The 52465-nt window shown below is 43.2% G+C and overlaps 2 protein-coding genes across 3 annotated transcripts; one reads left to right on the top strand and one right to left on the bottom strand.

The window, feature by feature from the left end:
• Positions 1-10171: 10171 nt before the first annotated feature.
• On the top strand, positions 10172-15483 carry MAL (mal, T cell differentiation protein). 2 transcript variants are annotated; one of them, XM_056486411.1, is made up of 4 exons: positions 10172-10698; positions 13910-14080; positions 14197-14322; positions 14548-15483. In XM_056486411.1, the coding sequence occupies exons 1-4, from the start codon at positions 10612-10614 to the stop codon at positions 14620-14622; spliced, it is 459 nt and encodes a 152-aa protein (XP_056342386.1). In that variant the 5' UTR covers positions 10172-10611; the 3' UTR covers positions 14623-15483. The 2 variants fall into 2 exon arrangements, with proteins under 2 accessions (XP_056342386.1, XP_056342385.1); XM_056486410.1 differs by lacking the exon at positions 10172-10698 and having other exon boundaries at positions 11155-14080.
• Positions 15484-18191: 2708 nt separating this feature from the next.
• Positions 18192-45357, bottom strand: MRPS5 (mitochondrial ribosomal protein S5). Its single transcript, XM_056486409.1, has 11 exons — positions 45180-45357; positions 42997-43134; positions 33801-33926; positions 33263-33496; positions 30784-30818; positions 23674-23764; positions 22941-22987; positions 22236-22293; positions 21352-21414; positions 20136-20272; positions 18192-18753 (listed from the first exon to the last, which is right to left on the bottom strand). Exons 1-11 carry the CDS (start codon positions 45244-45246, stop codon positions 18529-18531), a joined length of 1221 nt encoding a protein of 406 aa, XP_056342384.1. The 5' UTR covers positions 45247-45357; the 3' UTR covers positions 18192-18528.
• Between the last annotated feature and the right edge of the window lie 7108 nt (positions 45358-52465).

Below are 52465 nucleotides of genomic sequence, written 5' to 3'. Positions count from 1 at the left end.
TAGTATTAACTCCAAAGCTGTTTTTGCAGGCTTGTTAAGTGTAATTTCTAAATGTCACTTCTCTGGTTTTCTGTAGGCCAAAACAAATAATAGGATGTCCCTTTGCAATTCTTAATTACTTTTCAAGTTTTACTGATTGTGTGAATAAGATTATATTCAGTCTTAATACAGATTAGGGATATGACTTTCTGAAAGTTTCATCAGATGTCTCAAGGTGGATAATTTGAAATGCAGATGGTACTTGCAAGTCCTGGAATGTAGGAATGTAAAACCTGGCAGCCAGTGTTTCCACTCACAGCTGGAGCTGCTGGGTAAAGAGCCAGTCTTTCAGATCATTTGAGACTTGTTGATACTAAGAGTTCAAATAGGTATGGTGTCAGCATCTATATGCTGTGTTGTTTGGAGTTTAGACATAAATAAATTTAAAACTAAATCTAAAAAGCAGAACTCAAGAGAGATGTAGATGTGCCAAGGTGTAGAAATAAGTAGGGGCTGCAGTAATCTGTTTTAATGTAAATTTAGCCAGTTCATGCTGTCGTTGTGTCTTCAAATTCCAGAATATTTCCAGGGCTAAATTAAAATGATGCTTCCATGGTTTCTGCAAAATCTTTGTTCTCTGGATTTATGGCCAAGTCCAGATATCTATCAAATATGTTAAGTGCTAGTTATCTGAATAATCTAGGAAGTGAATAGAGGAATTTTAGTGAATTTTAGATTGCTTGTATGTAGCACTGAGTTACTGTGTGCAGTAGTTATTTCTGAGATTATGAACTGTGTGCATAGAGATTATTTCTGTAAGCTATTTTTTTTCCAAACTTTAATCATCCATGTAGAATTGACCAAAACACTGTAGCCAGTTGTGAAGATGGCAGAAAAACTGTGTCCTGAATACCAAAAGTTGGTGATACCATGCACTGGGCAAAAAAAAAATGCAGGTAGGGGGGTCTGGCTTTGCTTTGCATGAAGGAAAACTGCAAGACTAAATCTGGGAAGCTTACAAATGCCAAAAATACTAAAAGGCTGATCTCACTGGGGCAGAGGAAAGAACACAAATGCACTCCCTCCCCCCATCCAGGCCTTTCTCCACTTGGGCTGCAGATTATTACATACACCCAAATTCATTAATCCAAACAGATGTTCTGGGATGCTGAGATGATATTCTCCTATTTTCCTATGTTCAACTACCATTTGTCTCAGTGTTTAATCAAATTATTTGAATTAAAAGGGCATCCTCTACAGAAAGGTGCCACATCTGCCTTCAGGCTTTTATTTGGGCTCTTATACAGGAAAGCACTTTGTGTGCATGATTTGGTATCTTCTGTCTGCACAGAAATCTCATCCTTAAAATACTTTATTAGTCTGATGCTTAGATTTTAATTAGAGAAGAAATTTCAATCTATTGAAATTCTCCAGCTTGGTTAAAATGCTGATTTTTAAAGCAGGATTTCTGGATCTGGTGCTTTTCTCCTGGATAGGCTTTGTAAACAGTCCAGAAAGTATTTCTGTATTTGAATATATTAACTCAGAGCAAAGCAGCCTTGTGTTTTCACACCTGCTGGCTGTATATTAAATACCAATGTGGAGAGGGGTGGGTGCTAGCTTACACTTGCATCATCTTTTCTCATTCACTTTACATTATCTGAATTTTGTTTGTTGAATTATACACAGAAGTGCATAAAAATACTAAATCAGTATTTCCAAAACATGGATGCTGAGAGCTTTTCCATGACAGCTTTGTCCAAACACTACAGTTCCTTAGGCTGCATGTTGCATTTGCAGGCAAAAGCTGTGCTTGATTGGTATTAGTAACTTCCCAACATTAACATAAATTTACCTGGTAATCAATCCAAAAGCATTTAAACACTTCTCAAAAGCAGAGGACTGCTGAAATCTGGGCTGCCCTATTTGCCTGAAACTGCATGTTACTTAAATAACAGCATGGATATGTGGAGGAAGTGGGTGTGAGTTGATTTATAATCTACTCAGTGAGTGAATTAAGATGTTTTGCAGTGACAGTCTGTTTCCCTATTTTGTGAAATGCAAAGTAAACTCAAGAGATCTAAAGAAAAGTCAAAAGCTTTAATCAAAAGCGTCAGAAAATCTTTTGAGCATGAAAACAGTATTTCAGTGCTGCTGCCTCTTGTTTTGTATGTGTTTTCAGAGGTTGCAGAACACCCTTCAGGAGCCAAACACTTCTGTTTTACACCCACTGCAGAGCCCTGCAACGTCCTGCAAGTCTTTTGTAGAAGGTGCTTACTTTAAAAAGTAATGTTTAAAGGACTTCTCAGTCTTCTGCAGGGCTTGCTTATTAAGAGGAGGTCGGATGGAGAAACTTTGGTGCATAGTTGATTACAAATGATTGTCCTCTTGAAGAATGGAGAACAGGAGGATGAGAGTTTATTCCTTATCTTTACAGTGATGTTGGAAATAATTGGAGAAGTACTGGAGCTCTGTTGCTGCAAACTGGTGGTGTACTTTTGTGGACCCAAACAAAAAGTAGGGTCAAGAAATTCTGAAGTTTTACTTTGAGTTGTCTTTTCTGCCTTTGGTTTAAAAGAAACTATATACACACATTGAACTGGACTGGCTGTAGTGGACAGCTTGAAAGGAGCTTGAAAGGTTGAATTTTTCCAGAATCTTGAATTGAAAGGAATTTAGAATGGAGTAGGAATTAAAGAGTTTATACTTGTAGTAAAGAAGTAGTAATAAAATACAGAAGCTGCTTAGAAACATGCCTAGCCATGTCCTAGGAGCAAGGGGCTTAGAAGAACCATGCTTTTGCTGTTTTAGTGTCTAACTGATGGGAAGAACTTTGATTCTTAGTTCCTAATGTGTGTTTTGTATAGAAAACCATCCTCAAGTTTCAGTGTTTTGTCTGGAATTTGCAGGGAAATTCATGAGGTGTCAGCTGACTCAACTGACAAAAGCACAGGAAGGAAGGAAAGTAGAGCTGTTACTTTGCAGAAAGCTTCCATTGGGCAAATTTGCTTGAATTTCATCCAACTGGACAGCATCTATCCTCACTTCCAGGAATTTCTTCACAGAAATTGTCCTTGACCTTACTGTGATCCATATCAGTATTTCCTGTGGAAATGTTTCCTCACTTGAATCCTGTTATTGTACCCATCTTTGAGCTGCATGTTGTTTTTGGTGTCTTGGAGTTGCCAGCAGTTCACAAGTTGTCTTGTCAGGGTAAGAGGGCACCTCACACTCTCTCACATCAGCACTACATTGTTTTGATAGTGGCATTGGTTCCTTTTGGGCATAACTTGAAAATGTGTGAGACACAAAGGATGGTGAAATAAAAACAAACTACTTCCTTGAAGGAATCCTAAGTGAAGTATGAACATTCTTAAAGACTGAAGCAGTAGCCATAGTAATTTCTTGTTTTCATTTGAAGGAGATAAACCTGCAATACCTGGAACTGTGTGTGTGCAACATCTGAAAGTGAGAGCAACTGGGTGCCAGGATTAAAATTTTGGATATAAACATGCTGATATTAGAAATTAATGTTGGGAAATCAAGGTATATTCTTGCTACAATAGGTGTTGTGCCAGTGTTAGGTTACAGGAGCACCAGTGCTTTTCTTTGTAATGGATTAGACCATAATAGTGTTTGAGTTGTGCTCAGTGTTTACACTGTCACTCAAAATGTGGTTTGGATTTGGACAATCTGGTATGATGCTGACATTTCAAATCCTTCAGCTTTGTTTGCTTGTGTGAAAACAAGAAAGTGAAGAGAGGATAGACTGTTTAAATAGTGTGGATGGTTAATTTGCATAAAGTGTGGAGAGAGGTCAGATTTTCTGTTTTTCACTCTTCACTTAATATTGTGGTGATAATTATGGTTATTTAAACTGAGCTGTGGGGAGGTGAAATGCTTCTTGAAACAGTAAGTATACATTCCATGCAGTATTATGTGCAAGCAGTATATTGCAGTCTTCAAATAATCTCAGGGCTCTGAAATCTCTTATGCTTTGAACTTTAAAGCCTGGAGCGTTGCTCTTGTTTCACTGCTTTGTGCCACCTGTAAAACCACATTTGTCAGGAGATTGAGTGGGTATATGCCTGTAGTTTTTTAGTATATCCAATGAAACACTAACTAGTCTGTGAAAAGGGAATACCATTTTATATTGTGAAATGAGCAGCAAAACATAGGATACTAACCCCAAACAAACTGTCTTTGGGACCTAATTTTGCTCCTTTTAAGGAAAAAACAGGGGCTTCATCTGCTGTACATTTCTGTGGACTGCTAGTTTATACTGATCAGTGTTTTTTCTTTTCTCATTTATTCAGGATATACGACTCAAATCCTGAACAACCAAATGTGTTCCAGGTGGAGCAGCTGGAACGTCTCAAGAGAGAACTGCCAGAGTTGAAAAGCTGTGTGTGCCCCCCAGTTAGCCACTTCAAATCCATAGCTCCATGTAAATGCCATCTTAATTACCTGGAAGAGAAAGCTATAGATAACTTGAAGAGTGTTCAGATGCAAAAGGACTAAGTTTAGGCAGAATGCTGTTTTATATCTATAAAGGTTTTACCATTGGAATTGTTCTGTCTATGCTTTCAGGTTGATTTTGTTTTAATTTTAAGTCTTCAAATAGCAATAACTGTGTTCCTCCTTCCTAACAGTACTTAGTAAAATTTCAAACAATGTTAAAATATTCAGCCAGTTATAGTTATTGTTCCAATTTACATATACAGTTTAAACTTTTTCCTCAAATCATCTAAAATCTTGAAAAATATCACTAGTGCTTTTAAAAAACCAAAAATTAAGCAGTCTCAGTAGTGAAAGCTTAGAAACTAAATTGTAGAGAAGTTACAATAATCTGATATTGAATATGCTGAAAATTTGTTTTGATTTTGATTTTACTTCCACGCTGACAAGCTGTAGCATTTATCTGACAGCAGGAAATTGAGAGTGATTAAGACATATAAATAGATCCGGCCTATAAAAAGATCTGAACGAATTGGTACCTCATGTATATGTATTTGCACTGGTAGATCCACCTGTACAAAGCTTTGTGCCATTTTAAAATACTTTTTTATGTTTTTAGCAAAGTGCAGCTCACTTTTCCCCACTTCATTGGACGTTCAGGCTGCTGTCTTTGTTTCCTCAGCTCTCAGTTCAGTGGTACAGTGCCCGTGCACAGCAATCAGGGGGGAACCACGAGTGCAGGATTTTCATTAATCGCACACAGGCCTGCTAAACTTTAACAATGTTGCTAATAATCTTAACAGAATTACAGAAACAGCTTCAGTGGTCAAGAATCTTTTTTGCACAGTAACCTTAATGAACAGAGTATGTTCCCTGCACAAACTCTACAAAATGCATGCTTTATCTATTAAGCATGAAATTTAGGTGTTTGCTGAGGTCCTTGCATCTTTATGGTGCTAGTTATGTGTGAAAGGTGCAAGGATCAACTCAACAACTTAATCTCCTTTGCCTGAGAAACCACAAGCCTGTTATTCACAAACATTTGGAGAAGAGGCTATACCATATGTGGTTTGTCTTACTTACATAATGCAAGCTACTGGCTTTTGTATTTTGCAAGATTTTTGGCTTTTACCATGGAGCAAGAATCACAAATATACTGAATTCAGATAATCAGTATTTTGTTGGCTGGTATCTATCCTCTGTAATTTATTGCAAAGTCATAGTTTAGAGTTCTTAATAGATAAGTATGCATGTCTCTTCTCCTCCTGACGTTGCAGGTCATGCCAACACAACAGCTGTAACTTTCTACTGAAGTGTTAATGTATAATAAGAACGGAAAATATTTATTTTTTTTTCTCTTGTAAATTGACAATGAAAACAATAGTATGTACTATATTCTTTATATACAGTCATTGCTACATATAGAACTGATTGTACAAAGAGTAAAGCCATTGCAAATAAGTGCTTGAGCCTGCACTGCTGAGCAGTTTGAAACAGCTTGTTTTGACTTGTGCATTTGAGTATTTAAGGTTTGTTTGTCCTGCACAAACAGCACAATAGTGATTAGGTATCTGGAAGCCTTCTTTTATTAAAAAAAAACAAAACAAAAATGCAAAACAACCCTAAACCAAAACTGAAAGTGTGTGAGCTGTGTTTTTGAGAAGGGGAGGGGGCACTGAACCATAATCTTGGCATCAGGAACCTGTGGCTATTACTTGATACATTCCTCACCTATGTGACTAATTCATAAATATTTTTTTTTTTTATTTTTTTTCCTTGTTTGTGTACCCTGTGGGATCCTCTTGGCAGGTCTTGAGGTCTTTGCCAACTGATGCTCAACACCTAGCAGAGTTTGTCACTGCCTGTGAAAGCTGGGCAGCACCTCCACAGAGATACTGAGTGTGACACCTGTTCTGTGCAAAGGGGGTTTAGAAGCTGTGCTGTGTGCAGCACCCTCTCACACTAATCCCAGTGAGATGCTCAGAAGGGCTTAGGCACCCTTAAAATCCTATTTCCCAGCCTTCAGTGCTTCAGTGCCTGTCCTGCTTGAGGGGAGAGAGGGTGAAAATAAATTCACCCACTGCAATGATTTTACTGGACAGTTTTGAGCAGTGTTAGTGTTGGTGTTTTCTTGCTGACTCCCTTTTTCCTGAATAAGTTGTGTCAGCAACTTCTTCCAAACCTGAGGAGCTTCAGCAGCTCTCCTGCTGTGCCAGTTCTTGGAGCTGAGCTCACAGCTTGGCCATGCTGAGCAGCTGTTCTGCCACAGCCACTGGCATTGCAGGTGGGATAGAGGGAACCAAAGAACAGGAGTTGGGGATCTGGCACTGGAAACTGCCACCTCCTGCTTTGGAGTGCTTGCTGGAGACCAGCATGGTCCAGGGCAGAGATGGCTTTGCTCCAGCCAAGGGACTGCTACAGAATTTTAATCCAGAGATGTGTGAGCTGTAGTAGTGGAGACCAGAATTTCTCTCTTGATTTTGGAACAGTTCCTTTTGGCCCATCCTAAGGCTGGGCTCTACATCTGTAGTATTGGTTGCTAAATGACACTCCCACTGTATGCCATAACTACCATGGGCAGTGGGTCTGGACTGCTGCAGTTCCACCAGTCCTGAGCTCCTGATGCAGCAACCAACTGCCAGCACACCAGCTCTGCTGCCCTGGAAGTGATCTGGGATGGATAGAACCCAGTCATGGACTAAGGGAAGACTGAAACTCTACAGACACCTTGGAGGGACAGCCATTGACTATGGAAATGATGCCTGTATTGTATGTACATATGTATGTATGTATGTAGCTGGACAGTGTGGGAGCTGGGCATGACAGAGCTGGTGTGTTATGATATGCAGTGGCAGTTTCCACTTAGGAAGTTTGGATGCTACCTTCCAAATTTCTCCAGATAACTGGGCCTTCACGTATTTTCAGACACATAGATCTTGTACCTTAACTGTAAACATGGAGTAAAAGTCTTGGTTACTTGATGGCAGATGAGGAAACTCTTGCTGGCTCCACATTTGTCTCACACCCCTGGAATTACACCTAACATCTTGGAATTTTGTGCTTTTCTTCTCAGGCTTCATCTCATGCTATCAATCTTGCAGAGCCACCTTCAAAGCTTTAAACAGCCACCAACTGCTTCCACACAGTTTTTAGGAAAAAAAAAAGCCAGCCCTGGCCTTACCCTTCCTCTTGCAGCCTGTAAACTGCACCACATGCAGGTCTTTGCTCTTCTCACTGTGCATGCCCTCAGATTCTCTCTCAGAATCTATGTCCAAAAATAAAAAAACCAGCAGCTGCTCACACAGAGCAGGTCCTGGAAGAAAGAGCCAGTGTTGGAATATACCTTTCTTTTGTAACTTACCAACTGCACTAAGGTAATTCACCTTCCCTTCCTCAGGATCCAAACCTGAAGCCCTCCACTAACTGCTCCCACTAAAGGTGCCAGGACAAAAAAGATGCTTTTACGTTCCCACTGTCACCATTCAGAATTCCAGCCTATATCCCTGTACTTCCTAGATAATTAAATGTACTGTGATGCTGCCTCAGAAACCCAAAGGGTAGCTCTGAAGTCAAAAGTGTCTAGTCCCTACTGGCAAAATGTGCCAGGACAAAAAGAAATACATTTATTTTGGAAGGCAAGCTGCTATCCCCAGTATTCCTGGTGCAGATCAGAGGCTCCAGCACCCACTTTCTTTCATGGCACTTCCTGTGTGGGAGTAATCCACTCCCAGGAGCCCTGCACCAAAATTTGGGTGCTGCCTCCAGTGTTGAATACATCCACCAGGGACTGCTCTAGCACAAGTTCTCTCGAAAGAGCTGTTGCAGTTTTGCTCCCTGGAGCAGCATCTCCTGCACCACCAGCTAGGGGGTGAGGTGTTTTCCTTAGCATGTAAAGGCATCCTCATCCTCCTCCTGGAGCTCACCTCCAGTATTTGGATACCTGCTCCAAAACTGTGTATGTCCAGGCATCTCTTTCAGAGAAACCTTCCCAGAATAGAAAGTTGTTGGTGGTTTATACCTCCCTAGGGAACCTTGTCACGTCATCCTTTTCTTTCAGGTGGCCAGCACCTGAAAAGGATGAATTTTAAGGACTGCTTTATTTAAATTGAGAATGATTAGATGAAAATCTAAAAAGATGAAAATGCAAAATGGCAAAACGACAATGTGATCAGAATTATTTACTACACTATACAGCTGATACTACAGTGCTTTATTTATTGCACCAATAATACAGCTAGCTTAATAACTATCAAACAGAGATTGATGTTACCCTTGTCACTGACCAGAGGCAAGTCTCTCACTCAGCCTCCAGAGGCATCTTCCCACCCAAGGGAAGGATCTTCATGCATCTAAAGGAGATATCCCGGGAAAACTGGGATTGATCTTTTGTAGTATGAAGAGGTTGATTGTCCTGCAACTAGATTCTGTGTTGTCCTCAGCAGAACATGTTTGAGTCAGATCTTGCCAGCTCTGGTTTCTGCTCAAAACTTTGGTCTCTCACTTCCTACCAGGCTCTTCCACAACCCTGTTGATGCCCACCTCAGTCAGGAGGAACACCCGAGTGGCTTCATTTACGAGAGTTTGGTCAAGCTGGTCTCAGCATTCTTTACCACTGAACCCAGAGTTCTACTAAACCCTGTTTTTTAATCCATCACTAAAAATATGTAAATAAGACAAAGAAGGAGTTCCTTAAAGCTATCCCAGCCCTTCCAAATGGAACAGCACCAGGGCCCCTGCCTCTCATAGTTCAGTTGCTTGTTCCTCACACCAGTCCCGAGGTCCCAGGAGTAGGAGAGCTTCATCTCTGTTCTTTACAGAGACAGTGAGACCCCTCTGGAGCTGTGTGTGTCTGCAGCTCCAATCCCTGCATTCCCACTGCTTCCAGCTCTCCTTGCTGGCTGGTTTCTAGGTCTGCCTCACATCCAAGTTTTCATCTATTAAGTGTAGCTGTGCCACCTTAGGGCAAATGAAATCTCACTAGAGAAGTGGGAAATCAGGTGGATGTAGCAAAAACACTCTCCCACCTTTGAGGAAGTAATGAAGGTCAGCATGGACTCTGAATTTAAGTGAGAAGACGCCTCAGGGTAAAAAAAACCCAAAAAGAAAGATGGCATTACCTACTCAGATGTTTTTGCTTCAATAGACTGGAAATAATAGAGCTCAGGGTCTGGGTAAAGGCATCCATCCCACCCCTTCCCTGCCCCAGCAGCACTGTGGTTCTGTGCTTGCTCTGCCATGTAACCCTGCCCCTCACTTCATCTGCTTACTAAAAGCATTTGCCCAATTTTTCTCCTGTTGCAGCCTCCTCCACTCATCTGCCTCACTGCTTTCTCCAAGGGACAGTTTTAATACTGCCTTCTTTTCTTGAAGAAAATCCTTTCTTTGCACTTTTTGACTTCAGCTTCTGGACTTCTGTGGTTTTTGCTGTGTGCCCAAGTGTGTTAAAAAGGAGTAAATATTCCATATATGAAGGGAAATTACTTGCTCCCATGGACTACAGACAAAAGGGAAAAATTTAAAAAGTGAAACTGCTTGGGAAGTCTCATCATTTTAGGGCATCTGTGTTACCTTGGGATTTCTGCAATGATGGAGGTGGTTTGCCCTGCAGTTTGATTGCCCTCATCCCTGCATGTCTGGGACGTTTCCATCCTGGCCTGCCCTGGCCACCAGCCACGCTCGTGTCCTCTGCTGTGACCCCACCAGGGCTCGCTGTGCCAACGCCAGCTGCCCGGGTGGGTGAGCACAGGTGTCCCTGAGCTGTCACCCCAGTGCCACCCGCCCTGCCCAGGTGTCCCTCAGCTGTCACTCCAACGCCACCCGGCCCTGCCCAGGTGTCCCTCAGGTGTCACTCCAGTGCCACCCGCCCTGCCCAGGGGCTGCCTGGCCCGCTCAGCCCGCTCGGGGACAGCCGGGCTCTGCTCCCAGCGCTGCCCCTGCGTGTCCCCAGCAGCTCCCATGTGACTGACTCCAGGTCACACGGTTTGGCCACACCTGTGCCACTCACAGCTGTCTTCATCTGACAGCAGGAAGCGGGGAGGAAAGGAACCAGGGCAGGAAGGGAGAAAAGGAGGAAGAAAGTTGAGCAGGAAGGAGAGGAAAGGAGGGAGAAGGAGAGGTAAGGAGGCTGCATTCAGCATTGAGGAGCAGAGATAATCTCCGTGCCAGAGGCTTCCAATGTCTTCCTCAACTTCCACCAGCACTTTGCCCAGTGGCCTGGCGGTCCTGACGACCTTCCCAGATGTGCTCTTCATCCCAGAAATCGTGAGTGCTGACTTTTCCCGGGGGAGGGCCGTGGCTGCTGGCTGGGCACCCAGCACAGGTCGCGCTGCAGGTGTCTGGGGGTGACACTTGTCCCCAAACAGGGGACAAGGACTCTGAGCCACAAGGGGCTGGGGGCGGCTCACCCTCGGAGAAAACCACAGGGCGTGGGGCTCTGAAGCCCTGCCTTAGTCTGCCGTGGGATTTTCCTGGCGATTTGTGATTTCCTGCCGAAAATCCCGGCAGGGGCTGCTGGTGGGTTCACAGGGGTTGCCAAATGGAGCCGGGCAATGAACAGGAAGGTGATTTTAGCGGGTGGTGCGGGCAGAGGATGAGCTGCTCGCTTGGAGCAGGGCACTGGGGCGATGAGGGAATTGTCTGCAGCTGCAGGAGCCCGGCCAGCCCAGGCTGTGCTGCTCCATCGCGGCATTCCCGAGCCGCGGGTGCGGGGCTGCTGGACCTGGGCGTGTGGGAGAGCAAACACCTTGTAACTTCTTTCCACACTGTAACCCCACTGAGCAGAAGGAGATAATAATCTTTATGGATTTGGCCCTTATGGTTAAGAGCATTTGGTCTGAGGTCATAAAATGCAAAATCTCCATTTGAACCTTTCCCTGCTCTCCACCCTGCTCATGAAACGTGCTCTTGTCACAAAAACTTGGGAGGCTTTTTTCGAAATTCTGTGCACTTTGGTCCAGCATTGAAAACTCTGGCTGGGTATTGTAGGATGGCATTCAGATTATTTCCTGCTAAAAACTTCAGTTTTGTCATCTGGCACCAAATCCTTTGCTTTCACCCAGCTTGGTCCACGCTCCTGGGATTAACAGCATTCCCTTTGCTCTCCTGGTGATAAAACAATGTAGGAAGGAGGATGTAGAGAAAGGCTTTGCCTCAGCTGCTCCAGTCGTGCTCTGCACACCCAAGAGCAATGTCCAGGTTTCCTGCAGCTCCATGGAGGAGGATGTTAGTTCCTGTGGAGGTTTTGGCTGGGCAGACACTTGCCAGCCCCCTGTGCCACTGAGCTGTGCCAGCCCCGATGCCGAGCCCCAGCGAGCTCATTGCCCTTGAACTGCTGGTTTGTAATCCCTGTCTCCAGGGGACTGGGCAGGGCAGCTCGCTGAAATGAGCACGCTGTCCTTTGGCTTGAGAAAGGTCTGGAAATGTGCATCCTGAAGGCCCAGGAACCACCCAGGAAGGAGGAATGCTGCACGACTGGATTTCTCCATCTCCAGGAAGACTCTGGGCTGTGCAGCTGTGTGACCTCTGCTGTGTACAAAGGAGGTGGCTGCCTTGAATCACAGAGTTTCTCATTCCTTAGTGGAATCTCAGCATGCCTACCAAGATGGTAACAAAAGAAAACAAAATTGGCATTTTAAATGCTAAGATGGTTGTGAAATTTTCAGAAGATCCTACCTGCAGTTCAGATGCAGTTCATATTTGCATGGGCTGATTAAGAGCTGCCATTTTAAATCTGTGAGGCACAGTTTAATTCTTGTAATCTATTTAATTTGAAGAACTTTCTGCACATATGGATAGCCAGACCTATGTGGAAAAGCTGAACCCAGCTGAAAGCAGATGTGTTTGCTTTGTAAAAGCCATTTAAAGGATATTTTTTTTTCTTAGACTGCTGTCCACATCCTGCTGTGAGTTATTGAAAGCCTCTCAATCCTTCATTCCTTTTTATGAGTTTTCACCATAAAACCAAAGTCAATAATCAAAACATGTCAAACAGACTTTTCTGAGTGAATAACTATAGCTTGCAGGAAGGAGAGATTGTGAGTGGTGGGAAGTGAGCTGTGGTACATCTTTCCCCAACCTCTTATCTCACCATAATTTGTGCTTGACTTTAATAGAGCACCCATGACATTTCTCCCCAGGATTTTTAGCTGCAACACATTCATTTTGTCAGCATATGGGTGATTAAAAGGACTAGATTAGTGTTCAAGTGTCAGCCCTTGGTTCTTACAAGAGGGACCAGGACAGCAGCACTTTGGAAGTCCCATTTTCTCTCAGGTCTTTGCCACACCTCAACCACATAATTGATGTAATGTGTCAATTTGCACCAACAACTGTGGGGTGACACAAATGATGTAAGATTTTCTGAGTTATCATAAATCAGAAACTTTCTTTTCACTTGCAAAATGCCTGGAAGGAAATGGAAATGCCATGGAAATGGAAATGAGTAGGAGCTGGCACTTGGATGCTGGCTGGGCTACACTGGCCATGCAAGGGTCAGAATGACCTTAGGGTCAGCAAGGCTCTCCTACCTCTGGACATTTGCCTGAATCCCAGACTGGCCAGTGGTGAGGGATAGGTCCCCAAAACAGCACTGGTCCACACATTGTGGGTTCAGCTGTGCAGCTCCTTGTCACAGGATGCTGCCCAGACTAAACTTTGCACGGGTCCAAGAAAAAACTGGGCAGATGTGTGGCACAGAAAAGCTACTGAGAGCATTGCAGTGCAAAGGCACCACTTGCACTCCAGACTTGCACAACACTGAGCAGCATGCTCCCATCCCCTTGTGCAGGAGTCTGCTGGTAAAGGGATGGAGCCTAGACATACCTGTCCCTGTGCACCACCAGAAAACCCATGGCAAACTCCCAAGGCTGGCTGAGAAGGTCCCACCTGCTCCCACACCAGCAGCTGGGACCAGGCACAGCTCTGGTACAGACAATGAAGGATCCCAAAGAGCTGGAGCAGCAATACAAGCTTCCTTTCCCAAGCAGGAGCTGGGAGCCTCAGGCTCATTCCCCTACCCAGAGTCAAACCTCAGCCTGTTCTCCCCCTTCAGGGTGGTACTGGCAGGTGGCCTTGCTGAGGGCAGGTGTCTGTGCTGTTTGTGCAGGTGGGCTGGCTTTGACACTGCTCCTGGCAGGGATCTGACACGCTGGGTGAGGAGCAAACACACCTCTCCTCAATCAGCCTCTGCTCTTTGCAGCCAGTCCTCAGGAGAGCCTGAATCAGCCTCCTGAGCACACTGGTGTGGGAAGGGTGTGAATGGCACTGGCACCAGGAGGCAGGGCAACAGTGAGGAATTTTTTTGGGTCAGAATCAGTGGCAGATGCTCCCAGCTGAACACCCAGTTTCAAGTGGAGGCTGGGAAGAAATCATGGGCTGTTGCCATGTGCAGTGCCAGAGGCACGCATGGCTTTTGGCTCTGCTCTGGACAAGTCCTTTTATCCCACGCTCACCCTGCCCCCCTCTGATCTTGCAGATCTTTGGGGGCCTTGTGTGGATCCTGGTGGCATCCTCGAGGATCCCAGACTCCATGCTGCAGGGCTGGGTGATGTTTGTCTCCGTGTTCTGCTTTGTCATGTCCATCTGCCTCCTGTGTCTCTACTTCTGCGGGGCCCACGGCGGCGGCGGCAGCTGCTGGGTCACCTTGGTACGTGCCTGTGACAACCCCAGCCCTGCCTGCCTGGCTGGGCCCTGCACACTGGGGCTGGGGATGCTTGCATGGGCAGTGTGACCCTCAGAGTGACTGTGATCCCTGTTCCTCAGGATGTCATCTGCCAGGAGACAGCAGCGCTGTTCTACCTCAGCGCTGCGGTGCTGGAAGCCTACCTGACCTACGCGCTCGGCCTCTTCCCTCCTGGGCAGGTGTACAGGGAGAACATTGCTGCTGTGGTGAGTGCCTGCTGGGAGGGCAAGGAGGGCAGCAGTGCCTCTGGAGTGGCCTCAGTGCAAATCCTTATTTGCACCAGCAGTTTGGGCAGGGGGGAGGGAAACCAGTCGCCGTCTCACGGCGCACAGATGTCCCCGAACATGTGGCACGTCACCAGGCGTGTGCTCAGTGCTGGAGTGGCACCATGCAGCAGAAAATTGACTGGCTGCTGTGTTTTCCCATCACAGGTGTTTGCTTTTGCGGCCACCCTGGTTTATGTGATCCACAAGGTGTTCTCGCTCCTGCGGTGGAAATCGTCCTGAGAGCCTGAGCCACCCCAGGAACAACGACTGCCGTCTCCAGGCTGGGTTTGGGTTTCATTTCCTGATGTATAGTGTGTAAACAAGCAGCTTTTTATGTGGGATCTTGGTGATGAAGACAAGGAGCCTGCCACAGAAAGGAATATCCTGGTACAATCTGTTTCTTTTCAATATCTTACAGGCTGGGCACAGTTTGATGGTGGGGCCAAAAAAAACAAAACAAACCAAAAAGACAAAAAAAACCAAAACAAAACAAAACAAAAAAACGCACAAAAAAACAAACCAGAACAAAGCAACAAAAACCAAAAAAACCCCACCCAGCTTTAAAATAATATAGTTGGGTTCAAAGGGCTAAAATATCCCTGGACTGCACCTTTATGCATCCAGGGTTGTTACTGGTATCCAGGAGGAAAATGAACAACAAGCACCAAGCAGCACAAGTGTGAAATAGTCATTTTAATTGCTGTGTGCCCATTTAAGAAACTGTAATTTTAATTCCTGTGTGCCCATTTAAGTTTGTTTCCCTGCCTATAACCACTGCACAAATTAATATTTTCATGCAGTTTCTGAAAGTGCCTTCTTTGACTTGCAATGAGCAATGGGGACAGTATTTAACTCTGCTCAGGAGCAATGTGGATCATTGCAGCTCCTGAAGGTGCTGCTGAATTCTGAGGCACGCCAGGAATTGCCTTTGATCCCCCTGCAAAGCACAACCTGGAAGGGGCCCAGCAGGCTGTGGGAGAATTCTCTGGGTGATCAGAATAAAATCCTCAATAAGCAGAGGCAATCAACTCCTGCTTTTGGTGAATGGCTGCTCTCTCATACACTGCCACGGTGTCACTAATAAAGATGGGTTTGCTGTGATTTTGAGAGTGGGTGAGTCCTTGCTGCTCTTTCTCCCTTTGCTGCACCCAGGCCCAGCCCCAGGAGCTCTGCACCCTGACAGGGCAGTGCCACCATGGGGGTTGAGTCAGTGGCTGTGTGGAGCTGGGTTAAACCATGACAGTGAATTAATGGGGTTTAGACCCAGGAAGGGATGTTTTCAACACGTTAAAGGTGCCTACAAAAAACAGTGGTGCCAAATTATCTCTTCCAGCTTGTGGGGCAAAAAATGCTTCAATGTAAAGTCTGAAGTTCCTGGATAACAACAGGGACTAGAGGACAAGAGGGAAATAGAAGTTCACTTGGAGGTTCCTGTGTTGCTTCATATCCAGGAAAACTTTTGACCTGTGACCATAGGTTTGGTTTGAAGCTTTTTAATTGCAAACTAAGGAAAATATTTGTGGGGCTTTTTTCCTCGCTGAAAACCAGCCTGACTTGTTTTGCTTGTGTTACTGTGACAACAGGGAGCTGGTTGCAACAGAGGTGGAAAGAGAAATCCCTTTACAGAGCAGGGAGGGAACTCAAAGCCACTTTGGACAATGTCACACTGCTCTGAAGTTCAACATCTACCTGTTGAAACTGGTTTCATCATCCCATCATCATGGGGTGTGTGTGGGGGTGCCCAGGTTCCATTAACACCCCTGAATGTGACAGTGGAACACAAAGATGCCTTTCTGCTTGGATGGGTTTACAAAGGCAGGGATGTGCAGCCCTGCCCTGGGCCCTGGGGTGAGCTGTCTCTGCTCCTCCTGCACCCACGTGTGCCCAGCAGTGCTGCCTGTCCCTCACATTCCTGTCCCTGTGCTGGAGTGGAGCTGGACCTTTATACCCTCCTGGTGTGACCCCAAGTTTGACCCCAGGCAGCTGAGCAGGGCCAGGGGGTGTCCCTGCCTGGCACCAGCAGGGGACAGGGGCACAGGGAGGGGTGGCTGCTGGATGGCAGCAATGTGCACCTCCCCTGCAGGGTGGAAAGAAGAGAAAATGACACAAAAGTGGTTCACCATGGCCAGCTTTGCTGACATCTCAACACAGCCCTAAGACTGACATGCCCTGGAAGCTGGGCAGCCCAAGGGAGCTGTCTGGAAAATGGGACACCCCCAATGCTTTCTGAAGGGAGAGATGCTGCCCAGAGCTCAGAGATGTCCCAGGATCTACAGACCATGTGTGCAGCACATCTGTTGCCCACAGAGAGCCCAGAGGGCAGCACTGACCCGAGAATTTGCTGCCACCCTGCTGGGAACATTGGCCATGATGGAAAGCCTTTCCCTTGGGGTCAGTGGCATACTGGCAGGGCTCCCCAGCATGTGGGAGGGCTGGCCCTTGCAGTTTGTTGAACACAGACACTGCAGTCCCTGCCTGCAGAGCTGCTCCCAGCCTGGCCCAAAATGTGAGCTTGCTCCTTCCCATACCCTGCATTTGCTCAGGAATTCCCAGATCCCTCCAGACTGGTATCCCTCCATTGCTGGGATTCCCTTGCAGATGGAACTGGATAAAGCAGCCCCTTTAAAAAGCCAGAAATCAGGTTTTTTTTCAGAGCATTTACAAGTCCCAGTCACACTACTGAAACACTGGGCCTATTGTGCTCCTGCAGCCACCACCAGGTTTCATCTGGTTGTGTAAGTGGAATTCTCATCTCTGCTCTTCTCCAGCTTCCTCAGCTGGACAAGGAGGTCTGCAGGCACCTGCTCTGCAGAGCAGGCAATTACATGCTAGTTAAATATATGCCCTTGAAGGCAGGAAAAGCCTCAGTTCCAATTAAAAACAAGATTGCAGACATATTAACTATGTCCAGATTGTAATCTTGGTTGCTCTTGCTTAACAAAGTGGTTTAACCACCACATAAACCTTTCTTCCAAATATTTGCATATTGGATACCTTGCCTCCAGCAATGCAATGAGTTAGGAGAACTTCCATCTTCTTCTGAATTGCAGGAGAAGAATTTGATTTTTAACAAAAAATTATGCCCAGCTCCATGGAAAATGCAGGAATTTCTCATTTTACACCCAGCCCTGTCTGTGAGCGATGAGCAATCTGTGTGCTGGGTAAAACATCTACACAAGCCCCTGTGGTACTATGAACACATCTGTGGGAACAGTAAAGCCACAAAAGATTAATTTTATGTAGGGACCTAAGCTCAACAGCTGAATGTGAGCACACATTCCCCAAGAGCAGCTTGATGTGCTGGTGGCAACTTTGCAACCTGAACGCTTGGCAATCCCTACTGAAGGTGTATTTTGATTGAGCCAGCAAACAGGAAAAATACCTTCATCCCATTGCTCAGCCATGCTCAGCAGGCATGGCCTTGGAATTAGAATTTTCACTGCAAGAGTGAGATAAGATTCAATTAAATTTACCCTGTTTGTATATACACAACTGCTGTCTTTAGAAACTTGCATTGGAATCAGTGTTAACACATTGCTCCTAAATGTCTTTAACATCAGAACTCCAAATGTAAATTCCCAGGTTGGTCTTGAAGGATTTCTAAGGTATTTTCTCCCATACTAACAAAAGAGGTGGCCCAAGCATGTTTTGGCATATGGGGAAAGGCACTCGCAGATTGGAGCCACAGAATTTAACCCCTGAGCCTCAGCAGTGAGACAGAGGGTGCACACACCAACTCCCACTACTGCTGCTTGCTTCAGCATCTCCCAGACACCAGCATTTTGTAAAGAACAAACCAACAACCAAACTAAACCCACTCTGATGATTCTTTATTGCTTTCACAATCTTGTATTTTCAACAGTTTCCCAAGAGCTTGTGAAAGAAACATGGGAGCCCTCGATAACAAACTATCTTCTGGACTGGAATAAACGCCAGCTTGAAGCCGAGGACACGTTCACTGACTGCTTCCATCTGAACACTCCCACTCAGCCCGTGGTCAGGGGAACTGTGGGAAAGCAAGCAGTGCTCCTGGATGGCAGCAGTGACATGGGATGGCACGGCAGAGCTCCTGCTGCCCTCCCCTGAAGCCCGAGCCTGGCTGTGAGCCAGGCTGTCCCAGCTGGAGACACGCAGGGACGGGAGCTGTCAGCACGCTGCCCGCCTGACACTTGCCCAGGGAGATTTCAGCATTCCCTGGGCTTCCTTCACCTCCCTCCACTCCAGCTTTGTGTTTGGAACCTCGTCCTCTGGCTCGGGCTCCTGTCGGACAGCGCCCTCGGGCAGGGCCACCACGATGGGCAGGGGGCCCTGCTCCTCCCGGAACTCCACCACGTAGAGGCTCTTCTGGCTGGCCAGATGCTGGTGAGTCTCCTGCAGCAGGTCAGGGAAAAGACAACCACAACAGTGATGCACACTGTGGCTTTACTTCAGGCCAAAATCTACATGGGTCGTGGGGCAGAGGAAAAAGACCCCAAAAAGTAATTTCCTAATAAACAGTTCAAGCACTGTGCAAATCAAACGATTTGTCAGGCTTATCTTACAGGGGAAAAATTCAGATAGCCAGACCTCAGAGAAACTAATCAGCCCTACAGTGTCATCCCAGAGGAACTTGTTTCTGGAAAGACATATCCTGCTCATATAAACATGCCTGTTGTTCCTGTACCATGCAGGAACATTTTTCTGCCTTTATGTGGATACAAATGTTGTTTTGACAACAGAGAAGTGCCTGTTAGTGCCCAGACAGGTGGTATTAGCTAACATAAAGATATGAATGTAACATTATTTTCAAGTACACCTCTCCCTTGCCTACAAGATGTTTTGATAACACCCAGATTTTACAGAGTAAATGTTTAAATTTTTCCTACTCAGGGCAGTGAAGAAAACACTCCAAGTGCATAACCCTCAAAGCAGTAATTTATACAGCAGGCATTTCTTCTGTTCATTCTGTGGCAGATTCTCAGAGACAATGATTGAAAATACAATGCCAGACTTCCCCAAGTCTGACTGCCCTGAGGTGTGGCTGAGCTGTGAGATCTGTGACTCTCACCAGGCAAAGAGGATCACAACCCCCTCACCTGAGGCTGAACTGATGACAGTGGCCAGGACAGGGTGACACACTTGACAGCTACAGCTCTGCAGGGCTGGACTGGGAATGGAAGCTGCTAAACCTTGGCAGCCACCAAAGCTGCAAACAAATGAGATAACCAGGAATTTCCAGAGGGCTGACTCATCCTGAGGCTAGTGTTCAAAGGAAGCAGGATGAAATGCTGCATGTTGGAGGTTTTCCATCAATTCCAGGCAGCTGGCTCAGACAGAGACATCTCCACTGTGAGCACTTAGAGGTGGAGGGAACACCACCACCTCCCTAGCTGACTTCTGAGATCTCAATTACAGCAGCAACAGAAGCAGCTGGGGCTTCAGTCCTTGCACAGTGAGACTTAGAACACAAACAGCAGCAACCAAACCTGGCCCACAATTCCCTCTGCCCAGGATTTTTCAATAGCCACCAAAACCACACCAAATGAAAGCCCAGGAATTCAGATGTTCCCTGCAGACACCTGGCTGTGGAACAGGCAGAGTTACACACAGCTGCTCCATAAAACTGCTGAGGAATTATCCCTTTTGCTGATTCTGTTTGTCCTCTGTAGGATTATTTCATTTTAAGCCTGGAATATAAGCTGTTTGCCCACAAACTATTACAGCATCCATTCCTTTCTGTCCCCATTCCTCATGGGCATTGGGAGTGAACCCACCTGTAGGGTCAAGCCTCTAAAGAGAGCTCTGGTGATGTTAATCAAGTTTTTGGATCCAGTGACCTTGGCATACATGTCCTTAATGCCAATTAGCCTGCAGATGGTCATAATGGCTCGGTGGCAATGCAGACCATACCCTGGGGGAAAAAAAAACCCACAAATGAGCATTGTGTGATTATTTGTAAGCACTCAACTTACTCAGAAGAGAGCACAGAGATCTCTTATTTTTGTTACCCAGCATGTTAGAACACATTAGATGTTAAAAATGGCTCCAGGGTGCAGAGGCATCACTTCCCTTTTCCTGGCCCAGCAACTAAAATGAGTTACACTTTGTCATAATTTTAGTAGCACAGAGTGAAGGGGAGACAAACATAATTCAAAATCCACAAACACAATAGAGGTTTGTGTGTCATCTGCATCCATCACAGAGATGGAGATTGTATCAGCTCCAATGCATAACTGTACTACACTGGCATTAATTGCCAATGGCTTCTTCAACTTGACAGGTTTTAATGGAGGAGTTATTTTTTTGAAGAGTCTTTTGTTTCAGAGAGGTTTATTTCACATGGCTTAGCTCTAGAGATCTTTAAAAACTCCAGACAGTCTTGCTGCTGCTGAGTGAAGGAAAAAAATACATCCTGGGGACCAAATGGCTGGAAAGCTGCAGAAAAGGGCTAGAATGTTTATTCCAGTGAGGTTACCTGATAAAACCTTGTCAATTAGGAAAGTGAGGGGGAAAGGGGAATCCAAAGACAAAATATACAGAGACACAGACCTGAAAAAAATCCAGAGATGAGGAAAAGAAACAAACACCCCCTTAACTGATGAGTTATCAGGAAACTTCAGGTGCCACTTCCTGGAAGATCAAACTGACTTCACAAACACCAAGGCTGTAAAGAAAGGGAGACCTGGAGTGGGAGGAGAATTTATAACCCACCAGTGGCTAGAGCAGGACCAGGGTCCACACCTGGGTGACTTAGAACTAAAGGAATTACACCTAGGAAGAGTGAGAGAGCTCCCACTAGTGTAAAAGAGACAAAGAGACAAAAGAGACACTTTGCAAGAACAAAGCCATGTCAGCAATAGCAGGCATCTCTAAAGAAAAATGACTGATCACTTCCAACATTTAAAACATGGTAGACTAGACACTATATAAGATCATAAAATAAATACCAGTCAGTAATTATTAAAACATCAAAATTTAAACTTTCATTACCTTTGTTTTGTTTCTTCATGCGAATTTTTGTCCTTTTAAATTTCACAGAAATGTCGTGGTAAACTGCAGAGGGGGTAAAAAAGGCATGACAGATAAATTCTTCCTTCTGGAAAAGCTTTAGCTACTACCTTTGTTCTTCTGAACTGTGAAGTTAGTTTTACTCTCCCCTGACACTTCTTTAAAGAGCAGGATCAGTTTAGGTAAATTTCTGGAATAGATTATGAATGCTGAAATACCTGTGAATACTATGCTACTATTGAAAAATAGGTAGGTATTTCTCCAATGAGCCTCATTTAGTTTTGAACTGAGCTCATATGATACAATTTAACTCATATTTTTTTAATCATCTAGTTTTTAACATAAGATTTCCCCATAGGCATCAGCATTCTTGGATTTTTCATACAGAGCACTAACAAAAAACCACCAGGAAACATGAGGCTGACCCTCCAGCCCAGGTTCTCCCTGGCTGCTGGGTCAGCACACATGGACTGAGTCACAGGGAATCATCTCCTCTGACACAGAAAGGGGAAAAGCACAGGAGTTCATGGTGAAAAAAAAATGCCATGATAGTATCTGACTGCCTTAAACTGTGCCAGCATCTCGCTATTAAAAAATAGTGAGCCTCAAATACTATGCATTAAGTATCCAGATTTTAAGCACAGAATCATGGAATTGTTTGGGTTGGAAGGGACCTTTTAAAGGTCAGCTGGTCCAACCCCTCCACAATGAGCAGGGAAACCTTCAACTAGACCCGGTTGTCAAGAATTATAATACAATGCATCAGATCAGAAAAACTTTATTTAACATTTTTTTATGCTTTGCAAGTAGTTGCAACCAATTCTTGCTGGCATATTCAGTGCTTACATTGAAAGAATAATACTTACTTGTGTGGTTCTGATACAGCTCTATGAAGTGTAAGGAGCTTATTGCTTTATTCTTTGCCTAGGGAATAAAAGCAGAAAACATTTTTCTCCTTGAATTCTTCCGCTAAGCATTTGCAATTTACCATTATTCAATTAATTAGATATAAAAAAAGAAAAACAACATAGGAAAACAGATTTGCCACATCTAAACTCTATGGAAATGAAAATGTTTACTCTGGAGAAGAGGAGGCTCAGGGGAGACCTCACTGGTCCCTACAGATATCTGAAAGGAGACTGAAGTGAGGTAGGGGTCTGTCGCTTTTCCCAAGTAGCAAGGGATAGGATGGGAGGAAATTGCCTCAAGTTGTGCCAGTGAGGTTTAGGTGGGAACAGTTTCTCCCATGAAAGGGTTACCAAGCACTGGAACAGGCTGCCAGTGAAGTGGCTCAGCCACCATCCCTGGAGGTGTTTGAAAGATGTGCAGACAGGGCACTGCAGACGACATGGGCTGGTGGCAGTGTCACATCAACAGCTGGATGATCTTAAAGGGCTTTCCTAACCTAAATCATTCTATGATTATCTGTATCAAGACAGACAAAGCAAACACATGGACTTACTTCTTTGCAAAGACTACAAATTATACTGATTATTAGGGAAAAATCCCCATAAGTGTAGGTATGAATTATTTGTAATTGCCATCAAGCAAAAGATATTCCATCCACATACTTTCCTTAAAGCATTCGTCCTGTCACCTGCCTTCCCTATTGCAAAACCTGCAAGACAGAAAGAGGCATTTCATTGCTGAGAAACAGATGATCTTCAGAAAGAAAAGTGGAAAAAACCAAAGGACTCCACAGCCACGTTCAGCATTTAAATTTCCACTTCACTGCACAGATCATACTCAGAAAGTGGTTCAGAGAAAATCACAGAGACAAACAGCTTAGTAGTTATGAACACCTAACATCTGGATGCTTGTTGTCAAAGGAAAAAAAATAAGGCTTAAGCTGTTTTGTCTGTTTGACCAAACTTTGTCCCAAACAATTGAGTAGTGGTGACTGCTTCAGACAAAAGAAATAGTCCACTCTGCTTAAAAATAAAGAGAGGAATGAACAAAAAAGCCTGGGACAACTTCAGTTCCATCATTTAGGACATCTGGATTACAGTGATAACATGCTCCATGAAGAAGCTTCCCAAAGAAGAGGCAGGAAGAGTTTTTTCAGAGTAACACATCTTTCTGCAGGAGAACCTCTCTTCATGTATTTTCCTCCACTCCCAAGTGCAAGCAAAATGCAGCTGGAGGAACACACGAGGCCTTGAATCTTTCACATAAGCAAAGTTCAGCAAAACTCTGGCTGACCATGAATACAGCTGTCTTGTTAAAGCTCCCACAAAATATTCCATCATCAGATGTCATCTTGCACATACAATAAATGCATACATACAATAAATGCATACATACCTGCAGCCCCTTTACCATTGCCAACAGCCACTAAGGCACGTACTGACTTTTTTCTGCCCTCCTTTGCCTTCATACAAAATACATTTCTCACCTGAAGAAAAAAAAAAAAAACCAACATAAAGCTTCTTGTTACTGCACATAGTCCAGATGGGTTGGGTTTTATTAGTTTGTCTTATTTTTTAGAGAGAGTCAAGTTTGCCAAAAAAGGTATTACAGGTCTGCAAGTATGCACTTAAAATATCTATACTGTCTTTGTCAATGGGTAGCATTTGCAGTGGGACACTGGCTTCAAGGCATTAAATACACAAAAGTTGTTAAAAAAACACACTCAGAGAAAAAGTTGCCTCAGTGCACTTTCATGAAAGTAACCCCTGTTGTGTCTAGCTGCACAATCTAAGCTGCATAACCTATTTTAGAAGCACTCCCAGGAATTGCTCAAGGTCTGTTGTTGCTTTACACGAATTAAAATTTAGGATTGAAATCTACTTGCATGCTGCAGAAGGCAGTGTCATTACAGAGATGACAGCTGCTGAAAAGGAGATTCCATTTAAGAGAAGGGAAGAAGAAGGAAATAGCCTGAAGCTGTGTCATGGGAGGTTCAGTTTGGATATCTGGAGAAGGTTTTTCACTCAGAGGACGGTTGGGCACTGAAAAGGCTCCCCAGGGCAGTGGTCACAGCACCAAGCCTGACAGAGTTCAAGAAGCATTTGTACAACACTCTCAGGCACATGGTGTGATCCTTGGGGTGTTCTGTGCAAGGCCAGGAGCTGGACTCCATGATCCTGCTCCTGATGGTCCCCTTCCAAGTCAGAATATTCCATGATTCTACAAGCAAGTCACTGGTTTACAGTCCCCCACCTTATATGGTCTAATATATCCCAAAGTGGACAAGAGACAGATGTACAGGTGGGAGGGAAAGGGGAAAGGGAGGACAACTTGGCTGGAGAATGCAGAATGTGGCAAAAGTTCACTAAAAGGATGAGATAAGGGGAAGAGACTGGTTACATGCCAGCCCAAACCAGCTGTGGACTGCTGGGGTTTAGAAATACTTCAGGTTTTGTCCTTTGGTGAACTTGGCTCATTTTGATGTGAAAACCACATTTGTGAAAACCACACCTCTGAAGCTGAGGTTGCCTGCCTGTGAGTGGAGACCCCTAACACCAAACATGGATTTATAATGTGCTGTGCCCTTAAATCCAGCTGAGAAACAGCTAAGCAAGGAACAGCTTAGCCAAACAGTGATGTAGATTCACTATGCAGAACTGTAAATAATCAAACTGTATAAATATGCTTGAGTTTTTGGCTTTCAGTGTGCTAGCTTTACCCACAGCACCCCTTTTGGAGCAGAGCTATAAATAAATAAAATAGCTCAACTCTGTGTGGATTGGCTTCTTGCACACTGGGTAAGAGAAGCCAGTTTTGGGACAACAATCTCAGATCCTTTGTCCATCTGTTCTAGTTCCCTTGGTTTTGCTTATATATTGAACTAAATGATTATTTAAATATAGACATACAGTTTATATGCTGCATGTAACACATTAATTATATATAAAGTATAAAAAGATAGCATATATAAAATATATACACCCAGCATATATAAAAATCCTTTTCCCTATATGTAATTCTTCAGTAAGCTAGTCTAGATGTAGTCTTATACATCTGAAAATAGATTATTAGAAAATACTTGGTCGTGGTTTAAACATTCTTACTAAAATTCACCAGAAGATATAAATTAAAAAAAAAAAACCTACCCCAAACCAACAATTCCCCCAAAATTCCAGTGCCTTCAATAGGTAGGGATTATGATTAAGGTTTCAAAAATTTTACCTTGCTTTCATTAAAATAAAGATGCTGTTTAATTCAAAGTGCCCATACATCCTAGAGAGCACTTTGAAGAAATACCAGCCTTGCCAATTGCTTATTCCAAGCTATTTTTCTTTCTTCAAACTCACTGCTGACAAGAACAAGCTAAAAAAACCACACCCCATAAGATTAATGTGCCTGTGTAAATGGGCTATTTAGAGAAAATGCAAAATAATAATGGAAGAAAAAAGAGTGAAGCAGAGTCATCTCCCCAGGAGCATCAAGAGATTGCTATTTTTGCTTTGCACACACTTTTATCTTCTGTTGCCAATCTCAGTAGGCACCTGCACAAAAATAGAGTCAGCATGTCAAAAATAAAGGATGTGATGTTTGTAGAAAACTTCTTGTGGGTTATTTCTCTACCTTTCCAGAATGTGGCAATCAAGACACATACAAGGAGCTTCTGTGCCACTCTTAAAACAGCACAGCCTCTGAAAAGTGACTGAAACCAAGACACAACCACCCCTAGTATCAGACTGCTGCTCAAGTTAGACTGAAAGCCAATCTTTAAATTTTGAAAGCAGATGCAAGCACATGCTCAACCTAAATCACAATGTACCTCAAATTATCTGTCTCCTCTTTCACCATCCAATGGTGAAATACTGCAAACTCAGCTCTCTTTCTAGAACTGAGGCCTCAAAACCAAAATGAAACCACCTCAAACATTTATTAAGAGGAGAAATGACAATGTGGAAGTAAGTTACACTCAAAGACAGGCTGCTAAACATTATTTTGCTTTCAGCTGTTGCACTTGGTTGGAAAAAAGATCAAAATCCAACACTTCCTGTGAGGTTTTGTTCCTGTAAAAGCTGAATGAATGCCTGGCCAGCTTGACTGCCCTTGGGAATTCCTCCTTTCTAAAAATCCTATTTTAGTCATGATTTCTAGGCAGCTGCCACCTCTAGGGCTCACTCTTGACACTGCCACTCTTACACAGAGAAGTGTCTGCACAGGCTGATCCCCTCATGGGGCAAAGCCCCTGGTCCCAATACTTCTGCAAGGTACAAGGGGAAAGGAGATGAAATGAGAGCAAGGTGTAATGCTGAAAGAAAAGCACTTCTCTGCAAATGAGCCTAGAGAGGGTCAGGGACACAGCTAAAAAGGTTTGGGAATCCAGTTACCTAAAAGAATTGAGTAATAAACTTGCTAACAAAACCCAAACCCATGTTAGCTACAGCATGTCCCAGTCTGTGCACCAAGGGTAGAGCAGATTTGTACCACAAGGGCAGAACATCTCCCAGCTGCAACATTTACACTGAAATGGTCCCTAACCTTGCACCCTCAGAGGAGGAGATGCTCCCTCCATCCAAGAACCCTCACAGAAGATGGGAATGCAATCCCACACTGAGCCCTGCAAGCCAAACAGAAATGAACAGAACAAAACACAAGCAGCACTAATAACCTTGTCCTGTTCCTCTCTCCCCTCTCTCAGTGTGGCTTCATACTACAGCTTCCACCTGAGCACAGATCAATAATCCTCAAAGTCAATCTGCATCTGAAATGGCTTTATTTGCTTTTCAAAGGATGAGCCATAATTATGCCCAATGAAAAGTCTCTCAAAAGCTTCTGGGTGCTCCAAAGGGCAATTATTTCTTCCATAAAGGCTGACAGGAAAGAGATAAAAATTATCAAGTATTTATTAAACAGAACCAGCTGAGAGTAGCATTCCTAAACTCTACTTTTAGGGCAGGCCAAAACCTTTGAGTACTCCAAGAGTATCAGAAATAGTGCACAGCTCTGACCTCTCATTTTTTCCTGGGACAGGTGGCTTCAGGAGCTATCTTAAAAACTGTCTGAAATTTTCACTGCCAGTCTAAAGACACTGACAGTATCAACTAGGGAACAGAAGACTTGCCTGTATTCTAGAAGCAAAATCTAGAGCCTACAAATACCCCAGAAGTACTTCTGAGGTAACATCTCATTACAAGTAAATTATTACTCAGAAAGTATCCTTTATACTATATAATTTTTCAGTCAAGGCTGTCAAACAATGGATCTCAGACACTGTAATTCATGCAGCATTTCTTTTTCACAAGCCTTTTTTTTAATGCACCTTCTGAAAAAACAGTTTCCAATGACTTATAAAAAGGAACAAAGGGTTTAGGCTGTGCATTATAGAATATTCTTTTCATCACAGGCAGCAGGTCTACCAAGTTGAGCCAAGAAGAGGCCTGATGTAGGCTGGGAAGCAGCTCCCTCATGTCAAAGTGACAGCAACAAGGCAAACAAGATATCCAGGAAGGAAATAAAAGCCATCATGCAGCCACTGCCACCCAGAGCTTTCTGTCCCCAGCAGCCACCACCCTTTTATCCTGTGTGTCTGGCAGCTCTTCACAGTCTCATGGCAATGGCACAGACCACATTTCCAAGCTGGATGACATCAATGCCAGAGGTGCCTCCCAGTGCCACACCTGCACTGCAGCAGAGGAGGAAGGAGGAACACTCTGCTGGTCTGGCAATTGTCTTCCTCATAGTTATTAGTTATGAACTGGAGAACTTTTGAGTTAGAAACCTCATGAATTAAGTGAAGAACTAGTGAATGGATTCCTGTGCTAGGCTAGTCAGTACAAAGGGGATTGAGTGGCTAGTTGTTTTTCTGCCTGGCAAGCTCATGAAATGAAGTTTAATTTACAGGTTATGATGCTCTGCAAATCTGAGTGATCCAAATGCACTGAGACAAGAACACCTAATGCTACTCTGCATTCTGTAGTTAAAAACAAATCTCTGAGTATTTGTTTGCTTATTTTTGTTTGTTTATTTAAAAATGATAGCACCATACCTGAACCATCTGTTTCAAAACCAGAGCTATTCTGACACTGGAAAGGTTGCACTGACCCTGCTAAAATGGAGCGGTGCTTGCACAAAGTTTTTAAAGTTGCCTTCACCAGAAACAGTCAATGGAAACAAAAAAGCATGAACAAAGCAGTAAATTATCACCAAACACAGTTTTCACAACTGGTAGGAGGCAATTCCAGTGTTGGACAAAATCCCTTTGAGATCTGTCTTATGCAAAGGGCAAAACTTTATCTTTTAAAAGTTTGTAACTTTCTCTTCTTCTTTAGAAATCTCCCCTTAATGAGAGACTGGAAGGGCACTAACCTCATGTTCTGTGCCTTCAGGCCCTACTGAGCACAATCACTTTCTAATTTTAATTGCACTACAAGGCAATTACTGTTATAGCACAGGATGTCATGTAGGCTACTTTTTTTTTTTCCTATGTTACCATGTTCATTTTGGAGAAAAATAAAAGGAAAGTTCATCTGAGGGTGAATGACACATGAAATGAAGCCTTCCAGTGAAAATAATAATGGCACATGTCAGCTACACCTGTAGATTTGAATTACCACTGTGATTATATTATGTTAGACATTAGTTATGCATTACCATCAGTTCTATTTAAAGAGATTGTTCTTATCTCTAATGTATCAGCAGAACAGTAATTGTGCCTTAGGCTGGCAGGGAAAGTAAGAAACAGTTAACCCAAGTTCTCTATGACAACTGTAGTTCTAGTTGACATGAAAATCTGTGCTTGTCTCTATTTTTCAGTCAGGAGAAATCAAATTATAGCTTTTCTGTTTCTACCTTATAAGAAAACACTTTAATAAGCAATTTCTCTCTCTTTTTTTTTTTTATTTTTTTTTTTTAGCAAAACTGCACAGCCTTTTTGGTAGCATAATTACAACAAAAAGGGCCTATTATATCTTTGTTCATAAGGCAGTCTTTTAAAAATGGCTCTGAGTTTCTTGCTGTGAAGCACAACTTCCCAGCAAACATTATTTTAATCTCCTGTACTGTTCTGAAGGTAAAGAAAATGGAAAACACATCCAGAAATAGTAGCATTAGTCTCTCATCTATTTAAGCCAGGAATGCTAAAATGATCTATTTATTTCAAAACTTGTACTTTTTATCAGAAAATTCTAAGACTCAATTATCTTGAGCTCACTACTGACGTTGAACAGATAATTTTTGCTGCTGCTATTTTTCTGCAAAAGCATTCCACTTTCTCAGTTCACATCTGTGGCAACCTCATGTAACAGCAGAGCCCCAGCCTGCTTCTAAAAGCTTTTTTATTACTCAAATATAAAAAGGCATTGGGACAGTTTTCTGTAGCACATGGAACTACTGCAGAGCAACTCAGCTTTGCTGTTTGTAAATAATTCTGCCAGTGCAAACTCCCCTGCTGGAGCATCCAAAGTGAGAGTCAGCTGTGAGATGGCACACACCAACATTCTCTGCTCTGCCATGTGCCCCTCCAGGTAACACAAGGCACTGCCAGCTGCAGGGCTTGGGAACAAAAATCACTTCTTTCATGAGCAGTTCCTGTGCAATTCCATTCTCACAAATGGCCTTCAAACACAGACTCAGCTAAAGGCCAAGTGCTCCAAATGGTCTTTGCTGCATCAGTCAAAGCCTATAGTGTGATCCAGTCCACTCCAAAAACCCACTGAGATAAGAAAACAGGGCACAGATTTTGTCTCCTCTTCTGACAGATTATCTATCTTGCTTTTAAAAAGCTCCAATGTCTGTCATTATTCTCCCAATCCATTCCAGTATTCAAATTCCTATTTGCAAGTCATTCTTTATGTCTAAATTTACCTTGCTTTTTATTTATATCCATTGCTTTTTATCCTTTTCACATCAGACATCTAAAACAGTTTACATCTTTCCCCTCTGCAAGATTAAAAAAAATAAATAGAAACCAACTCATGACTTTTAATTATCCAAACTGAGATTACAATACAGCATCACTGTTTTCCATGTCTCAGGAGATGCTAAAACTCACTGCCACAAGCAAAGATTTGGATTTATCTAGAAAACACTCAAACCACTGGATAGAATTCCAACTGATGGTCATCTCAGCAAAATGTAGAAAGATAATCAAGGACAAGGAAACCCATTTGCACATTTATCAGGACAGCAGAGAAAGCTCAGATGCTTTTCTGCAGTAGAGCTGTCAGGTAGCTCAGCTTCTGAGCCTGATAATCTTGCCTGATTAGTCTTTTAACTTGCAGACAAGGAGCTGCTGTGAATCAGGCCGTTAAGAAAATGTTTCTCACAGCCCTTCTCTCTGGATTGAACAGACAAAGTAACTCACTTTCTCATAGGCTGTCATGCAGCTGAAACAGAAGACCAGCTTAATTCCTACTGCTGTAATACTGACTTAGCAAAGACTTGTTAAATAATTGCAAGGTCAATATAAAGTAGTGATAATTCTTCAAAGTCCCTGGGTAGATTTGCAATGCTTACCTCGATGACTCTTGTTTCAAAATCTTCATAAGTTTCTGTTGGGAGAAAAGCAGGGTGTTAGATTTCCTTGTGTTACTTGTCTATCAGCACACACCCCTTTAGGTGGTACAAGTTAAGGACACAACTTCTATGAAGCTGTAATTTATAAAGCAGTCTCAGCAAGAAGTAGAAAAGGTAATATAAGAATAATTTGAACCAGCAGTGTAAGCTGCCTTCTTCCCTAAATACTGCCCTAAAACTGCAAATAAATCTCAAATTTCATACATACAGAGCAAAAGCTGTATGGGTCACTTCCACTACGACTAAAGTATTATCCAACATTTTTCAGGATATTCTGAAGCTTTTACCATGCAATTAACAGGGATTCAAAGAAATCTGGGGTTTGAACTGTAAAAAGTCTCTTCCCACTCAACCTATTCTTTGGTTCTGTGAAACTGCAAGTACGTTTTATCCACACTTTGTGAAATTCCAGAAAGGGGAAGGGGAGCATGAAACAAAACAATACATAACCACTTCAAATAATCATATTTGGTTACCATTCCTTACAACCTCTTGCTTTTCCAACTTACCCCATAACAAGAGCATTTCAGTGTAACATAGAAAACCTTCACTTGGTGTAGTTACAGTGAGATACTGGAGGAAAGCTTAAAAGCATGTAATGGTGTAGAACTGGGGCCTCAGTCCTTCACCCAGCATTGGTTTATCATTTACACATTTAACATTTAATATATAAACATTTAAGATTTTTATAAACATGACCATCTTGGCACAATTCAGAGATCTGTCAGTCTACACACAGCAGATTTCTAGCTCACAGTAAAGATATGAAACCCAGCAGGCACTCTCTGCTCCCTCTGAAGCTCTTCAGTTCCTAAAGAAACACTGTAAACTTGGGAGAAAAGTAATTTGATTTCTAAGAGGAAAATACTGCTCTTTCTCTACTCCTATCTAGCACAATAAGTGACACCAGGAATCCAGTCATGCCAGTCTCAGGCCAAAAGGATTCATTGGCTTTGGCAGTTTCAGGTCTGTTCTTCCTACCACCTTGACATTGCTTTGCACACAGTGAATGTCCCAATTCCCCTGCAAAATTATTATTCCTCTGAATAAAAAGGTGCTGAAAAAACTGTGGGGGCCCAAAGATCCTCGACATGTTCAGCAGATTAAAAGGAAATCAGTATTCAGTATCAGGAAATCATGATTTCATGCTAATCAGAAACTGCTTTTTCTCAAACACATTTATAACACAAGCTGACAGCTTCATTCTCCTGTTTTGATTGCAGTGCCCTTTCCTCTTTCTGGCAAAACTTGATCTGACTAGAACATGCTCCACGCAGCCAACTTTAATGCAAGTAATCCACATCAGCAGTACCAGCCAAAAGCAAAACCAAGGAAAACACCAGAAGGTAAAGCTCACAAATGCATAAACACTGTTTACAACAGCTGTCACTCCTTTTAGTGGGATAAACTCAACACAGTCTTGTGTTCACAGTATGGAACTAGAACCATGGCACTTTCTTGACTTGCTCCATGTTCCACCACTGACTTGTGGGGAATTTGGGACAAATAACCTCTCAAATCTCCTGTTTTTACATTGACAGATTCAGTAACAGTTGGCCAAGTCCATTACCACCTTACACATTATTGCTTTACATGGAATTTTTGCTCCTAGGGTAACAAAATGAAATGCAAACAGTGCTAGAAAATAACACCTGTTATTCCTAGCTCCTCTTACCATGTAAGTATACAGAAAGATGTCAATAAGCAGAATTTCACAAAAACACCTCAGCCCAACAGGGGTTGAGAAGTCTTTTTCATGTTTAATTAGTTGAAAAAGATGAGGCTTCTAAATGTTAAAGCTACTATAGAATCTCTAGCAGTCTGAATAACAGCACAGTCAAAGTCACCTCTCTGCTGTACATATAAGAGCTCTAGTTTCACTATATTGAACTACTTAGAAAATAAAAAAAAACTTTTATGGTTATTATAGTTATTATGATAATTATTTATTGCAGCTTCCTCTAAAAGCTACATTCAAACTACATAATCTTTAACCCTATTTCATTATTTGAACTAGAATTTTAAAAAGATTGATTTATCCCACAGGATCCTTTAAGAAACTATAAAAGAAACCCAAAACATGACTGCATTTCATACTCAAGACAATAGCTGCTGGACACAGAAAAACATTTCCATCCTTTAAGACTCCAGTAACGGTCTGTGACACAACACAGTTCTCTGTAATACCACATAAAATCATACAGCCTATAACAGAACAGTCTAACAGCTACAGGAAATGAAGCAGTGTCTTAACAAATTTCACTGGTGTTAGCAGTACCTGCTCTTTGATTTAGCTTGCTTGTGTGTGGAACAAAGTACAAAACCAATTTTCAATCACAGAAAAACTCTGGATCTCACTTTCTCCAAGTCCCCCCTCAGAAAAGCTAAGGCAGAGGAAGGAGATAATTGTTTTTCTTACCTCCATTAGGACCAGGGTCAGGAGGATCCAGAATGATACCTCCCCAGCACTTTCCACTCCATCCTCCCTCTCTCTTAATTTTTATTTTCTTTTTCTTCTCCCATGTATCTCTCTGCTGAATAATTTCAGTCTGAATTCTCTCTCGTTCCTCTTTTTTTCGTTGGGCAAGTTGCTGCACTTTCCCAGTTTGCAACACTGGAGCATTAAGACCAGGCCAGAGGAAACCAGAACGTCCTGAAAAATAACACAGAAAGATTAAGCTTTGCTCCAAATTAGGATTGCAACTCTGCACTCAGGAAAAATGCAACAAAATGGAAAATTCTCACATATTTCAAATGCATTCTATGATGCAAAATCTCTATCTGAAAAAGCAAAACCAACATTAAATAATGGTATCAAGATTTTTTTGTTTAAAGACAAAAATATCTCAAGCAGAAAGGAAACACCACAGAAAGGAAACTTGTCCACTTATGAAATCAAGAAACACTACACACAAAAACATCAAAACATGTCTTCAGCTTTGTATTTGTGAATCTACCTTCACCAATCTCCTGGCCTCTATTGAGATTCTTCCTTAGCTTTTTCTTCCTTTTCTTTCCTCTTCCTTTCTTTACTCCCACGCCAGTCTCTGCCAAAGCTCCTTTCCACAGCTGATCAGCTGTCACTGAAATAAAAAAAAGAACTTCCTTAAGTTATATTCAAGTACAGCTTACACTGGAAACTGAAGCTGAACAAAAAATAACCCCAAACTTGAAACCTGCTTGATCTTTGCTTTGCTGGAATTTAAACTGCAGCATTACTGCCTTGCCAAGAAAGTAATTTCCTGCTCTGTGCACATGTATTTGGTGCAAGGATGTGCCTCTACTCCTGATTACTGCACTGAGGCACACAGCCAAGTGCATGCTTTACAAGGTTTTTCAAAATTGATTTAAAGACAAATATTCCTAACAAGCAACCACTAAGGGTCAGGTTGGAAGAGACCCCTGTGGATCCCCTGGTCCAACCTCCCTGCTCAGGCAGGGTCCTGGCAGAGCACATGGCACAGGATGGTGTCCAAATGGTTCTTGAATGTCCCCAGCAAGGGAGACTCCACAAGCTCTCTGGGCAATCTGTCCCAGTGCTCGGGCACTGCCCAGGGAAAAAGTTCCTCCTCATGTTCAGGTGGAACTTCCTGAGCCTCAGCTCCTGCCGTGTCCTCTTGTGCCATTGCCGGCGCTGCCGAGCAGAGCCTGCTCCGTGCTCTGACCCCTCCCTGCAGACACTGACTGACATTGATGAGCTTCCTCTGTGCCTCTGCTCCAGGATGGGCAGGCCCAGCTCCCTCAGCCTCTCCTCAGAACTGAGGTGCTCCAGTCCCTTCATCATCCTCGTCACCCTCTGCTGGACCCACTCCAGGAGCCCCTTGTGTCCCTTGTCCTGCGGATCCCAGACCTGGGCACAGCACTCCAGACTGGCCTCAGCAGGGCTGAGCAGAGGGGCAGGATCACCTCCCTGAGCTGCTGGCAGAGCAGCTCCTGATGCAGCCCAGGATCCCACTGCCCTTCTTGTCCCAGGGCACTGCTGGCCCATGGACAGCTTGCTGTCCACCAGCACCCCCAGGTCCTTCTCTGCAGAGCTGCTGCCCAGCAGGTCCCCCAGCCTGTGCTGGTGCCTGGGGCTGCTCCTCCCCAGGTGCAGGACCCTGCATTTGCCCTTGTGGAATTCCAGGAGGTTCTTCCCTGCCCATCTCTCAGCCAGAATGCAGAAGCATCTCCGTGGCTCTGTTTGCAGATTAATGCTATTATGTGCTTGACCCAAGGGCAGTGTTACTACAGCTGTCTTCTTTGATTACAAACTGATTTTGTTTATTAAAAGTAGACAAAAAAAAAAGTCAGTAAACACTTTTAACCAGGGGAATTAAAATAGACATAAAATCACTCTCCACCAGCAATTCATTATTTTCAGATAAATGGGCTTGAGAGAGCCTGCCCCACAGACTGGAAAATGCTTTGGAACTGGGCAAGCTCTGCCATGCTGACAACACAGTGAGGGACAGAAGCAATCCAGGATGCCCAGAGGTGCCACTAAGTGCCCAGGCTTATTTTTGTATTAAGTTTGTTTAAGGTGTCAAGGTGTTTAAGGTGATTCTTCCAAGAGTTTGACACCATTCACTCAAGTATTTTTCTCCAAGTGGGAAGTATAACTGATTCCTTTTTGAGAATCCTGAATCCAGCAATCAAAGCTCAGTACATTGGAAAGTACACAAGGAAGGACACACAACTCTGCAAGGCCAGGGAGCTACAAAATAGTATTAACTCAGGAGAGCCAAGAGCAGTGGCCTTCAAATTCACTGCATATCCAAAAACCACGGTGTATGAACAGCTCAAATCAAAACATGTAACAGGGATTTTGGCTCTATGCAATGGGAATCTGTGTTTTACAGACCAGTAGAAATGCCCATAGATAACAGCAAAGTTTATCCCACTTCTTATATGCTGTGAGGCAAGAATTGAATTTACTCCTGGGTAGGCTTTAGTTCCTGTAAAAAAGAAGTTGTTGTCTGAAATTGCAAGCTCTTTTCTAGACATTCAAGTGAACCCCAATGTCCAAAGGTTTAGAAGTTAAAAAAAAAAAAATTAAAATCCCACAAATACCAGATGGCTTAAAACTACTGTCAGCCACTAAAAACCTTCCAGCTGATTGCAACACACCAATGCATGTGAGCTAAATGTGTGGGGGAAAAAAACCCACAACAAAAACCCCCACCAAAACAAAAAAAACTTATATAAAAATGCATTACCTCCTTACTGCAATTTTTTTTCAGGGAAAAAGACAAGCAAAGTAAGTAGGTAATGTATTTTTCAGTAAATTCATGCTAAGTGAACTATGGGGCTGTTCAATTAGGTGGAAGGCTGATCATCAATCCTGCTAAGCTTCTTAGCTTATTCACAAAACACTGTGTGTTTTCTAGCAATTCTTCTTAAAAAATGATAATCCCGCTAGCCTGGAAACATGGAATCACAATAAAGGTACTTATATTTTTCTTTGCAAGGCTATTTTTAAGCTGGAACAGTCCCTCAATCTGCAGTTTGGGTGACCTCACAAGGGGTCATAACAGCTACGAAGGAGGCTGCAGAGGAGCAGCAACAAGCAGTTAAGAGAAAAGAGCAGCTGTGGAGCTGGTAATACACACCAAAAAAAAAATATCCTGCACTTTGAGCTGCACCTCAAATATAAAGACAACCAGATCCCTTTAATTCCAATAGAGGAAAGTAGCAAAGGTCACAGAGCAAGGACATTGTCTTGCACCAAAGGAGAACATTCAATGCCAACAGATCCATGAAGAATAGGTCAGGCTGAGTCAAGCTTTGGCCTCAAGCACTGCACAAATGCTGACAAAATTAGAACCAGATGAAAACATCACATTTGGTCCCAAAGTGCAGTTCATCTCATCAGTCTACAATAATAGCATCATGAGTTTGGAAAGCAGCTGCATTTAATGAAACACATCAGAAGCCTGCAGGCTGCAGAGCTGAGTTCTTTATGGGATGGAGGTACCACACTGATGTTAAGCAGAAGTGACAAGAATGGGATATGAAAGGGACAGGCTGTCATCAGGAAGATTACAATGGGGGGGACATTGCTTATGACAGACAGGCAACACACCACTGGAGAAAATAAAAATCTGTAAGAAAGGTCAATCTGACTTGGCAGCAAAGCACTAAGGTGATCAGTGAGCACATACATAGGCAGGAGAAAGGTTTTGAATTGGAGGAAGAAACTCCAGACAGCAAGGAGGGCCACTGCACTGCTTTCACACTTGTAGGGATGTTCTGAATAAAGACACTACACCAGATATGCACTGTCTTTGAGATTTATGGGCTTATTTTATTTTGCCTTTGTAAACTAGGGTGTTGCATGCATTCCTCAAGAGCTAAAATAGAACCAGTCATAAAAGCCACTACACATTTTTAGTCAGTTACCCAAAAGCACAGAGCTACTGAGTGAGGGGAAAAGTGTCATCTATAAGGTTTTATTTTATAGACTAGAAAAAGATCCCCTACTAAACTGAGCTGAAAGCATGTTTCTGGCAAGCTGATCACTAACAGCCACCAACAGTAAGTCTGTGTGACATCACTCCATTTCACTCAATCTACAAAGGGTACCTCTAATATTCTGGAAAGGATTTGGGTTTGTGTCTTTTTATATTATCCCTGAATATCAGGAATGAGACAGGTATTTATCAGATGAATATTAGGTCACACTTCAGTAAACCACAAGTATTGAAAAATTTGCTGTAAGCCCCATCAGAAACCAGTATTCTAGATACTCATTAACTGAGATTAAAATAAGATTTCTTTGTCTCCTCCAAGATGAGTTCACAGCTTGCTGAACATACAAAGGAAGACAAAGAGCAGTAAGTTGGAAAACTGAAGGGAATAAAAGGAGAAAAAGGAATAAATTTTGTTAAACAGCTAAGTAGGCTCACTTCTTTCAAACACACGGGATCTTTTCCTAAGGTTTTTGGTGACAAATAGCCTGTGGCAGCACAGCAGCAGAGATAAAAAGACATGAATATTGACATAATAACAAGACTAAAGAACTTGTTATAGTAAACATGTTCTTTCAATGCACTGCTGTCCACTAACAACACCATCACATTTCTGCAGCTGTATTACCTCAAGGAACTCAGAAAGGTCTTTTCAATCACGTTCTCTTCCAGGTTTCAGCCTGGAATACACACTTGAAATCTTACAAAGTATAATTTCAACCCCATTCCTTCTCCAGACACCAAGGGATCTGCCACCATCTCCAAAAAAATGCTTCATGCATATGAAATATGAACGAGCAGAGAATGTGCTGCTACATATTCTACTACAAATTTAATGATAAATTACAGTCTATACACAGCTGCTTAATGACCCCAGTGAGACATTTCTTCTTGGATGCAGGCCTTTAACTTAATTAACTTACCCTTTTTACCTAATTCAGAAGTTCAACACACTTATCTGGAACCTGGAGATCCACATACTTCCAATTTGCAGGACTTCAACCTTGGTCTCCCATTTTCTGCAGCAATATATCTCTCTGTTGTTTCACAAAAAAACATTCCAAAAAAGAACTTTCTGCTTTCAGCTCCCTTTCCATGTGTACTTAAAAGATTCCTAGGACAGAGGCATGAACTACTCTAACTAGGATTTGGCAAAGAACTGCAATTTAAGTAGCTTAGGTTAGGTAAAGGAGTGCTTCACTGTATTTTTAAATTTAGGCCTGTATTTTTAAATTTAGGCCTTATGGTATCATATTCTCTCTCCACCATCTTACAAAATGTGCCTAAGAACAATATCCTTAAGTAAAAGCATTTAGGGTAAAGGTGTTAGGAAAAAACAAACACAGAGCAGCTGCCTTAAGAGCAAAACCTACAAATCACTGTGGTGGCTGAACATGACTCAAAACATTTAGATGTCATTTCCAATTGCATCTATTAACATTCAACTTCAAGCTCAATGCTTATGAGTGGCTGGAGTCATTCTCACAATTACATTAAAAACATTTTTCCAAAACAACAGCAATGAACCATCCAAAACAAAGATGGAGTTTGACTTTATAAACCTTAATCATCTTCAGCTGAACTCATACACTGTTCAAAAACTGTCAACTCAGTTCATACCATCTGTTATCCCTGAGAAGTTATGTTTCTAATATATTCTCCTCTTAGTTATAAAAGTGGAAGTCTTTATTTCCAAGACCTACTCAGGCTTTGTAAAGTTACTTATGGAAAGTGTTTAATTCCTCTAGGTTGAATCCTCTTCTCCATGATTCAAAAGGGAATATTCTGCAGATGATAATACAAAGGGATTTATTAATGAGAGAAAAATGGAACAATGGCATTCCAACACCAGAGGGATTACTTTTAACATGTGAGATTCTACAGCACTCATCAAAATCACCCCAATGAGAACTGCTCTTGCCACTTCACCTCTGAAATGCAACTGGCTGCCACCACATGACATCAGTTTCTTGATTTCCTGTCTAAACCTGGCCATGAGCAGAAAAGCATGGCTCTATAAGATCTATAAGAGATGAGATACAGTGCCATATTATTCCCAAGTGTATTAAGTCACCATACTCAAAACATTGTTTTCTTCAAAGAGACCCGTTCTCAAAAGAAAAAAACAAAACAAAAAACCCTCATCTACTACCAAACTTTCTGTCCTCTGTTTGGTTTTGTTAATACAAGTCTGAAGCTCTTGGGGCTACCTACTATTCATAGTAATTTCTATTACATTACTCTTACATATCTATTACTATTCATAGTAATTTAATAACATTGTTTAAAAATGCAGAAGCTCCAATTATGTAGATTGCATAAAAATTTTGTTTAGGTGGGTCTGCAAATTTGTTGTCAGAAAAAGACATTTATAGTCTAATTATTTTTTGCCCCAAGACAGAATGGGAGAATTTTGGGCATTTTCCTCACAATTCAGAAACAAAACTTGCATCCTGATAGTACAACAAAACCCCAGACCTGGAAAATACTCCAAAAGATGTATTCACACTGCTACACTAACACAGGGAATAACTCCACTTAACTGCAAACCTTGAGCATGCTTCCACAGTGCACTCAGATTAGTATTTCACATTTTCTAAAACTGGCAATTTGTCACAATGTCAACAGAACTTGTAGTTGTGGGACTGTCAGGTTGATTGTCAGTCTCAATTCAAACCCTGAATAAATCCAGCTATGATCCCATCATCTGAGAAATTATATATTTTTTCTTTATAACATTTTATGAAAAACCAAGGACCTTAACTGTAGCTAGGTATGTTGTTGTAAATGCTACTATTTTTGAAGGTTGCCTTATTAAAGCTTTCATTTTTTATTTTTTACTAACTATCATGCCTCAGTGTCACCAGATGGATATGGAGAAATTTCTGTGAGGTCTGCAAACTAAACACCTTTGACTTGGTTCAGTTCCTCAAAACAAAGTGAAAATCAGAGGCCAAAAGCCTTTGAAAAGTAATACCATAAAATCATCAAAATAAATACTGTAAAAAAGACCCAAGAGAATGCCTCTCCAGGCACAAGTAACTATAAGGCATTCAGTCACCTTTCTTTTGACTAAAAACAATTTACCAACTATTTTTCAACATACAGACAACTCTTTTGTAAAAGGAAAAAAAAAATTAAAAAGCAGTTGTACAGATGTAACTCTTTACATCCTTAATACTGAAACATCAAAACTCTTCTTATGACACCACTGATAATGACAAAAGGCAGTTCTGTAATTATTTATTTGGAATGTTCATGCTTCAAGAAAAATTCTTTGTAAACTGAAAAAGTAAGTGTTTTATAATTCTGATCATCGAGTTAGACATGACTGTCAAAATGAACAATTTAGTCTAAAGAAAACTCACACAAGACTACAAAAACATGATACAAAATGTAACTAAGGAGCAGCCTAAGGAGCAGGGAAAGGTGTCCCTGGCAACAGAAGTGGCTTTGGAACAAGATGCTCTTTAAGGTCCTTCCTACCCAAACCATTCTATGATGCCACAACTGGCTGCCAAGGGTAGCTGATGGAATTAACTGTGAGCAGGACAGTATAATTTTTATATAGTCCCAGTACCAAATAAAAGCTCTTTATCTCACATGCACTTGGATACATAATGGATGTTGAGAAAATCATGCTGGTCTGGATGCCTGGGGTCAAAGATAATTCCTAAGGCTGGCAGACAGCCAAACCAGTAAATGAAAACTGAACTGCTTCCCATGGTCAGGAGGGAGGAAAGGGGAAAGAATAAACCTGGAATAAGAAGATGATTTTACATTATTTCATTAAAAACTCACTTAAATATGTTGTAGGACAAGAATAAATCCCTGTGTATGTTTTTGGGTCAGAGCTGCAGGAGAGAACTATCTGGGTAAGGATCAGAGATAAATGCCTAGGATAATTGCAATTCCCTCTATTTAAAATGAAATCCTTCTATTTAAACCAGTCAAACTATTAAAAATCATAGCTATGTTGAAGGCATAGATGACCTTAATAACAAGAGCATTGTAATATTACCCAAGGAATGATGGAAGATAATTAAACATTCACTAGCAAGAGAGAAAAATCCAGTCACCCTTCTCAGTCACAAAGCCCTGTCATTTGGCTGACATTTCACTTGACAACTCTTTCACATAAAATGGCCATATCTGCATTTTAAATGTTGCCACTTCTGAAGCAACTGCACTGCTAAGGATTTGAGTGATTTATACTGTTTGTATCCACTTCATTTGAATTCTGAAGATTTTGCTTTTTACTTCTGTAAGAGAAAGCGTTCTTAGAATAATTGTACTTTGAAATAAAAAACCCTGAGTCTTCTGAATCTCATAACTACTGTCTCAGCTTAATACCTAAAGGAGGTACACTTTCCATTTTTCCAGGTTGTTATATTTTACTAAACAAGCCAATAATTTTCGGTAGTTTGCCTAAATATATAAAATTTTACTAAACAATAAGGATGTCATCCCAGAAAATATGTTTAATTCAGTCATGTAACCAGACATCTTGAAAAGTTACTAGTAAAACAGAGCTCATCTAGAGCTTGTGAGTATGAATACAAGCCTAATTAAGGAAATAATCTAACCTACAACTTCTAATCAACACTGCAATCACTTGTGGTGCTACACATTTAATTTAAGATAAACAAAATAACAACAGAGGGTGGCTTCTTACATATTCTTATCTTGTTGCTTCTTGTCTAAACGAGTTTTTCCTGCAGGTGGCATCCTTAGAAAGCCTTTTCCATGCAGAGCCTGCAGTTCACACTGCAGCCTTTCCCAAGTCTTTGGAGACATCTCTACCCTCATTACTTGGAATCTCATCTACCTCTCAATTACCTAGAATCAGTCAATGGTCAAAATTTACTGGATAAGATGAGCAACAAGCCCAGCCTTATTGTTTAATCCCTTTGCTTTAGCAGATGTCAAAAAAACAAATGCAGTGCTCTGTCACCCAGATGTTGAGAACAGCAAGAGACCACTAGTTCTAAAAGCCTGATTCTGCAGAGCTCTGAAATTCTATGGATTATAAACAATCAAATTTTGGCTCTCTAATTGCTGCAGCTACCTCAGCCAGAGACTGTGTCCTTACCATTTCTTCTCTTTCCCTATAGGACAGGATAAGGAACCACAAAGCAGGTGAAAAAAGCCCTCAGTTATCTCAGTTCACAGTCCTGAGTGTGAATTTAAACAGCCATCATTCCTAAGTTATGGTAAGCATGGGTGAATTCCTTTCAGGAGTGGAGGAAAACACTGCACCAGACCAGACAATCCTGCAGGATTGTTACCAGGATTGTGTTTTTGTGTAACACATTCTTGCATTTCAGTAATTTCACTTTTGAGGCAGCACAGCTTGAACAGCACGTCCTGCCTGCGGCTCAAAAATAATTTAGGAGATAAACACACAATTTATACTCTCAATAAAAGCCTAGGAAACAGAGGGAAGCTGCTTCCTCCTCCCACCCAATGACATATATTAGATGGATTCACTGTGACATAAAGCAAACCCTTATTTGCTGTTGAAATATGATAAACTGATTTTGTGCATGCACTTCTGTCAACACCCGTAGCTGCCACTGTAATCTCGGGAGATACAAAAAAGTTAATATACAGAGATTTGCATCACTGTATCTCCCCAAAGCACTATTTTCTTTCCCTCTCCTGTTTGTTACAGTTAATAATTTTTATCCAACTCAAGACTTACAGGTATTGAAGAAACTGCTTTTCCTGCACTGCTTAACTGTCCCAGTCCAGGGAGCAGAGAGGGAGCACTGTGTCTGGAAAGCCCATGCCAGGCTGGAGTAGGAACTGCAACCCCCTTTCACTGGCACAGAAGCAAATCCTGGGAACAAAGACAGACAGGTGTCATTTCCTTCCTTAAAACTCTATTTTCTGCAAATACACGCATGGAGAGAAAAGCCACAGATTTTCAAAGGGAATCAGACTTGAACCTTTTGTCTTGAAGTGCAAATGTGGGAGGGAAAATGTTGCAACAGAAAATGTTATGAAGAGAAGAAGGCAAGAAAGCTTAGAGCATATTGCTGATAGAGTGATTTTAATTATCAGGAAGTAGTTGCAGCCTTTTATTTTTCCTGGTTTACCTGCAAGAAATGCTTGGGGTTTCTTAAGGATATTATTGTGACTACAGTGTGAAAATGTTTCCCCCAGTTTTCAAGCCCCTCTTAATGTTCAGGCTCTAAACACAGTTTGGCACCACTTCATTATAGATTGCCCTGAGGATGAAAATAAACCTGAAATTCATTAACTGCTTAGATTTCGTTTAAGAAAAGAAAGGCAATAAAGTTTTTAGAGGACTGTAGAAGATAAAGAGGTTTTCCTTTCCTAATAAGTATACTTTAACCCTCACTGGGGAAAAAAAAAAATACATTTGAGTTTTGAAAAGCAGTTGAAGAGAATTAAAAACTAGAAAGAAAAATTACAGAAAAATTACAGAAAACAAACTTGGATTCCTATTGACTAAAAATGTCCTCGTGAGGTAAGAGGAGAAAGATAGAAAGAATAGGAAGAAAACAGTAATTTGAATTACAAAGCAAACCATGTCACTCCATCATCTTAAGGCAGATGTTACTGCCCAATTCCTGGGGTGGGCAACTGATCCAGGTTCCCAAAGGCACAGTTGCCCTGCCCAGAACCCTGTAAGGATGAGGAAGATCCAAACCACCTAAACTACCCTAATCCCACATCAACCCTATGGTGAAACCCTTGATCAGGGGAGACAGCAGGGGCTGCTCCCACCTCAAATCCACGGGAAGGCAGCAGGGACACTGCAAACCTCTTGTCCATGCTGCTGTGCATGTGGATGTCTGATGTGCACATGGATGTATGGCTGTGCATATGGATGTATGGCTGTGCACATGGATGTATGGCTGTGTATATGGATGTATGGATGTGTATATGGATGTATGGCTGTGTATACGGATGGATGTATGGCTGTGCACATGGATGCATGGATGTGCATATGGATGTATGGCTGTGTATATGGATGTATACATGGATGCATGGATGTGCATATGGATGTATGGCTGTGTATATGGATGTATGGCTGTGCACATGGATGCATGGATGTGCATATGGATGTATGGCTGTGCACATGGATGTATGGATGTGCACATGGATGTATGGCTGTGCACATGGATGTATGGATGTGTACATGGATGTATGGCTGTGCACATGGATGCATGGATGTGCACATGGATGTATGGCTGTGTATATGGATGTATGGCTGTGCATATGGATGTGTGGATGTGCATATGGATGTATGGATGTGCACATGGATGTATGGATGTGCATACGGATGTATGGATGTGCACATGGATGTATGGATGTGCACATGGATGTATGGCTGTGCACATGGATGTATGGATGTGCACATGGATGTAAGAACATGCACACGGATGTATGGCTGTGCACATGGATGTATGGACATGCACATGGATGTACGGCTGTGCACATGGATGTATGGACATGCACACGGATGTATGGACATGCACATGGATGTATGGACATGCACAGGGATGTATGGACATGCACATGGATGTATGGACATGCACACGGATGTATGGACGTGCACACGGATGTATGGACGTGCACATGGATGTATGGACGTGCACACGGATGTATGGACGTGCACACGGATGTATGGACATGCACACGGATGCACGGCTGTGCACATGGATGTATGGACATGCACATGGATGTATGGACATGCACACGGATGCACGGCTGTGCACACGGACGGTGTCCGGCTGTGCCCCCTCGGCGCACTCCCCCGCCCTGCGGAGAACCCCGCCGCCTCCCGCGGTGCTCTCCCGGCCCGGTGGCCGCCGCCCTCCCCGCGCAGCTCCCGCCCCCGCGCTGCCCCATCACCTCGCCAGGCCGCTCGCAGCGCGCCCCGGGCACACGCCCGGCCGGCCGCCACCACCGCCGCCGCCATGACGGGCCCGCGCGCCCTCCCGGCCACCGTCCTGAGCTGCCCGCGCGCTGCCTGATGGCAAAGCGCGGTGAGCGGGAGAGCGTCTGGGATAAACCAAGGCGGAGAGGCAAAAGCCAGTGGCTGCCACTCAGCTGAAGCCTTTGCTGCTGCTGTAATGAATCCTTTGCTGAAACTTCTCCCCTGCCCCGGCTGCTTCCTGCTCGGCTAGCAATCCCACAGGCAGGCAAGCGGTGAACAGCCGCAAAGGAAAGCCCCCGGCAGGTCCCCGGCGGCTGCCTTGGCGGGGCCCGCTCCGGGTTTGTGTTCTGTGGACACTGGAGTCTTTTTTATACAAGAGACTCTTTTTAGGTACTTCTTTTCCAGCACCGCTGGTGTCTCATAGTTTGAACTTTAACGTTGTTAATGCGTCGTTTCCCGGTACTTAGAATAAATACTGGCATTAGGGAAGTGTTTAGGGTTTTGCTCTCATTACCGTTCTACTGTCGTCCACAAAAATCGGTGGACAAGCCAATAAGTACACACTGGAGAGAGACGTCGATTATTGATTTCAGAGTTACACAATCCGGCGTGCTCGGTGATATTCCAAAAATCAAATTGGCTACAAGTTACACACTTCTCTTACTAATTAGCATTCTCTCCTGGAGTGTTTAATGACTCTCGCTTCTCATGCTGGTTAGTTTCACATGCTCAGGCTTTCTCTAGGTCTGAGGTGGTGATCAGCTGGTGGTTGCGCTCTGGAATTACCTTTTACCCAGGCAGAGCTGATTCAGCAGAGTCACTGAGTTGTCTTTATTACTTTTTTCCTTATCTTGGGAGTTCTGCTAAATGTCCTTGGGGCCCATAAATTCTGCATTCTTTGTGCCCACTATCAGTGGTACATCCTTCTTCCCAAGCCTAGTTAAGCTCCCCCTGCCTCTGAGATCACTGAAGCATGTCCAGCCCTAAATTTAACGAGGCAATTCTACCCACAGAAACCAGCACTGCCTGGGGGAAGGGCCCGGCCCCACCTGGACTCACCCTCCTGCCAGGGAGCTGTAAAGAGTGGTGAAGTCACCTCTGAACCTCCTTTTCTCCAGGTTAAACCTCCCCAGCTCCCTCAGCTGCTCCTCACAGGACTTGTGCTCCAGACCTTCAGCAGTTCCATTGTCTTCTGGACTAGCTCCAGCCCCTCAGTGTCCTTCCTGAATTCAGAGGTAGAGGGGTCCAGAACTGGACATGTGGCCTCGCCAGTGCTGAGTACAGGGGAAGAATCACTGCCCTGCTGGCCACACTGTTCCAGATGCAGGCCAGCTGCCATTGGCCTTCCTGGCTCCCTGAGCACACCTGGCTCATGTCCAGTCTGCTGTCATCCAACACCTCCAGCTCCTTTTCTGCTGGGCCCCTCTCCAGCCACTCTGCCCCAGCCTCTGGTGCTGCAGGGGGTTGTTGAGGCCCAAGTGCAGGACCTGGCACTTGGCCTTGTTGAATCTCCTACAGCTGGCCTAAGCCCATGGATCCAGCCTGTCCAGGTCCCTCTGCAGAGCCTTCCTAGCCTCCAGCAAATCAGCACTCCCACCAAACTGGGTGTCATCCACAAATTTACTGAGGCTGCTCTCAATCCCCTCATCCTGATTGTTGATAAAAGGCATTAAACAGGACTGAGCCCAGTACTGAGCCCTGGGGACACCACTGGTGACCAGACACATTCTGGACACAGCACCATTCCCCACCAGACCCTGGCCCCAGCCATCCAGGCAGTTCTTACCCCAGCAAAGAGAGCACCTGTCCAAGCCATGGACTTACAGCTTTTCCCAGAGAATTCTGTGGAAGATTATGTAAAAGGCTTTGCTGAAGTTCAGGTGGACACATCCACAGCTTTTCCCTTCCCACCCACTAGTCAGGACATTTGGCCATAAAAGGAGATCAGGTTGGTCAGGCAGGACCTGTCTTTCCCAAACCCATCCTGGCTGTCCTGTATGTGCCTTGTGATCACACTCAAGATCTGTTCCACAACTTCCCAGGCACTGAGGTCAGGCTGACAGGCCTGGAGTTCCCCAGATTCTCCTTCCAGCCCTTCCTGTGGATGGATGTCACAGTGACAACCTCCAGTCACCTGGGATCTCCACGGTCAGCCAGGACTGATGGTGAATGATGGAGAGTGGCTTGGTGAGCCCTCCAGCAGCTCCATCAGTGCCCTAGGATGGATCTCATCCAGCCCCATAGACTTGTGAGAGTCCAAACATGCTTCAGGAGCTGCTCAGGACCCTAAAGTCCCTCACAGCAAGGGTAAGAAGGTGGCCTGTCAGTTCAGCTGCACACACCTTGTTCCCTTGGGGTGGGATCTGTCTCTGCACAGTGCCTGCCACTGTAGCTGTGGACCATTACCCTGCCAAGGATGAGAAGGCAGAATGCTAGGGAGTGAATTCTTGCTCTTTCAGAACAGTGTCTAGGACAGGGAAAATTTTTCTGGAGAAACTTCACAGCAGGTTTTTTTCCCTTCTCATTTTCTCCTTTCTGTGCATCAAAGGTGGTGGAGTTGTTGGTTTAAACACCAACTTCTACAATACAGGCATGTTTGTATACTGCATTACCAATCTCCTTCCTGGCACCCTGGTTTCAGTATTAAAGACCACAGTAATAACAAATTGCTTCTTTGGCATGGCTGAGCAGAAGCACACAGCCTGCAGTGTATTCAGGACTTGTCATACGTTCAACATGCAACACAATGATTGCTTTGTACCTTATGGGCAAAAATACACCCAGAAGCTGTAAAGAAGAATTTCCTGTAGTGTTCTGGCAGACTAGCTGCTGGCACAAAATTGATGCAAGACACAATCTTTTAAACAGGGTTTTTATCTTATCTTCTGGCATTTTAAATATGCCCATTCTCACAGTGTTAAGATATTGCATGTGTCAGGACGTGACCTTGACAGTGTCACTGAGGATAAAACCAGTTAGTCCCTCATAAATTCCTGCAGATACGTTCACTGAGGTATTTATTTCCAGTTCTTCCTTTTGGAAGTAATTGTGTCATGTAGAGAATTAAACCCTCTTTTATATTTATGCACTGGGTGATGTAATGGAAATGCCACTTTCTGCGCATCATTTACCAAAGAGAAGGAATTTGCCTTGTACAAATTTGTTACCCAGGCAGTGAAATGAAATGACTGTTTAGTCACTGTACCTTTTAACACTGGGACAGCTGCTCACTGCCAGCAGTGTGAGCAGGGCTGAGTTTTCTTGTCTTGTGCCAGTGGGAATTGCTTTATGCTCTATCCAGCCTCTCAGAATGATGCACAGATTAAAAAAGATTGAGAAAAAGTCATATACAGTCCTGAAAGCTGGCTCCTGAAGTTCAGCTTAAAGATTAAACTCAAAGAGGATGAATTTCCTCTTTCTTGAGAATTACTGCACTTATTTTCTTCCCACTCCCTTTGAAAAATGGAGCTACATTTTAAGGAAAGACTTTCTGAAAGGGTCTAAACCGTCTTGGAGCAAAACCTGCATTTAGAATCCCACTGTGCTCCTGTGAGACCTATATCAGGTCTGTCCTGCACTGGAACACTTTCAGCAAAGCGATGTTAACAGCAATTTCTTTGCTGTCTCAGGGCACAGAAAAAAATTCCATCATATCTGATAACTGATTTGGATCAGGATTAGTCATTGATTTGTGAACTGTGCTGCTGCCACTGGGAGTGGCACAATGCAGGCTGATAATGGACCATACAAGGGCAGGCTTCCTGCTCCAATAAAGGAAGAGTTGTGCACTCTAATGCCAGCAAGCAAAAATTCTAGAGGAGATGTGATTTTGATTAGAGTTTTCCTGTCTCTGAATAATAGCAAAGTCTCAATCTAGTTAATTGTATCTGCAAGACTGATCATTTTAAACAACTGATAACATAAAACACTGGGATTTTTTTTGCCTGGCTCATTGCTTGTAAATCTCTAATGTTTTAACTCCCCAGTGCACATTTTTCCATTGTTAAAGCAATATCAAACAAATGCATCACACTGCTTTGGCTCCTCCTTGGTAGGAGCTTCAGATACGCAGGGAGAAAGCAGAATAGATTCTCCATGGAAACCTGGAGTTTGCTTTTGTACATCTTGGGGGCTGATGAATGAATCCTGTTTCAATGAGGTGCCATGAAAGATGCCAGACCAAGGCCATCAACAATGCAGATGCCTTTAGTACCAGAGTGGCTTTAAGGTTTCTGCCAAAAACCTGTTTCCCCTCAGCCAGGCAGCAGTGACTGACACACCATCTCCCAAATGGTCATTCCTTTGTTTTGTGGCAGCAAAATCAAAATTCCCTTTGCAAATGCTACCTCTATAGTTTCTGTCTGTTTGTGTCATGGTTTAACCCCAGCCAACAAGAGTTGCTACAAGAGTGTGTCTCTGGGAGCAAAGATCAGATGCCAAGGAGACATGATACAAACCTTTGCTAATCTAGAGGTGCTGTAGAACTGCTGAAAGCAGGCTGTTTTCAGTAATTTGAAATCTTCAGAGGGTGTTTAATAATACCCCTGCTGATTGATTTGTGGTCAGAAACATTCCTGCCCTCGTCAGTATGCTTTCTCCTCCTCTCTGTTTCTCCCCCTCTTTTTTCAGTCCATTTGTCTCACATTTGTCTGATCCCTTGTTTTCTTCAGGAGTTCTGGGTACTTGACTTTTCTTATTATTTGGGCATAAGCATCAGTTTTATGGAGGTGGTGGTGACATGTGAATCCCAGGTGTTTCCACTATCAGGGGTCTGCATGACAGAGTTGTAGCAGCTGTGGTGATGCTGCATCTAATAGCAGTGTGTGATGTGGCATCAGGTGAAACCCTTCCTGCCTCTTCCCAATAAAAAATAATACCAAAAATGTTCATATCTTAAGTACTTGCTGGTTGCTCTGCCTGGTTATTCTTTTATTCTTTTGGTACACAGCTGGTCAGCTTGGGCCTTGCAACTGCTGCTTGTGCTGGGAGTCACACAAGAAAATAAGTCACTCATCACAGTTAACCTGTTTTGAAGGCTGTACAGTCAGAAAAATAGTCAATCAGTTATACAGACCAATAAACAAAGCAGGATCTGGCAGACCCAGAGGCTGCTCAGAGGTACCTCTCATCCAGGATAATATTCATCTGACTCCTGCTCAGCTGCACATTTCCTCTGAGATCTAAATATTATTGTTACCTGGCACCAAATGCATCCATTGTAGTTGGTTTCTGTATGGCAGCAGCCAGACACACAGGAATAGTAAAAAAGCAACTAATCTGCTCTTCACATTATTTGTGTGCTCTCTATCCCATTGCTGCCAGGGACAATCCATACTCCACCTGTCTCACACACATTATTTGCTAAGCAGAAGGCTGCTGTCCCCAAAAAAGCAGCTGCTGGCACTCAGGTGTACAGTGCATCCATCCAAAAGCTCTGGCTGAGCTGTGCACTGGCAGCATAGCTGGGAGACACAGACACTTGCTCTGGCAGTGACAGCACACCTGACCAATCCAGGGTCTCAGTATTGAGACTTGTCACTATTGTGCTGGCACGAGCAGATCCCAAAACCAGGAGATTAGAGGGAGTCTGTCATATCAGGCTGCAGTACAGATATTCTACACTTGACTTCCCCAAGATCTGATGTGAAATAGAGGGTGCAGTGAGGAATCCTACAGGAACAGCTGCTGCAGTTAAGCTGGACACTCCTATCTGCAAACCTGCTCTTCCAAAGGCTTTTTGCCAGGGCCATTGTCACATGGCAGCAGGAAATAGAGCTGCAAGCTGTTGCTGGCAGGCTCAGATCCCTGCCTCTGGTTGAAGTGTGAGTGTAGACAACAAAAAACAGAACAGGAAACTTTTTCTGGTCACCCTGAGAGACACCAGTTACCACAAAGGAAGGCAGAAAGTCTGGACTGGACCAAGGCATTCACTACCAGCACTAAACCTACAGGGTCTAAGCTCGAAATTCTCCTTTGACTATGTGAGGTCTTTGTTTTCTTTCTCTATAAACATTGTACTGAGAGAAGTAAGAGCAGTGTGTGTCATGGAGTCACTCCATAAGGAACTTTTATGTATGTGGTATCTGCCAGGATAACAGCTTATTTATTGACCTGCAGTATTTCAATTTTTGCAATGATTACAGGACCCTCAGGACAACATTCTCTTGCATATTCTTAGGTTGTTAAATAATCTCTAGCAGTCAGTCCTAGGAACTCAGGTAACTCAGAGCTTAAAGAATTCTGTACTTACTTGGGTTTGCCTCTCTCCTGTGCTGGTGGCAAGGATGTTCCTGCCACAAAGTTCACCATCTCTTGGACTGCTGTCCAGGACTGTCCTGCTCCCTGGCAGCCCAGCACCTTACAGTCACTTGCTTCCCATCTGCATGACTTGTCTGAGAGACACTCAGCTGGATTTGTGGATCAAAGCTTATTCATGAGGTAGCAAACATGGTGAAGCACCCATCAAAAAGTCAAATCTCATGTTGGTTGCCTGCAGTAGTAGCACAAAATTAAGAGGCTGGAGTGCTCAGAGCTGGTACTGGGGACTGCTTCTCTCCCAGCAACAATGAGAACTAGCCTGCCTTGTCTTTCTGAGGAGGAACCCAGTGTTTTCCCAGAAGTCACTCAAGGTCTGCAGAAATCAGTCCTAATAAGAGTGACACATTGCCAGGGTCTGGGACATCTCTAGAGAATGTCAAAAAGCCAAAGGGTACCTTGTGAATAACAGAGATGAGGAGTTATGGCTCAGAAAAAAGATGCTTTCAGGCACAAAATGAATGTTCATTTTGCTTGAGAGGACTTTAAAAAAATTAAAGCATACTGTCATCTCCTCTTTAAACTACATCTCTAGAAAAGAGGTGATGAGATTTTCTTTTTTTCCCTCCCTGACAAGTCAGAGATTAAAGAAATTTAAAATTAATGCAACACTCAAAAAAATTAAAAAAGATAAGAAGAAACTCCCTGTCTGCCAATCCTGTGAGCTGGTGGAGGTGAGCTAGGCCAGGGCAGCTGAGCTGCTTTTTGTCAGGGTCTGAAATACAGAACAAACAAAGGCAGAATAGCTGTCAGACAGGTCTGAACTCTCTGCCTCAGACATCCTAGCATACTGAGGGGGAATCTCAGCTCCTTCTCTCTTGGGTGTGGTAGGTAAGCATGAGCACATTGTCAAAGATGATGTGAAAAGCTGCTCTGCCCATAAGGAAAGGCTGAGAGAGCTGGGGTTGCTCAGCCTGGAGCAGGGAAGGGGCTCCTGGCACACTTT

Source organism: Oenanthe melanoleuca, chromosome 3 (genome assembly GCF_029582105.1).
Source record: "Oenanthe melanoleuca isolate GR-GAL-2019-014 chromosome 3, OMel1.0, whole genome shotgun sequence".
In the NCBI taxonomy this organism is placed as follows: Eukaryota; Metazoa; Chordata; class Aves; order Passeriformes; family Muscicapidae; genus Oenanthe; species Oenanthe melanoleuca.
Note: the sequence above shows the minus strand (reverse complement) of the source record. Positions and strands in the feature narration are given on the sequence as shown.

Bases quoted from the DNA above. Each gene is read 5' to 3' on its own strand.
- MAL (XM_056486410.1), top strand. From the start codon at position 13,757: ATGCTCCCAGCTGAACACCCAGTTTCAAGTGGAGGCTGGGAAGAAATC. The intron at 14,081-14,196 runs GTACGTGCCTGT...CCTGTTCCTCAG, and splicing joins GCAGCTGCTGGGTCACCTTG to GATGTCATCTGCCAGGAGAC. The intron at 14,323-14,547 runs GTGAGTGCCTGC...TTCCCATCACAG, and splicing joins GGGAGAACATTGCTGCTGTG to GTGTTTGCTTTTGCGGCCAC.
- MRPS5 (XM_056486409.1), bottom strand. From the start codon at position 45,246: ATGGCGGCGGCGGTGGTGGCGGCCGGCCGGGCGTGTGCCCGGGGCGCG. The intron at 43,135-45,179 runs GTGATGGGGCAG...CTTTGTTCCCAG, and splicing joins GCTGCGAGCGGCCTGGCGAG to GATTTGCTTCTGTGCCAGTG. The intron at 21,415-22,235 runs GTAAGTATTATT...CCCCCTCTGCAG, and splicing joins GCTGTATCAGAACCACACAA to TTTACCACGACATTTCTGTG.